This window comes from Hyalella azteca, unplaced genomic scaffold, assembly GCF_000764305.2.
Source record: "Hyalella azteca isolate HAZT.00-mixed unplaced genomic scaffold, Hazt_2.0.2 contig2480, whole genome shotgun sequence".
NCBI classification, from domain to species: Eukaryota; Metazoa; Arthropoda; class Malacostraca; order Amphipoda; family Hyalellidae; genus Hyalella; species Hyalella azteca.
This window is the reverse complement of record NW_025932753.1, coordinates 395,962-468,050: the sequence shown is the minus strand read 5'-3', so window position 1 is coordinate 468,050 and position 72,089 is coordinate 395,962. Positions and strand designations below refer to the sequence as shown.

General features: G+C 39.2%; 3 protein-coding genes across 4 annotated transcripts in view; 2 read left to right on the top strand and 1 right to left on the bottom strand.

Annotated features, from left to right (window-relative positions):
• LOC108679536 overlaps positions 1-3,279 on the top strand; it is a 12,033-nt gene extending 8,754 nt beyond the window's left edge. The window contains exons 11-14 of the mRNA XM_018168171.2: positions 1-87; positions 440-1,744; positions 2,009-2,131; positions 2,810-3,279. The exon at positions 1-87 is cut by the window's left edge and continues 58 nt beyond it. Of these exons, the coding sequence (XP_018023660.1) occupies positions 1-87; positions 440-1,744; positions 2,009-2,131; positions 2,810-2,896 (1,602 nt within the window). The 3' untranslated portion in view covers positions 2,897-3,279. The remainder of the gene's footprint in view (positions 88-439; positions 1,745-2,008; positions 2,132-2,809) is intronic.
• A 9,800-nt stretch (positions 3,280-13,079) lies between these two features.
• On the top strand, positions 13,080-22,257 carry LOC108679537 (ATP-binding cassette sub-family G member 1). 2 transcript variants are annotated; one of them, XM_018168175.2, is made up of 13 exons: positions 13,080-13,295; positions 14,379-14,496; positions 15,579-15,765; positions 16,910-17,055; positions 17,230-17,468; positions 17,591-17,695; positions 18,255-18,703; positions 18,886-19,054; positions 19,276-19,376; positions 19,984-20,034; positions 20,086-20,190; positions 20,705-20,823; positions 21,352-22,257. In XM_018168175.2, exons 1-13 carry the CDS (start codon positions 13,217-13,219, stop codon positions 21,575-21,577), a joined length of 2,094 nt encoding a protein of 697 aa, XP_018023664.1. In that variant the 5' UTR covers positions 13,080-13,216; the 3' UTR covers positions 21,578-22,257. The 2 variants fall into 2 exon arrangements, with proteins under 2 accessions (XP_018023664.1, XP_018023662.1); XM_018168173.2 differs by having other exon boundaries at positions 19,984-20,190.
• A 1,125-nt stretch (positions 22,258-23,382) lies between these two features.
• Positions 23,383-42,279, bottom strand: LOC108679522 (serine-rich adhesin for platelets). Its single transcript, XM_018168151.2, has 14 exons — positions 42,144-42,279; positions 40,919-41,215; positions 40,658-40,780; positions 36,315-39,805; positions 35,532-35,612; positions 34,899-35,164; positions 34,100-34,404; positions 33,487-33,764; positions 32,947-33,040; positions 32,541-32,687; positions 30,937-32,108; positions 30,639-30,815; positions 30,164-30,331; positions 23,383-29,960 (listed from the first exon to the last, which is right to left on the bottom strand). Exons 1-14 carry the CDS (start codon positions 42,238-42,240, stop codon positions 28,908-28,910), a joined length of 7,749 nt encoding a protein of 2,582 aa, XP_018023640.2. The 5' UTR covers positions 42,241-42,279; the 3' UTR covers positions 23,383-28,907.
• Between the last annotated feature and the right edge of the window lie 29,810 nt (positions 42,280-72,089).

The window sequence follows — 72,089 nt, the reverse complement described above, 5'->3', positions numbered from 1 at the left end:
GAGGCAGCGGTGCCGCACTTCTGGTTCCCCCTGAGCATGCAGCTGCGCCGCCCTCGTCTCCACCCGCATGCTCCTCAGATCCTTCAAGTCAGTTTAGAATTATTCTTCAACGGGAATTGATAAACATGCTGTATGTGATTTTTACTTGATACATGCCCAGAAATTGAATATGCAATTAACTGCTTAAATGAGCTAAACAAATGCGTATTGGATATTGTTACATGGGGTGTCAAAAATCTTTAACGATTTCAACAATCTTTAACTAGAATCTTTAATGATTTTTGATACTTACTTTTCTCCTACGTGCATTTTTTTCTCATTTAAGCAGTTTATTGCATATTGCTGAAAAGTTTCACAGTCACTGCTGTGAAAAAATAGCAACATAGATGTAAGACGTAATAAAAACGTTAGTCAGGATGTAACATGGTTTACGTTGCAGGTGGCCTTGGCATGCGGCAGTGTTCGCAGCAGCGCGCGTCTGACGGACTTCCTGCAGCAGTTGATGTACGAGCTACTCGCCTGCCTCGACTCTCACGAGAGTCTACATCCCCAACAACTGCTGGCCGTCCTCAGGCTGTACATGGCCACCAAACACAAGCAAATGTGTCTTGAAACAACGTCTTCAGCTATTGAACAGCCTACAGGACACCAGCCAATATGTGTGAAACAAGCGACATGTAATGAAACTTCAGTTGTTAATAATGAAAGTAAGGCGGGAATCAATGAAGTTGTAAATTCTTCGACTTCTCAAGAATCAGACGTTTCTTGTACTGACGCAACTTTAAAAAATAAAAAACATAAGATTATTTCTGAAACTGGAAAGAACTCTCATTGCACAGATCAAATTTTGCCGAAAAAAGTCAAAGCAGGTTTGCAAGATACTGATAAACCAGTTTCGAGTCCTAATGATGATGTCAGTAGAAATTCTGGCGCCCTTGCCCTTTTCCTTGCTGATTACCACGAAAAGCAGGAAATTTCTCGGAAACAATTTGAAAAGGAACAAGCTGCAATTTTGGAAGAAGTATCTACAACTTTGAGAAAAGAAGAGGAAAAGGCCAAGTCTGCTGGAAAGAATGGTTGGGAAACTCTTACTGAAGATGATTTACCAAATTACGAAAATCAATCTGATTCAGGCTTAGGCAGAACTGAGGAAGATGGCGTTTCTGACGGTGGGAGCAAAGATGAAAAACCCGAAAATGATGAAGTCAGTGCTACGGAGCAAGAAATTCCTTCTGATGTTAAGCTCATCGTAAGCATCCTGGAAAGATGTTGTTATTTGTTATACACCCGCGACCGAGAAACATCACTTTATCTCCTTGACACAATAGAACTAGGCTGTGAAGCTTTGAAGCAGTTTGAGAACAGCCAGCTTCCAGTACTGCACAAGGTATGGAAGCCTCTCATGCTTCGTATCAAAGACAAAGACCGGCCGGTGTCACTGCGAGCCTTGTCTGTTTGCTGCATCATGGTTGGCAACAGCGGAGATTTCCTTCGTAAGCGATGCATTCAGGAACTGCTGCCAGCGTTGGCAGGATTCCTGACGCTGCAGAGTTCAGTCAGTCGCTGTCAGTCTGCACGGACTGGATATCTAATGTCCGCTGCATATAACACGCAACTTGCGCTCCTCGAGAAGCTCTACCCTGCACTTGTGGATAAACTTAAGCTCACGGGAGCAGAGATGGTTCAAGCTGTGAATGTCTACGTGCAATACATAGACCCTGCACAACCACTGCCACTTGTGAAGGTACCTTACATAACCAAACTTGGTAATTTTCAAACCATAGTGTAGAAAAATAATAAAATTTAATTTATGTTGCCTCTAACTGACGCTTTTATATTTTTTCAAAGCAGAAAGTGTACAGGTTTGGAAATAGTTGAAAGTTAGACAGTTTTATTTCCCAATTGAGTTCGCTTGAGGAAATGTCTCAACTTGACATGCGCTCACGAATTTAATATTTCCTATATTTTATAAAAATTACTGGGCTCATTCAACATTTTTGTTTCTCAGGCAAGTTTGGAGGCACTGAAGGCTTCGGCAATCACCCATCCAGGGACCGTCTGGTTTGCCTTGGGTTGTCATCTGCCGCCCACTACTTTTTCTGCGCCCTCACCGCGACATCGGACCGTCAAGGTTTCTATTTTTGAGCTTTTTGAGCATTATTCATTTTATTTTGTAGTTATACCTCATTGAAAATAGGTTAAAATAAACGGGTCGCAGCTACATGTACGTAGTTAATTCAGATTCTTATTGTGAACCATCCTAAAATATTTCTAATATTTTAAATATAATGAAATATTTCTAATTTATACTACATTTAAGTCAGTAATTTAATTAATCCGCTAATAACACCGCTTTCTAAACTGTCGGCTATTAATACAAAGAATGGATTCATGCTGAATATCAAGTTGTTATTGATTCTGAATTGTAACGTACCGTATTTTTAACCAATATGCTTCAAATACCCGTTTCAACGTGCGGAAATGTTGCTTTTCCATGACAAATGTGACGAATTTGTGTTAACACGAATTTTTTTTTTTAGCTTGGAAATAGTTTTGGAGAAAACAATTCTTATGAACCACAACCTTTCGAAAGACTATGGAAAATTTACCCCTCATTTCACGTGTTTTTACGTGAAATGAGGGTAAACGTAAGTGACATTTTTTTCACATGTGCGCAATGTCGAAATTGCGACCATTGATGACTTGAATTAATTGTATACGCGATGTATACAATAATTTGTAAATTTTCATGTAATTTACTAATTTCTTTATTCCTACTTACCCATCTAATCAATTTTTTCCCCATCAGCTGAACGGCGGTCTTGCTCACCATCGAAATCAACTCATGGCTGAGGTGCAACTACTATACGATCAGCTATCTGGAAATTCTTCTTGAATTATCATTAGTGCAGTTTTATTCAAGATCGAAATTACAATATTGTAGTTCATAGCATAATTTTGTTCTGATTTTTTGATTAAAGGTGACCATGTCGACTAAAAGTGAGGTAGTTCGCTGACTATGACATTCAACCCATTCGCAACCACATAGATTCCATTACTTGCTTTTTGTCATACTTCAGTGATGGCGTTATTACTCATCTACCTGATGCTTTACAAAAATTTAGTGATACTGGACGCAACTTCCCCAATTTACGGAGTCATTCTGGTGGAGAATTCTGTTTTAGTTTGATGAACAATGTACGTATGCAACTTTCGATACTTTGATGTTGACAGCGGCATGTTAATTTCTTTTTATTACCACGTTTTTCTTAGCTCGCTTTCGTGTCTGTCTGTCTGTGATGATCAAATCTTGCAATCGATATTTCACCAACTTTTCCGCTAGCTAGCGCTCTGAAACTTTTAGGGAAGCTCAGCTCCCGATGACATTACAATAATCAATAATTTGTTGCACGTTTCCAGGCGTATTTATTCAATGAAATGTCTTTATTACAGCCACGCACCCAGATAAATACGGGAACAACCATGTATCCCCTCGAATACAATTTTCTACAGAACTTCGAAAAGAATTTTCTTTCGTGTATTTGCGTGGCCAACTGAAATAAAATGAATATTATGTAGGATGGCTGTGTAGCAACGGACTAAAAAGGAGAAAATAAAATACTTAAAAAAAACTTTTTAAAAACCACGTTTTTCTTGTGGAGTAAAAAGTAGAAAATAAATTATGGCTCGCCCCAAAAAACGTGGGTCGGGCTGTACGTTCACCATCAAATTTCCAAAATTCGTGTGTTGTGTGCTTTTCGCTTTAATCATAAATCTGCCCGACCCACGTCTTTTGGGGCGAGCCATAATTTATTTTCTACTTTTTAGTCCACAAGAAAAACGTGTTTTTTTAAAAAGTTTTTTTAAGTATTTTATTTTCTACTTTTTAGTCCACAAGAAAAACGTGGTTTTTTAAAAAGTTTTTTTAAGTATTTTATTTTTTTTGTATTCTTCATAGTCTAGACTAGGGGTTCTCAAACTTTCTGTAGTTGAGTGTGTAGTCGAGAGCCCATACCAGCAAATAATACACTACATATTAGCATGTTGGTTGATGAGTGATCTGACTTATATGGTCTGATAATGTTTTGAAACTGTTACCACACGCTATCTACCTATTAAGGAACCTTCAAGTTGTATTCGATCACTAGCTTTGGGACACGACCACAGCAACAAGAAGGTTGGGAAGGTTTAGTTAGACTTGAGATCTCTGTTGCTCTGTTATCATGTACCACCTAAGAGTCGCTGCGAAGAACCAGAACTTGTGACTTACCAGTAGCTAATATATAGTTTCTTCCGTTCTTGGATCCACATCCAAACTTTCGTGGAGAAAATGGAGAATTTATCAGGTCCAACGAACAAGCCTGCAGTATTTATTGCGATCGTTAAACTGTCCATATTAACACGCGCAACTAGGCTATGTAAAACTATACTTATTTACCCTGTTATACTGCAAGATGCTCTGTGCAGCATACCGGTTTGGAATGTTGTTTCATTGATGAATTTTATTCCGCTGCATTGGGTTTGATGGAAACAAAATATCTTTGCTCCTCTTAACCCTCTTTTAATTTTAGTCTTTGCTTTTAACAAATCTGTGATAAAACAATGAATATTTAAATGTGTATTACACATATTCGTTTCGCCCTTTATTTGATCATCCTCTTCTTGAATTTTTTTCGTATTACCTCCAAGTATAATTTTCTCAAGACGTATTTCGTTTTTTCTTATATTTACATGATGCTAATAAATCATACAGCACATCCCTTATGTAGACGGACTTTGTATTCAAGACAAACAATGGAGTTGATATAAACCTCGGATTATTCTGTTTTGTTCACATGGATTCACAACCGCAGTCCTCAGTGTTCGTGTGTTTACGGGGGGTGGCATATGCTGCAGCTCTGTGCTAATCTTCCCAGTGAACACGCACGTATATTGTTGACTCATCGTGCTAACAAGATCCGCTCCTCACTCAACAAGACCGCTGTACACCTTCCCGTCCTTTTTTTACGCAAGCGACAGTTGGTTGTGGATGAATGTTTTGCAAAGTCGGATTTATTGACTTGCAAAAACTTAGCGCTGTGGCAAACACGTTGGTACGTTTTTAGATTCATAACTGACCCTGAGTGAATTTAAAAAGTTAAATTTCAAAAGTGTGAATGAAAATAATGAATGCAATGTATATCTGAATCAATCAATTTCGTAGTTAGCCTTTGAGAAAGCTTCTCGTTGACCTTTGTATTCAAATTAACAATACCGGCAATAAACCAAAATATCAGACGGACTGTCATCTGAGTATTTTCGTTGTTCCTAAAGTTGCTAGCGTGCGGACAGAGTGGTTTCACTGGGCTCATCGTTCATTGTAAATAACGACGGTCAGTGAGATATTACGACATTATATTCCTCTTCTATTATTTCGATCACCGTTCTTCTATTAGAGTACTCAACAACGCAAGTTCTTCATATGGTTCCGGCGATCGCAGATAGAATTTTTTTTTTGTATTTAATAACTTACAAGCATGTGTATGCATAGTAAATCCTTTTTATTCGTGACCATTTACACCAATTCCAGTCAAGAAGTGCGTAAAAGTTCCTAATCAATAGCTTAAGGTTATCATAATCGTGTAAAATATTGAGCGCTAGTGCTATTCCAGCCTTTATGTATATATATTTTCAGTAAAAAAACTGTTGATCTCAAGTGCTTAATTTTCCTCGTCCAGGTACCTGATTATCAAAACAGGCGCTTACATTGCAACAATAGCTTGCTACTTGAATTTTGAGGAGTCAATTATAAATGGTGGATATCGCCATGCTCGTGGGTTTAGCCTCAAGTTCGCTGATAGAGAGACGCTCTTTTAGGTGAGTGAATCCGTCACTGCCCCCCTGCCTTGCAAGTCTGCACAAAGCAAGCGCGGTCACTCCCTCTAGTCAGTAACCGGTTTGGAAGTTCGACGCAAGTTACGTTTAAATGATTGATAATGCAATTGGACACACTCATTTATAGCTTCTAAATCTCTCGAACTGGATATTGTTTATGTGCTACTGGTCATGCTTCAGTTGAATAAACTTCGTGTCTAACATGATTATAGAAGGAAAGAATTTAACTTAGTGAACAATACGTCCCGTTGAAAATTATAATTGCAACATAAAATTAAAACAATTAAAAACATATTTTTTAACGAAATTTGTTGAACAGTTGAGTTTTAAATAGATCATATGTTAACAAATTTTGTCAAAATTGTCAAGCGTAAGACGATCTTCCACGAAAGTGTGTGCGCATGTCTTCGATAAGCGATAGTCGACGTCTATCTGAGGAGTTGCTTAGTCTCCGCCATGTCCACGCTGCACTTCAGTGCGGGAAGACTCGACGAGCAACGACTCATGCCAACAGTAGAGACGAAGTCGTCGGAAAGAGAGGTTGTAAGCACGTAATTTCACCAGTGCATTCTCTGTGATACGTTTGTTGGGAGGGTTGAGCCGCATCGGCACAGCGAAATTTTTTATTTATGTTCACGCAATTACGTGCATTTCGACATTAATTTTAGTACAGTTTATTTGATGTCGGACTAAAGCATTTGGGTCTTCAGTTACAAGAACTTGCGTATCTCGTTATCGTAAAAAACAAAGGTTGAGAAGCCTCAACTGTAGTCTTCTTAGCAATAGCAGACTTTTTTTTCTTATGAATAATTTTGCTACAGTGCTCCTGTATGCGTAAGTTACCTAAAATGTGAAAGTACTTAAGAAGTTAAATAGGTTAGGGATTGATTACCTGAATAATTTTCTATGAATTAGCTACATTTTGGTTCCAATTCAATTATGCCATATTTGTTATACCTACGTTTTTCTTCCACGCTTATGAACTGGAATCGTTCTGTAGATACTATTCATTTATTTAACCTGAGAAATGATTTTGTGGAGGATGTACTGTGGATTCTAAAGGTACATAGTTATTGCAAATGTGCGAAATTCTACCTTTCATAGTTTTACGCTGTATCCTCACCGGTGGTAGCCTACTATAACTGGATTAAAAGTTGGACTACATGCTAGTTTCGGTGATTTTGAATCAATTCGCGCAGATGATAAATGTTAGTACTAATGACTATAAATATACAAACGTTATTCATACTGGTGCGTTGTACTATCAGAATTAAACAAGTTTGGAGAATTTTACTGTCCTGTTAACCGGTCTTTGTCGGCCATGCCAATCGGCATTGCAAGTTAGCGTCCTTTTAGCTTCACCGCTGTTGACTAGGAAAATTAATTCGTCATTACATTCTCGAAATAATTTAGTGCTTAAGAAGTTTCCAATTTGTGTAATTTGGGTTGCATATGTGAATTTTCACTGATTTGCGCGTTACCTTGTGTTAGCTTATGAATTAGGCAATGGATTAATCATTGAAGCAATGAAGGGCACAGAATCGAGGGACGCTTTATTTTGTATAATCAACGCCTGTGTGATGAGTTTCATCCGGCATCTCTCCACGTAAAATGTCAGATTTCTATGATGCTAAAAATTACGTCATGGTTGTGTAAGCTGAATGCCGTTCATTTTCATAAGCTTTGTTGAGCCAGTTAGCCAACAATAGCAAAAAGATGCTGGCGAAGTAGCAAGATTGCATGGGAGCTTAGATACAAGCGATCATTTGTCCGCATGCGAAAAAATTTAGAACTGGTTGGACTTGTTCTATTTTGTTCGCTTAGCGCGGTTTCTATTAGGGTCTTGTTAATTCTCTCGTACTAATACCTTGTAAGTTAAAGAGAGGTTTACTCGAAAACCTTTCAACGAACTTCCCACCTACCATACGAACGTATTATTAATTTGATCGCAACCATCGGCAAATTTCACACTCAAAGGTTAAATTTGACCTTTCACAGCGTCACCAAGCCACGAGGAAAGTAATTGACGTTTCTACAGGAATTATTTTTGTTGATTCAAAACCCCTTTCAAAATATATTGGCCTTCACATGACCAGCAGGTAAAGAAAGCAACGCAAGTCTTGCTCCTACGGAACTATTTTATGAAAGAGCGTTCCTACGCACGCTTGGTCGTTGCAAATTCATCCTTCTTTGCTTAGGAACAACGCATTCGCTCTGCTCCGGGAAAAAATCTGAAGTTGTTTGTCTGGTTTAGAGAATCGACCTTGACCACCCCATCTAATGCCTCCGAGCATTCCGTCCTCGAGGGCATATACTTACACAGAAATACACATCCTCTATACGAATTTCAAATTGAATGAAGTTATTCATTCGCATGCCTAACTACGTCGAAGAGATGCTGGTGGGCGTCGAACATGGTCATTCACTAATAATCTTGTTCGTAACTTATGAATTACGTTTCTGAACGAAAATTTACGCACGCTTGCATAATCTGTTACCCAGCTGTTGCCTAGTTTCTTGCGCTGTTCCCCAAATCTCGATGTAGGCATACGTGCCAATTTATAACTGCCGATTGTTTTTGTTCCCTTACAGTGCCTTGCCCGACAGTTTGAGCAACGGTACTAGTGCGGGCAAACAGAATTATATAGTCAAGGCCGAGTTCCACACTTTAGTGATGTTGGACTTATTGCAAATAGGAGCGGGCATTACTCCTGCGGCCCATGGGTTTGAGCACACGGGTCGCTCTGGCATGGTTCCGGTCATAGGGTTCAGTTTGCAGCGCAGTACGTGAGATAACCAGGGGCTAGCTCGTCTTACATCTTCGTTTATCATCTGTTTTCGTATTTATTAGTTGATTCACTTACGGTTTCAAAGTTAATAGTTTTGTGCTAATTTTTTTTGCATTACCTGTGTGTATCCACTTAATGTTGGTTTACTTTTTCTGCATGCATTAACTGTTTAATTTAGTACAGTAATAAAAGCATCATTAACTAACATGTGAATTAGCTCTAATATTTTCCACCGTATCTTCATTTATTTGCTTTCTTAATTATTGAGTTCTTTTTAGTAAATTAGTCAGATTTATCGCGAACTTGTTTTTCTGATGCTGTAATATTTTCTCGGACGAAAACTTGCACGATTAACTTGATTTCAAAGGAACCCATACATGTGTACACTCATGTGCGTTAATTCAGTGTTGCAAACATCGCGCCTGATAGTAACATAATAATGTTTTTCTCTTCAGTCTTATCGTTATTATCTCTTAAGATTATAAGAAGGCCACAAAACCCAATCATCTAGGCATGAGGATGTTCACATAACGTAATCATCGGTATTGCCCGCCAGACTCTATTTTGAAACTGTTATATAATTACTGGACCTCGTGCCCTTATCTACTAAACCCTTGGCTGGGTTTCATTATATAACTTGTCGAATCTTATGTTCTCTCTTATTATTTAGATTTGATTATCCTGCAAGGGCTTATAAATGAAATTTATGGTAGAAGGGCAGGATAGCCAAGTGTTTACATTTACAGTTGAGAGTACCAAGATTGGAGCAAAGGTGCGGGTTTGATCCCAGCTACCTGTGACCGTTAAAGTAAAATTTGTGAAGTGGCCCGGCGGTTAAACTCAGAAAAATTGGAGCAGGGAGTTGCATGTTCGAGACTCGCAATATTATAAAAATTTTACGATTTTCAGAATCTTCGATAGGTATAATGGCCTAATCAGCGCTGACACAGCTATTTTTAAGACTTGTATCTTAGATCAATGTGGGGCTCGCGCATCGTAACGATGACTAAGTTCGTTTAAATGCAGTGCCATGCAGATGCACGTGTGCTCTCCTTGTGGTCGGCAAAATTGTATACGAATGGATTTTGAGGCTAAATTAATGTTTCGTGTCCATCAATTATTATTAGTTCCATAAATTTAAATTTATTGTTTCTAATAACATTCGCACATCCGTAGCTGTTGAAACTTGTATATCAGAAAGGACTTTTCAGCATGCATGCTTCCTAAATTAACTCCTTATATGCAAACTGTTGATGAATTATAAGTATTTTCTAATTTTATTTTAATTTTTTTTTGTCCCAGACTCTAACTGTAAAAAGTATTACGTTGCTTAATGTACATAGTATTTTTACTACCAACTTTTGTTTGTGTGGGGGTTTAAATTCTGCTGGTTATGTATTTTTTTCACTAATGTAGAACCACCCTTATTATTTGATCACTAGTCTAATTGAGAGCAAGTTATATATTCTAACTTGCAATATTCTACCAAATTCATACCAGTCATCATTCTTGAAACATTCAGAAATTCAAGATCACTTGCGTCGCTCACAAACCTTAGCGGGATAAAGTTGAAAATATTTTCTGTTCTTGAATCGGGCACTTTTGAGTTGACACCTTCACTTATTTTCCTTCGTAATTAAAGTGTTCGTAACTCGTGTCCATGGCTGTTCTGTGAACTTTACGATATTTCACTGCGAGCTGTTTTTAATGGTCATGTCAGGTCTCCAATTTCGTTCCCGTGATGTGATTAAAAACTCGTCTGAAATTTCGTTTAAAAACTTGAAAATTAATGCGTCGATTTGATGCATTAAGTATTTAGAATCTGACAAGAAACCAGTGGAATACCTGCACCTCAATTACTTCTAAGAAAAAAAAATGTTGCAATATTATATTTTGGTCCTTTTTGTGTGTGCATGTGGTACTGTAATTGGTAGCTTATCATACCAAGGTCAAGGTAATCTCTTCGTAGTTACTTACCGGTATATTATCAATAATTCTTTACAAATATCTGAGCATATCAGAACCATGTTGAACATTTAAAACATATGACAAAATGATCAGTTCAATTTATCCGTATTGTCCTTTCAGTTACCGACGATGACTTATTAACGCAGATACACACTTTATACGTATTCAGATCACAGGTTTTCATAGTAGGTACATTCTATTGTAGTTTGTGTCATCCAGATCTGACGGAATTATAGTTGAAAGTGGTTCTAACAGTCCTTTTCAGTTCTTCGGTTTTGCTTCAACGATTCAGTGCTAAAAACGCCCAAGATACTCGATCTCTACCCAAGTCCTCATTTTCAATAAGTAGAGATCCACACATCACGTTCAAATAATTTTTCTTTTTTTCAATATGTACTATTTTCTGACTCTCGTATTAACCTAGAGAGTTATTCTTTGTCAGTGAATTGTCCGAGTTTCAAGGATAACCTACTAAAAGCCGGTATTAGCAACAAACGCGCGGTGATTTCCAAATAAAGATTGACCGGAACAAGGTCAGTAATAAATTCTTCATCTGTCCTGGCTTGGTGATATTTGACACGGTTATTTGAGGTGCCACCTCTCGTCTCGTGTTTACTACTTTAGTTTTGCTTTCACTCTTCTGCATCATAAATCTCATTAATGAGTATCCTCAGACTTCATGAAGAATTAATTGTGGCGCCCTGAGCTGAATTTTCGAACATTTGTCGCTGTATTAGGATGATCAAATGAGTTCGTCTGCGATTTGTTTCTTTAGTTACATGCACATTAAGCTGGTGGATATTTCTCTTGTTCGTCGAAATTGATGAACAATTTCCTACATGTCTTGCCTCAAAAGCTCGTCTAAGTATGATTTACAAGTCGTTGGCCTTGTCTTTCGACTCGAGTTAATATTACACTTTTTAGTCTTCATTGCAGCATTGTTCCATTCTTGCCATACATAATCGCAGGTTCGACTTTGCTGCTCAAGCAGCGCGTATTTGGCATGAAGGATGCCGACTTTTATTACCTATGGTTCAAAATATTCGCGTTGCTGTGGACTCAGTGCGCTGTCTTATAATTTATGTACTCCTCATTGCGCAATATCTACGGCCCGAGTTCGGGTTTCGTGTTGGAATTAATCGATTATATTAATCTCAATAATTAATCGAAGACTTTCTATAACACCTTCTTTTGCTTTGAGCGTCCTAAAGCTGACTGCAAATTTCGTAACCTTGGGAAAGACGAGGTCAGTAGTTAAATGCGGAGAAATTCTTGCTAGAAGTTGATGTAGGATCTTATATATGCTCACATGTTAACGCTCAGGAAATTCAGCGGATTTTTGCCGGGAGTTTTCTAATGAGACACCTTCACTTCGTTTCCTATTGATATTTTCAGAAAAAGTTATATTTTAATTGCATAATATCCTTTTAAGATTTATGCTGATCGAGATTTTTATTCTTACGAAATTTTTATTGATATAAATAAAAATTTATTGCAAATATCGCCAGCCCGTTTGCTCCTGGCAGTTATGAGCGATGTAACAAACGTGACGCTCATTTACTATGCGAGCAGTTCACTTTACGCTTTCCTCTTGAAACTTAACATTCCGATTACACCTGTAAGTATAAACCTGATTAATCATCATAACATACGATCATCGCGATGGTTAACAAGTATTTTGCATTTTCAGGTATATGAGTTCGTACGCCTAAAGTAAGTGTATGCATGTTACTCTCATGCAGTGCATTCATGTTACTATAGCATACAGTGCATGTGCATGTTACTATCATACAGTGCATGTGCATGTTACTCTCATGCGGTGCATGTTACTATCATGCGGCGCGGCATGTTACTATCATGCGGTGCATGTTACTATCATGCGGTGCATGCGCATGTTACTCTCATGCAGTGCATGCATGTTACTCATGTGGTGTCTGCATGTTACTCTCATCCAGTGCATGCGCATGTTACTATCATGCGGTGCATGCGATAGTTGGACCCTCAGTTACGGTGTGTACGCACTGCGTATGTTTAGTTAACCTCAATACAGGCTCTTGAGCTCACCAGCTGAACTTTGGAGCCCTGCGACACATTATAGCTTCATCAACGTGACGCGTCAATTGCTTTCAAAACGCAACTCAACAACGAGAGATGAATTGTGCAAACTGCAAAATAAACGATCGAAATCTGAAATAAATCTGCAATATTTTGTGCTTTAAATTGAAGTACTTAACACTACTTGTGATGTGTAAAGTTGAGGGGAAGTCATTGAAATGACGTTTTCCTTTTCTTGCCTTCAATTAGCCACTTTAAAGTTGAAATAACCCTCAAGAGGTTGAAATAGGATTACTGTATCCATATAACCTATAATCATTAGATCATTATAAAAGACAAGATGTAGGATACTTCTGCATGGCAAATAACTTGATTTCATCTTTATGCCCAATATTCCTCTATATGTAATTAATCTTGCAGAATGCTTTTTGAAAGGAATATGCAGGTAGAGATTAAGAATGCATAACAATTAAATAGAGATTGCCTTGATTATTGAATTAATGCCAGACTAGATTATTCTACTGCACAAGATGTCAACCGTGGCGAAAAGAAGAGAAGTAAACCTTACGGTCAAGGACCTCACATACTGGGTACCTGATGGAAATAAAGGTGAGGGTTAATATTATTCACTGAACAATTTATGGCTTTTTTTAATCTAGTTACGTATGTTTCCTTTGAAATATAGTTACGTATGTCTTTGAAATCTAGTTGAGTGTGTGTTCTTTAGAATCTAGTTAAGTATATACGTACGTCTTCCATAAGTGAAAACTGCCACTATTGTACAAAATTTGGCCTTGTGTTTTTTATTTCACCCGCCTTGAACGTTCTTCTTGGGCAATAACATTTTATTCTTCCAACGTGTCATGTCATTGTGTACAGAAATGCTGGCCATTTGTCGCCAGTGTTCAATTTTTATACGAGTTTGTACCTTTGTTCGGCGCGTGTAATGAAAATAAAGATGTTCCTATGAATAGGAATTTAACTGGCCCCATTTATTCAGTTATTTCTCTGCACTCGATACTTGTTAATCAAAACACATTGCCTGCCTTAGCGATTAAGAAATCGTTCGCAGCTTTGTTTAGGTTTTATTCAATGGAGATGAAGACCTTAGAGAAATGGTGTCAAGATAAGATTCCGAACAGTAATGGAACGTAATTGAATACTTGAGCTCGTATCAAGGACGTTCGCTATCATTAACCTAGAAAACATCTGCTGCTATCAATCGAAGCATTCATTGAAGTGTGCTCTAAGCACATGCCCGAGAAGCCATTTATTCCCCGAGTTGCTCATTAGCTTTTATCCTATGTTAATATGATGATAACTTGATTACTGCTCATGAATAAGTTTTGAGGTTTGATTGATCATTTGTTTGGATTTGAAGTGATAGCAAACGCCTAAAGTATTTGAAATGATTTCATTCTCAATATTTGAAAGATCATTTTCATGATCTTTCAGCCTCATTGTTTGTGTCATCAGTATACTTTTGGATCACTTGTGCATTACTTTATTTGACTGGTTTTCGAAACCGAATACATTTTTTCGCTCTCTCATTCCTCTAAAATTATCAATTTTGAATGTAAAAAAAAATTCCTATTCATCTTAAAAATTTGAAAGTATGAAAATAATTTATTTAATTTTTTTACGCCCATGCATCTCACAAAATTTTTTGCATTAATTTTTTTGGGTTGTCAGGTCAACGGAGTATCCTGAAGGGCATCAGTGGGAACTTCAATGCAGGACAACTTACCGCAATCCTCGGGCCTTCAGGCTCTGGGAAGACGTCATTCATGAACATCGCTGCAGGCTGCAAGTACGACAGAAACTGTGCAGTAGCGCCACGGGTTCAATCAAACTTTTGCAGCTTTTATTTGGTATATTATTTGAAAATCTAAGATTCAACGGAGTTGCGTAGATGCGGTATTTCATTGTGCAGGCAAAGAGGGTATTGTGAAGAAATTCATGCCTCTGACTGCCTCTTGAAAGAGACGAAAGTACACGATCATCAAGCATTTGTACGAATTGAATGTAGGCTTTTATTTTTATTATAAATTCACGTATAGTTGAACGCAAACTGTGATCTGGGCGAAGTGACCTTCTCCTAATCTAACCTATATGGGCAACGGCCTTCGAATTGCAGTTGCTGTGTGAGGGAAATACGTCGGACTTGCGTAACCCTCAGCGCTGTTTACCCCTACGCAGCAACTCTTGAGTGCTTTAATGCACAAATCGCCGTTTTTGTGTGATCACTTGACCAATATTTCGCGCAGTACGAATCTAGTTAAATGAATCGTAAAAATCTACATTCACGTCTGATCACTAATCAGTGATCTTTTCGAAAATCAACGCCATTTGCTACTGACGTTGTGATTTATTACCGGTTTCATCCTCGAGAGAGAATTTTTTATTCAATTCACATGATATATTTTCGTACCGCTCATGATAAATTCTTCATTATGTAGTATCTCTTGAACCACTGCAAAAATTCCCAGAGGATAGCGATCGCGTCTCAAAAAGGTGGGACTTTGCATGAATGCTTATCAGCAGTTTCCCCGCAGGGGCAGCGACATTTTTGTTAATTCACTTCTTATTTTCTTGACAGTAAAAAAGCCCATGCCTGCATAGGAAACTAGATTTGGGCGACCATTCTTGTTTCCTAAATTAAGCTCAGTATAATCAAAACCGAACTGATATTTCCATTATTTACAGCTTATGTTGAAGAGTTTTTACTGTAACGTTGAATTCTTCCTGAAAGATCACAACATCCGTTGAAATTGTTGTACTAGATAGCCGGTCTCGCATCCTATTTGCCCTCTCATTACTCGAGGCATTCTGACTTTCTAGACTATGAACTTAACCGTTGTGCAAACCAATTGACCGAGAATTTGCATGCAGGACCCGTAGGGTGTCAGGTACGATTCTGGTCAACGGACATACCAGAGATCCTATTGAGTTTCGACGTAACTCCTGCTACATCACGCAAGCCGATCACCACCTACCCTTCCTCACAGTCATGGAAGCCATGAAGGCTGCAGCATCCCTAAAACTTGGTCCAAGAGCAAAGAAAGATGGAGGCCAAATTGTGAGTTGATCTGGATACCAAACACAACTTCAGCCATTGATGTATGTCTCTGATAAAAAATAAGATTTTTAAAGCTAAATTTTTTTTGATTCACGTCATTGCGGAAGAAAAATATTTTACTGTCGAGTCATCATTCTACAATCTCAGGGTTGCAGACGATTAATGCATTCACGAATCGAAAATTTTATTTCAAAGGCTAAATTCTACAGCTGAACAAATCAAGTTCGACATCGGTCCATGCGAATTTCATTTAATGACAATCAGTTAGCGAACTGACTGTTACATGATAGCTGCTGTTGTTATAAGTTATTTTTCTATACCCTTATACAACTGAACTGAAATCACAGAGCAGAAGAATTCTTGTTTTTCTTTGTATTTACTATATTTTTCGCCAATCGCAAGGTCTTAGACTCAAGAAACAAACTTCGCACCTACTAAAGCTGTACAAAATGGTTAACAAGATCCTGAATAACGACGTAACGCATTGTTTGACAGTAGCTTCATTAAGTAGACATTTAAACGGATAATTTCTTGCCATTGTTGCCGCATCAGCTGTTGGAGATCCGGTGCAATTAAGACGCTGCTGTGACGAGTTGTAGTGTTACATATCATCGAATATTTCCTATTGTGTCAACCAATTCGCTAGTTGTGTGTTGATGGTGTAATTTTGTCAATCGCAAACGATGTGACAATACATTCTGAAATGAGCTATCATCACCGATTTTGATTCGGTGAAAATACTAATTTCATCTAGTTACTGCACCTAGTGTTTATATATAAGTACTTATATCATTAGTCTGCTTATATCGCAAGTTCACAAGGAATTTAAAAGCAAAGAAAACGCCAAGAAAATTCACCATATCGATATTGAAAACGTTTCGGAGTCCAGCTCCATCATCAGTTCGACTAAACTAAAAATGACTAAAATCACTTTAAAAGTCAAAAGTCAAAAAAGTTAAAAAAGGTGAGTCTTGACTTTTAAAGTGATTTTAGTCATTTTTAGTTTAGTCGAACTGATGATGGAGCTGGACTCCGAAACGTTTTCAATATCGATATGGTGAATTTTCTTGGCGTTTTCTTTGCTTTTAAATTCCTTGTGTTTATATATTGGTTGGAAAGCCTAGATTCATTTGTTTTGAACTAGATTGACGACATCTTGGCAAGTTTACGCCTTACGGATTGTCGCAACACTCGCATCAACGACCTCTCCGGTGGGGAGACCAAGAGGCTCTCCATCGCCCTCGAGCTTATCAACAACCCTCCTGTGATGTTATTCGACGAGCCCACAAGGTGCGTTTCATCGTCGGCATAATGCCGTGTAAATAGATATTAAAAATATTTTTAACTAACTTGACGGACTCCCCAGTCTTGGGCACGATAGTAATTGATTTTTTTTTATTTCTGACGATTGACGGTCGCAACAATTCTTAGCGTATAAGGTATAATTAAACCGTTTATGTTCAGCGGGCTGGACAGTCGCAACAGTTTCCAGTGTGTGGAATTGCTCCACTCTTTGGCACGCGGTGGTCGCACAATCATCTGCACTCTGCACCAGCCTTCGGCCCGAATTTTCCAGATGTTTGATCAACTCTACGCTTTGTCAGACGGACAATGTATTTACCGCGGCACCATCCATGACCTTCTACCTTTTCTTGATTCGGTGGGACTGCAGTGTCCGCCTTACCACAACCCTGCGGATTTCTGTAAGTTTACCATGTGGGAGAAATGATTCTGTGTAAATTTCAATGATTAAAATTAAGGTTCAATGATTTTGAATCTTGTTTTCGATGTTCTCATTTCTGTTTTAACATTTAATTTTTCGCAGTGGTGGAGGTTGCTGTAGGGGAGTATGGAGACCTAACCAAAAAACTCGCCGCTGAAATCAGTTGTCGGGATATTTCAGCTTCAAATGATATTAGTCTTGATGTTGGTGAGTCTAATTTTATACAGTGGTAAATAACTTTCCACTAGATAGATTATTAGAAAAACTTTAACCGTGGTTTTTAAATTGACTAGTTTTGTAGTAAACTCTTGCGGTTACTGAACGAACGTATATAATATCTCAATCGATAAATTTCGGAGGCCTTTACACAATTTTGATAAATAAATCTCACTTTATTGTTTGCGGGGACCCGCGATTCAAAAACGGTTGTGAATGATTTTTTATGAGCAGAAAAAATGATATCGTTTGGTATAGTTTTTCTTCAGCTAAAACCGGGTTTGCTGACGACCCAGTTAAGACTTGAGTACGTGCTAGTTTTCTTACATGAGTAACTTTCTACACTTCAACCAACCAAAATTGCATATGGATGATTTGAACTAAATTTTGTTATATTTTATCGTTACTTAGCTGCTAAATTTTTTTATTTCATAATCCAAGAATTCTTGCATATTGACTCGAATTAATTATTTTTCTTTGATTCTCTGAAAATGTTAAACAATTCATCTGAGAACAGTCTTCCTATTATTTATATGTAAACTCTTTTCAGTTCCCGCGGAAGACTTTTCGAACTCTGAGTCGCCAAGAAAGAGCAGTGCCCGTATCAGAAGCCTAGAATCATCACAGTCCACCAAACCAATTGAACTCCATCCCTCTTCCAGAGATTCAATTTCTATACAAATGGACCTTAAGGAATCTGTCCAGAAAAGTTTCGGGCATGATCAAGAACAAACGGAACGTTTCGCTTTAGACACAGTGGACTGCGAATACCCTCGTTCTGGCCCTGCTACAGCGGGCGCTTCTAGCCTTTCAACAATGAAACACGGAGTTTGTGTTTATACTGTAAAGGAAGCGAAGTGTGGATTACAAATTTCCCCGACTGACAGTCTACTAGACGACGATAATTCTTCAACGGCACGTGGAAATTTTCCGTCATCATCGTGGCTCCAGTTCAGAGTTTTGTTCCATCGCACCTTTATCACTATTATTCGTGACATGGTGAGATGGGGTCTCGGCATTAGTTTATAAATCCCAACCATATTCCCTTTCACATTTTTTTTGTACGAGACATTCTCTTTACCGGACCCAGTTCATGTGGGCGATGAACTTTTTATTAACCATTTATTCGTTCGCTTTCACGTGTATTTGTCGCACAATAGAAATCTTCAACTCGCTTGTAGATGCTGACGAAGCTTCGCCTGGGAGCTCACGTGGTCGTGGCTCTCCTGATAGGCCTGCTGTACTACGGCGTGGGGGCCGAAGCCAGCAAAGTCATGGACAACACTGGCTGCCTCTTCTTTGTCTTGTTGTTCTTCATTTTCACTTCGATGATGCCCACAATACTTACCTGTGAGATGGCACTTCGTAAAGTTGATAGTTGTTATAGACAATACCTAAAATTTTCCATTGTTTGTCAATATTTTCTCTCACACTCGTTCTTGATATTAGTTTTGACAATAATTCTATCGATATTCGCAAAATATCCATGCGCCCGGTGAAAGTTCTACTTTTTCACCAGCTTGTATATATGACCAAGCACGTTTAGCAACCTCCATGTTTTTGTATCGCAGTTCCTCTGGAGATGAACGTGCTGGTGAGGGAGCATCTCAACAGATGGTACTCCCTCAAGTCGTACTACATGGCGAAAGTTGTGGCAGATATGCCATTTCAGGTGAGAGAATGCGATTTATCCTGATCCTGAGCACTTGTTTATTTTATGTATTTCATTTTCATTTTTTATGAAAATAAATGTTAACTGATCAGATTTATATATTTCTCTTATCTTCGGTAATCCAATTTCCAGAAGTATCGCGATGCTCGCATCATTGCCAGTATCCGGATTTGGTCGTAGATCCAAACGAGAGAAAAAATATTTGTTTTCCTTATTTATTTCACCAGAATCATAATTTCTGCTTCACCAGAATCATGATTTCTTCATCGCAATTCTCATTTTCGTATCCTGTTATAAATAACAGCTGAGAGCTGGGCAATCCCACTGCTATGCATGCTTATCACAGACACAGGTGATCTTCCCGCTGATGTCGGTCCTGATCGTATATCTGATAACGGTAAAGGTGATTTTCCCGCTGATGTCGGTCCTGATCGTATATCTGATGACGGTAAAGGTGATTTTCCCGCTGATGTCGGTCCTGATCGTATATCTGATGACGGTACAGGTGATCTTCCCGCTGATGTCGGTCCTGATCGTATATCTGATGACGGTAAAGGTGATTTTCCCGCTGATGTCGGTGCTGATCGTATATCTGATGACGGCACAGGTGATCTTCCCGCTGATGTCGGTGCTGATCGTATATCTGATGACGGCACAGGTGATCTTCCCGCTGATGTCGGTGCTGATCGTATATCTGATGACGGCACAGCCTCTGGAGCTGTGGCGAATGGCTCTCTTCTCCTTCATCTGCATCCTCACTTCTCTGGTGGCGCAGAGCATCGGTCTCACCATTGGTGCTGCTTTTACTGTGCAGGTAATGACCAAATAATTATAAATGGGATTTATTAACGATTTTTTCTCGTAGAAATGATCGTTAGAGTATTTTAATCGTTCATTGTTCGATCGATTGATTTTATAGTTTCATCGATCAGCTATGTGTATAGAATTTGTACAACGAAGAAAATATTTCTAGAAATTAATCGTCAATGATTTGCTGGCAATAGTTGATGCTTCGACTACTAATTTAGCCAGTCGAAGATGTGGAAATGGCATTAATCTTGAAACATATCCTTTGAGTGCTGAATTTTGACTCCATGAAATACCCATAGATTCGGGCATATCAGTGTTTCATAAAGAAACAATCATTGAGCGGTTAAATTTTTTTGAAGCGTTTTTTCTCGCATCTCATCATCATTGATCCTGCTGCAATTATGAGCCCAGTCGTTTTGAGATACCAACGCCGTTTGAGATTTACTGAAATATTTGTTTTCCTCAGTTCTGTGTTACTTTTTCTGTCTTCCTGAACTGTCTGCTTTTTGATGTCGCAGGAGGCAGTTTTCTTGGGACCTGCCAGCATCGTGCCGCTGCTGCTTTTTTCAGGCTTTTTCATTCAGTTCTCTACAATCCCAATCTACATGAGATGGATTACCTATCTCTCCTTTGTGAGGTAATTTTCTCTCTTGAACTTAGCAGCGATTCCATTGGTAGAAATATTTCGTATACCTGTATTTTTATTAGCAACTCGAACATTTTAAAGAAAAATTCTCGAAACGAGCTCACTGAGAGAAATGGGTGGGTCTGGATGACCCACTTTGATGAGTCAACCGCGTCCGAAATTCGATGCACTTTTTTGATTCACTTGTCCCATTTGTGGGTCATACTAGATGCTAACTACGTATCCATGCTACGGGTGGCGTCATAAAAGATTTGACGTCACAAGTGAGTCATGCCTGGAATTTAATGAGTCAGTATGACCCACAAATGGGGCAAGTGAGTCGAAAAAGTGCATCGATATTCGGACGCGGTTGACTCATCAAAGTGGGTCATCCAGACCATCCCATTTCTCTCAGTGAGTACAGTTTATTAAATCTATTTTTTTATCTGCAACCTAAATTGAATGATTCAATTATTGTGAATCTATGTCTTATTTTTTCTTTTGGGTGCTGGTGAAAATGACAGATTTTCTCTGTTCCAGGTACGGTTTTGAGGGAGTTATTTTGTCGATCTACGGATTTGGCCGCGAAAATCTTGAATGTTCAGAGGCATTTTGTTATCTCAAAGCGCCCTCAAAAATCCTTGAAACGCTTGACGTATCAGAAGACAACATCTACCTGGACATCGGGATGCTTTTTGTCTATTTTTTGGTCGTCAGAGTTGTTGGATATTATGTTCTGCGATGGAAAGTTCGCAGTAATCGATGATTACGAAAGATAGACGTCATTGTCAACTCGAGGAAGTGGTGATGCTAGCGACCAATATAACTTAAATGTGATTGAAAATTGTGGAATAATATTATGCTTCTAGTCCCGCTAATACTCAATGTGGTTCTCCGCTTTCTCTGTCAAGCGCAATTATTAAATTTAAGATGACGGATGTGCATGAGAGAAACTAATTTGCGCGTCAGGAATTTTAGGCCAAGGAATTTCATGATGGAAAATTGAGATAATTCTGACTCTGAAACGATACGATCAGTATAATTTAATGACGCGGATGTAACGTATGACTAGAAATATCTATTATTTAATGACTATAATTTAAATTGATTCGACTTTGGCATGTGCATTTTTTAAACTTTGAGCATGGGAAGAATATTCCATTTTGAACCAAATTTGAATACGAGCGGCTTTGAACGTTCAATTTGCTATATTTTTTTTGCGATTTGTGTAGACGTCAATACGTACTCGTCGTATGACGTTTGTGCAAACCGACATCGTTCGAATGATACATTATCCAACCAGTTTTGTCTTCAATGAGCATTTGGAAGAAGATTTTCATCCCGGATTGCGTGGCAATTGATGAAAATCGAGAAACAATTTGTTGTCCTCTTGCATTTATTGTATTGTACAAAGTTATTGTCAAATATATGTTTTCTAATTTGTTAGCTACGGATTTCTTACTTAATTTTAAAGCTTTTTGGCTCAAGTGAAATAAGCTTCACCAACTATAGAGCCGTGACCACAAAGGTTACAGGAATCTTACATATCCTTGAAGCTCCAGCTTGCACCAACTAGAGCTCCTCGAAAGAGGACATCGTTGCCACCTACCAGGCCATCCCTAATTCTTAACTGGTCTGGTGGCAACGATGTCCTCCTTAATTCTTAACCAAGCACCTATCTGGTACCTTATCGCCCTGCGCACTGCGGTGGCAGGCCTCCAAACTATCCATCACACGGCCCTGAGCTTAGCCACCTGCTGCCTTGAAATGACGTCAATCGCCCATATCCAGCCTGAGATTGGCGTCCTCCCCTTGTCTGCCCACCTGGACCTGGCATGAGCACAGTTTTTTGACAGCGCCCTACGGCCTTCCCATGCTTCCTTTCGTATCGTCTTTGCCCTCCTCGGCACCCGACTTATTGAAGCTTCCCTCATGACGAGTTTCAGCTACCTTGAGATGCCCTTTCTGATGAACGGCTTCATGTCCGCTAGATCCTACGAGGAAGCGAACCGATTTTTCAACAGGAAGATCTCGCGTTACAGCGACCGTTGAGAATGACGTGGTCATGGCAGCTCCTATTACCTCTGCTGAAGAGGCCTCGCTCGGCGCCGACTCAGCTCCGTTTGCGTCACTGCAGTTCCCTGCCCTCTTCTAGGACCGGACGCACAACAAACACACCTGCTGCCGAGTGCGGGGATCCCCTCCAAACCGTCAAGCATTTTATTGTTTCCCCACAACCCTCATCGTCTTCTCATTGTAGGACAGTTCCGTACTGCTGGCAGCCTCTTTGGCCACCTCCTCTTCGCCTTTCTCCACCTCTGGCCCACCGCCGGAGCCGCCTCCCGTGCGTTGGCACAAGAAACAAAAGCGACAAGGTAGGATGAGTGAGCTAACACTGTACCCAAAATGTATGAGAGAAAATACCGTATCACTGTCTATGTAATGGACAAAATAAGATCGCAAGCAATTATCAGTAAATTTACGATGGGTAATGGGAATTTTCAAACGAGATCCTATTTTGAATGATGTACCTGATGCGGCGTCAGACCGAAAGAGAAATTAGAAATTCCGTAAATTAAATATGCCTTTATTTTATATACAATTGTAGAACAATATCATGCCAATGAAAATATGAGAATCAATTTCAGTTAAACACCTTAATAATATTCCTATACATCAATTTTCTATGCTTTACTTATAGATTTAATAACAGCCAATAGTTGAGAGCACGAATGACACTCGAAATTAAGCGATTTCAAGTTCGTTACAATAAATTATGTGTAGTGAGCGTTCATGTTTCGGCAGCCAATTCATATAAGTATAAACATCAAGGTAAATCGAATTAGCAACTAAAGAACTTTCTGAAAAGTGATATGGCAGTAAACCCTAACAAGTCACCGCCAGTAACGAAGATTTTTTCGCAGTGAAAATTCTACCAAGACAGTTCTGCAAGAATAACTTCACCAGTTTTCCTAAATTGAAAATTATAATCGATGTCAGAAAAATGCCAACCGTGAAAGACTGATCAAAACTTATCATCCCACTATCATGTGTTCAACATTTGTCACTCATGAAAGTTAACTTACTATACCTGATCATTCGTCCGTATCCTTTTGTTTGAATTTGGTTTTCAACTAATTACTTCTAATAGAATTATGATTAATAATCACACAATATCCATTTCATAAATAAAATTAAGTCGACAGATGAGAGAGAGAAAGAGATTACATTTGCAGTTCTTGATAAAGCGCGACAGTAGAAACAAAACACGACCATAAAAGCCCGCTCTGTCACAACATTTACTATTACCAGAAATTATCAAATGTTAAACTTTCAGTAAAAAAACCCAATCAATCCCCATCGTCCCGCCAAAAAAGTAGACTGTCTCGACTATATTAGAAGTCGCATGGTTCAATATTAATATCAGATGTTATGAGAACAAAATTTCATTGCAACTAACATCAACATTACGGAATTTAAATCACAACCACGGATACGATAAATATGGGCGAGGTGCAGTGTTCTCTACACGATGTCGACGAACGGAATGGGAGACTAAGCTTAGCACTTCGTCATCCGAGGAACCGACATATACTTTAATAAGTCTATTATATCATTGTCGAACCTTGCTCCATCTTATCTATATTTCCAAACCACAAACGATATCTCGCGAACAACGAAGTAAATAAAATCTGGGCAAAAGCAATCAGTTATTTCATGCAGAAACATACTGTACACTACTGTGTAGATAGAAGAGCAGGCAGCATTACAAGTAAGGAACGTTTATATGCGGAAGTACAAATTAACTAACATTGTCATCGCAATGCCCCAAACGATTAATATTTTACTCTGGGTGAAATTCGGAAAATGTACAAGGCAACTACTGGACGTTAAACGCTACATGCCATCAAGTCAGTAATTACGAGAAAAGATCTTTTGAATCAACAGAGATTTCACATCAATGTTAACTGGATGGTCATGCGCTGTAATTTGCTACGTTTTTCAAAATACAAAAGTTCTTGAGTCTTCTTCACAAAAATCTAAATAAGTTGCATTTCGTCTTATCCTAGCTCCAGAGAACAATGCTTCCTACAAATTGATCGTATGAGATAATAACTATAATTTTGTACAAAATCCGCGTCGATTGATCCAATTACTTGCAAATTGTTGTGAGCGTTTTTTTGCGCTCGTGCCCTCTAAACAAACGTTCAGAACTGAGATGAACAAACGCATTTCAATTGAAAACTTATATAATAACACCTGATAGCATGATTGTATGATAAGCAGCGGAGACCAGAGACCGTACTTTCAAAAAAATACTTAAGAGTTCGTAAATCAGATAACCAATCACTGCCGGCTTTTCAAGGTAAACTGTCCAATCACAGACGCGAAATATCGCGCTTCGTATCCTTAATTAAGCGACTTTGGATCGCACGACCTCTGATCAGAGCCGTGCAGTCGGAAGAAGTCGACCGAAATATGGCGGTTGTTCACCCAACGGAAGCGATGACACGATAGCTTACAGAGCTACACATTATACAATATTGAAGCGTATTATACATGCAGCACTCATCTAAATTAACTTGATTATTTTGTACACAAGTTCCAGTAAGACTACAAGCTTAGCATTCAAGTAACATCTTCGCACAGGGTTCAAGCCATCAAGAAGATAAATTTGCAATAACATGAAATGTACGAGAAAATCACCACAGTTGAGAGCTAAATAACGATTTGTCTACTAGAATGCATAGTCTTATTTGTGAGTGAATAGTGATACACTTTCTGCAGCACAAATGATAGTTTTGCACGCTCCCTCGACAGTGCTATATACAGTGCTACAGTCGACTGGACAAACAATAAAAAATCGCAAAAATTTCCAAGTGCGAGTGTTTCGAAAATCTGCAATAGACGCAAGGAAGAACTACCTTGCTAGAGAAGAGAAAAGTTCATGAAAACTTGCGTGAGATTATAACGTCGTTCTTGCGACGCTCTTCAATTAACAATGAACACACTTTCAACGCTTCGAAACTCAGTTGATTAAAGTGACCCATGCAAAACGAATGAACATAAACTGTTGATTACAAAGACATTTCGACCGGAAGTTGCTTCTCCAGGTCGAAATATAGCTTCTTCTTTCAATGGTTTTCAAACAATAAAGATGTCTTTAATCTCAAAGTGTTATCGGAAACAAACTCTGTAACGTTCAGTTCGACTAGGTTCTCCTGGAATTACCGTGGCCGAATCGACTGCAATGAACTCGACAATGATTATAGCTGACAATAAGTAGTCAAATAGTGGGCACCACCGACTACAGCGTCTCAAGTCCGTACATGTAAGCTAACAAAAAATTTTAAACCAAGTCTAATCACATATAGGTAAGACAGTACCGTATACCGTATTAGTTGTTTGCTAATCTGACATGATCTCTTATGCGAAAAGTCGGTTAGAAAAATAGCTCCACTTTCCTCCCAACTTCTTCACGCAAATAAACTCTGTTAATGTCTGATTAGCGTAAATACAAATATCAAGGACAGATTAGACACTACCAGCAGATAAGAGAAACTACGAGGGATATACGAGTCGTGTGAGCACCTAACACACCATAAGCGTCATCGATACCGCATCCAACTACAGCTTATATTAAGGGTCGAGTCGATGCTAGGAAACATGCTAAGGATCCGCTCGTGCGTTAACAATGGATGCTATGAAATGTAATAAAAAGTTTTAAACATGTACAAGTTGAAATACAATACATAAAAGTGAAGATAACGCAAACTCCAATATGCGAGCGAAGACAAATTCCTTGCTGTTTTCATAGAACCGAAGACCATCATAAGTAGTAATTAGGATAAAATTTATCAGGCAATTGCACAATTCGACAAATGGTTTTGCTCTCACCCACGCCATTGCAATCTATTGCACTGCAAGATGAACCCTGCTGTTAAGTTGGAACCATCAACCGGACATAAACCTATTTTAACAAATAACCTATTGCAAATTTAACTTGATCACAATTTGGCAATTAGAGTTACGACAGACTTCATTGAAAATGACAAATTTCTGAATCATCGTTCTCATTCCTGAGTAATACCCAGTAGCAAACGCAGAGCAAAGCCAAGTAACAAGATGAGGCCTTGAACGGGATTTCAAAAAGTAATTAGAAGAATCTTCATCAACAATGGCCGTTATTTGAGTTCAGATGCTAAAAAATAACCTTTATGCAAATTTATAATACAAAACACGCAAGTTGATCTATGGTTAGCTTGCTCTCAATTGAGTAAATAATGAACATGTATGTCAATAATGAACAGAAAAAAAAAACAAGGAACACAAAAAAATGACCAAAGAATATACATATATCCAGAAAATACGTTCAATTCAAAAATTGTGAGAATGTACCAAGCTTCACAAATAAAACGTAGCAATTAGATCGCTCTTCAAACTTTTTGAATTCTTTTTAAAATCTACAATCTATTTTCTGTGTATAAGATAAAGTTACTTGTCCATGAGAGAGCTATGAGATAAATGCAGTCTCATATAAGGGGTAAGACGGACACAGATCGCTTGAGAATATTAAGACTTTAGTCATGGTTAGTTGAACGCATCTACGTTAGCCTCGCAAGAGTTAAATTCACAAAGATACTAACTAATCATGGCTGCAGCTGAATATTATTGTACAAAATCAACAAAAAGAAATATTTACACAGGAGAAAGCATATGCCTCAAATATGACAACAGTTTACGAACAAAAAGAGATCAAAACATATTATGAAGTCAAAGGATATTAACCACACTGCAAGATAGCGAATATCGCGAAATCGCAAACATTTGAGACTCGAAAATAACAAATAATAAATTTGTTACCAGCATTCGATCCTCTTAAAAAAAGGCACTCGTGGAATATCGAGCACCTCAAACACAGATCAATTAGAAGTGTGGACGATAAATAAACATCCAAGTGCTACATTCCAAGTCCAAGCATAATGCAATTCTTATCGATGTAATTAACATGAAAAATCGTCTTGCTTAACACAATAAAAACTGTCATCTTAATAAACTAATGAAAAGGAATTTAAGGCCAGTAAAATAGATACAAAAAATGCAATGCTGATCTTAAAATTATACATAGTTGAAACAAAACAAGTCGATTGAAGGACGCAGAGATTTCAAAAATAGGTCTAGAAGAAATGAAACAGGTAAAACAGAAAAGAGAGAAGAGAATCAGATCAGTCAAAAAACTGAAGGAGTGAATCTCAGCTATTTTTTTTTATAATTGTAAAGGGAGCAAGAGGGTAATGATGGTGGACAGATAATATCAAGAAGGCGTATTGCAAAGCAGGCTAAGAGAATGGGCATATAGTTGACGAGTAACTATTAGTTGTACAAACATCCAATAGCTACAATAATATTCCAGTACAATTACACATGAACACAGTACATAACAATAGCATAAAATCTGAGAGGTTGCAACAAAATTACATCGATTAATATTATACAGCATACAGCGAAAAACCATCGCAAGTCTGTGGAGAACAAGAATCCCAAACCAACAGTTTTGTGAATTAGAGGTTGTACAGCGGGCGATACTTCTATTCATAACGCTTCGCAGTGTTTGCATCAGGGCTGCATCAATAAAACAAATTATTCTATGTGTCTAGTAAATAATTACTAGCACAAAATAGATAAGACAATAATAAAAGAATCAGCCTTGCGTTTCTGGTTCATTGCCGTTGAAAAGTTTGATAAGAGTCCTAACTGACATCCTCAGCCGTCGCACGAGTTTTCAGGAAATCACCAAGTTATCAGCGTAAAAAAGAATATGTTAATGCATCATTCTCCATTTCATAAACGAAAAAACTTGAATTTCAACCCACGTACCATATAGAAGCTAAGGAAAAAAATTGTTGAACGTATAAACTGTGGTTTCTGTTCATTTGTCTAATTTAGACGGGGAATTCAGTGAATCCTTTCCCATAAGTATCCATACAGTTAATGTTTCATGGAGATACAGTTTACCCATCAAGTTTATGTTTCATGGGCATTTTAACAATCAAAGAAAATATGCGCCATTGCAATTGTATTGCGCATGAAAATCATCATTCAACCCCAGGCTCCATCCTCAAGACCTGGTGAGTGACGTCATACGTGCCTGCTAGATAATAACATTCGCTTAGCACGTCGCTCTCATCGTCAGAGTCTTCACATGAAGATGAATCTGTGCTGCTCGCGCTACCGTTTGTACGTCCAGTTCCATCTTCGTGTTTCAGGTCAGTAGAACTCAACTCAGTTGGGTCTGATAAAGCTTCAGCAGGATCTCCGGGTATTTTGGAAACGGCCATTGCACCGACATCGCAGCCATTAGCTTCCGAAGTTGATGTAGTCCGGAAAGAAGCAGCAATCTCTTCAGTCGAGTCTAATTTCAGAGTCTTATTGTCGTTCACATTTAAGTTTGCCCCTGCTTCAACCACATCGCGATTTTCAAATGTTTCACGACCTATCTCAAATTTTTTTGTCGAATTTTCATTATGCATTTTAGTAATGGATTCTGAAACCACAGACGTCATTTCTTTTTGCATATCAGAAGAGTCGAGATCAAGAGGAATGTTTGTATCTTCTATGCAGCTGAGAACTTTCTTAGCATCAAAGCCAGCGTCTTGATATTCGCCACAGAAGGAGTTGGATTCCTTGAAGCCGTCCTCGTTCGCGTTTTCATCTGAAGTGAATTTGATATTACGAGAGCATATTATTTCTTCCTGTGCCGCACTTATCTCCGCTGTTGTGCCAATATCAATATTATTGTTTACGAGCTCACTGACCGAAACATCACAAGAAGCCTTATCTATTCGATCAGGAAGGATAACTTCATTATTTTTGTTAGGAGTTCCCGTACAGGAATGCAGCGCTTCAACGCTGGAACTGAGAGCATCAGTCGAGACGCTGCATGTACTGCAGCTTAAACCTGAGCTACTACTTCTACTCGTGTTGTTTTCTGTGTTTTCTGCTTGGTGCTCCTGGTTGTTTTTAACTTTAAGCTTTGTAAGACGAAGGTTGTGTCGAGCTCGATACTCGTCCAGCGGCAGCACCTGACACTTGTAACTGATGGTTTGTAGGTCGTTGGTGTCGCGGTGGTTGGACTCGAATAGCGCGCCCTGCAAAGCCAATTATGATGATACGACACTAATGCTATTGAATAATTCACACTTGCAAAATTGGACAATAATGCTCGTCACGGAACACGATCAAATGCATACAGTAATTCAACAAGTTAAACAACATTTCAGTTTCACATTCTAACAAAATCAATCATTCATAATCATTCAAAGCCTGCCAAAGTATAAAAGGCGATTAATACCTTTGGCTGTTTCAGTTTCTTTGGCTCGTCCTGAATTTCGTTGGGATGATAAAACCAATGCACGGTGACAGTCTTGCTGCCACCCCATCCTTCACAGAGATGCTCGATGCGCCCAATGTAGGGATTGTCCGGAGGCCCGGAGGAACGAAAAACACAGCAATCGCCCACCTGCGACCAAATTTCATCGTTACGCAACAGAATCTTTATTGTTAATCACATATCATTCGACATAACAAACAAATATAGCCGAAGTGACGTGTAGTCAAGGTGGTGTCAGCGTTGAACAGGCCCAATGCTAGACTGCCGCCGATTCTAAGACTCGCAGAATTCTTACAGCTTGCCGGGGGTTGCAAACCCGCAATTTACTGCTCAAATCCTGGTACATACTCCGGACTGTAACCACTGCGCCACCCTACTGTACTGATGAATAGGCCTTTCTGTAGTTGAAATGTCTAAGGCATTCAATCAAACGTACCCTGATATTTTCATCTCCTCGTACAATTTCTTTGTAGAAAATTTTACGACCGCGGCCTTTGCCGGTGGTTTTCTTGGACCCCCGACCGGACCACTGCCAAAGCTCCTTCTCAGGCAAGAAGGCGGCGATTTTTGATCGCCCCGAATGATGTCGTGACTTATTACCAGACATCTTATCCTGCAATAGCGGTGAAGAGAGGAAATCATTAAACCATTGTGAGGGAAATTGAGTAATCAAATCCTTAACATATACATAAATCAAAGCCAATTTTTTTCGTTCAATCCTATAGTAAACTAACCTGGTCTTGAGGGAATTTGGTTTTGCCGCCATCAGTCAATTCGCCATCAGAGGGCTCTTCATCGCCGCTGGACTCCTCGTCATCCACAGGATCATCGTCTGACCTCTCATCATACGTGATAGATTCAGCCCTAGAAGAAGATCGCTTGGGTCGCTTGGTATCATTGCTACTATTGCGAGACTTTTTAGCTTTCTCACGAGACTCTATCAGCCGCTGGGACGAGACGACACCGGGCGTGAGGCTAGAGTCCCGGTCGCATCGAGCCACGCTTTTGGCGTCAGCAATTTCTGCCGGTACATTCTCAGCAATCGCAGAGGTCTCATGATGTGGGGAAGGGTGACCAAGAGCTGATCCAGTGCACGCCAGGCCTTCGTCTAAAGTGGGTTCAAGACGGCAACTGGTTTCAACCTGGACTTTGCTGGGAGGCGGGGACTTGATACGAACTCGTAAGTCCCCATCCATCTGTTCGACGTGGGGAAAAAGCTTGAGAGAAGTCTGGTTGGAGTTTATGTCTGCTGCGGGGTTCGAGTGAATTGTTAGCGTGTTCCCAAGATCACGACCTTCATAAACCAAAGGCTCGTTGGATTCGTGCTTGTTTTTATTCCTCTTGTGCTTGTGCTTTCGTTTCTTGTGGCAAGATTCTTCAGATTTGTGTTTTTTCTTCTTTTTCTTTGAATATTTTCCATGTTCCGAAAAATGACCTGAGCTCCAGTGAGCATCCTCCGAAATTTTCTTCGAGTCTAAATCATTGAAATCCTTCTCGAGGGCCGCATCAATGATTCCAGTTTTTTTGCCGTCAGTTTCACAAAGTTTAATCTTTTTAATCTTAGGTTTTAGTTCTTCGCCTTCAACATCAGAATCTTTATCGCTTTCATGATCCCACTCACGACTGAGCCGCTTCTGTTGCTTCTTTAACGACGCCTTCTTCTTCTTCTTTGCTTTGTTCTTCTTCTTATTCCGCGATGCCTCGTCGCGAATATCCAATTGTGTAAGGTGGACAGAAGACGTGGTTGACGACGTAACTCTACACATGCCTGACGCAGACGTGGAGACCGTCAACTTGACGGAGGTCGTAGTGTCGTGAGGTGCCCCAGGCCTCGAGTCGGTCGAGTCCCTTTGAGGGGCTCTTCGCTTCCGCGTGCACAACGTCAGCAGGGGATTTGGTTTAGGAACTGGAAAAATAAATGCAATAGGTAGTAAGCATCAGTATACTTTACGATAAATATTAAAAAATTTAGTATGTATCACATAAAATTACTTTATATTTTTATTAAATCACAAAAGTTATCAAAAACATTCACGTTCAGTAACAGGCACAAAATTTCAAAAAGAATCACATATATAACAATGAATTACAGAAGTGCAACATCGGGTAAGCTATATGAATGAACCAATTAAAAACCCAAACAAGATCACCAACACAACGTAAAATAACTTTAGCAAGTTGCAAAGTTTCGTATTTTTGTTCGTAATTTTTAAAATTTACTAAGGAAGTACCACCATTAAAAAGTTCTCCCGGCAAACGCAATAGAAAAAAAGTAAATCACAAAATTTGTCTTTAAAAAAGACCATCTGACAAGCCTGGAGTGGAGCGCATGTCTCACCAGTGACGGGATAGTCTGGTGGCAGGAGCCTGATGTCGTCCACGTGTATGCGGCCGGAGTCGCCGTCGTCGAATTCCACGTTAACGAAGTTATGGAGGGAAGACGCGTCGCTGTGAGCGGGGGAAGAGCTCGGCGAGCCCACCGTGCCTGCGAATATATGATTAACTGTGATTTTGGTAGGCGTAGTTAGGTTAGATTTAGTTCGGCTAGGCTAGGTTAGGTTGGGCTTAGTATCAAAGAAAAGCCTAGGTGCAAAAACACCGGGAATCGTTGGGCTATGGACATACGATGATATGATTGAGGCTAAGCTTAGAAGTAAATTAGATAGTGAACAATCAGGGACAACAAAAACAAAATCAAAATAAAATATATAATATATTCTTATCAGTTTATACAATTTAGTTACCAGAGTAGAGAGCGCGGTATTGCTGTGACCAAAAGCAGCACACTCGAGTGCCCTCTTTCAGGAAACGCGTAGACCCAGGCTTCACCTCCTTCCACTGTAAGAAGCAAGTTTCAATAGCTTACATTCATACGCACGATTATCTAGAGAACTTAACATCGTCACAGTACATTTTACCCAAATCGTCGCGACGCTGAGCAACAAAACAGACAGATGAAATCGATATAAAAACTGAAGAATTTGCATAAAATGTACCAAAGTCAATTCAATTGTATCGAAAGTCGAAACAGAGTTACTTGAAATATATTTTCATTGAAGGTTTAGAATGAAGTTTGCGTCAATCTCGCAGTAAATGAAACCTCCTGAACTTTTTACGTCAAGGTATCAGAACAATGATAGCTAAAACAAACGAATTTATCATAACAGTGTCCCAGGCAGGCACTATTAAAAATAGTGTCAAATAATTAACTGTGTCTCAGGCAGAAAATATTAACAAAAGTCTATTAACTGATAATATTCAGGCAAACTCGCTACAAAACTGACGGCTTGAGTGAGAAGTTCTTCAGCGCAATAAATGTGCCCTTTGCTGCCGCGTTCCCCGTCGATGAGGAGACCGTAAAGGTTCGGGGGCGAGATGGGGTTCACTGAACCAGCATACAGAAGCCCGTCATCCCTCAGCAGCAGGACACGGCAACCTTTGACGAGCTCTTCCACCGCCAGATGGCATACAGATGGAATCCTGTTGCAGCTCGACAGCTGGTGCAGTCCAAGAGGGGCCGCGCCAACGGTGTCGGCCGCGATCGAGGTCGCTTTGTTGGTGTCTATAGTTAGGACCAAGAATTAAAAGCGGTCAATTCTTTCAAGGGAATCAATTGGAACAGCTGCAAAAGCGTTTGTACGATGTAAATACAATAAAAAGTCAAATAAATAAGTTACTACCGTTTGACAAGATAATAGACCCACTCATCAAGCAGTAATGGTTGCTGAAGAAATAAGCAGGTAAATATTTGCCTGGAGACCAAATTCAAAACACTATCAGCAAAACGTTGCCATGAAGTTGAATGAGTAGAATTAAAAAAAATCATTTGTCTAAACTTTATCTTTTTATGGATTATCAAGGCTAATATTTCAATTTAATGCTGAATATCAAACTGACCTTTGGCCGTTTCTTCTTTAACGATCAGAGATGTCGCGTCCGCCACACGCACATCCAAAGAAGCGAGGTCGTCACCCGCGGTCTCGGTCTTGACCGCGACCGCTTTGTCATCTGTGGACGTGCCATGGGAGACGGGGGCCGTGACGATGGCATCCTCGACGACGGCCGCCGATAGCGGGAAGGCGGACGACGATGACACGGCGGTGCTGGGAGCTCCAGACTGATCAGAGTCGTAGTCGCCGTCTTGCTCTTCTTCGGATTCGTCGTGCTCGGCGTTAGCAAGAGTAGAGCGTTTCTTGAGAGACCTGCCCAGCGATAGTTTCAGCATGAACAACACAAAAACTTAGTCAGGACATTAAATGACAAATGAATTCACACAAATTGATATTTTTAAATGATATTGAGGAAAATCAAGTGCAAATTATGTGTCAAAAATCAGATTATGTAAACGAGGCGCGATGAACTGAACTGGAATGCATAAAATTTCAGTAATCATCTTGCGTTTTTACACGAGACTCGATAGCTTACCAAACCTCAGTATTTCAATGCACATCACGACAGAAAGTAATTTAAAAACAAGACCTACACGCGGTTTCAGGTAAAGATCTATCGTTACGCCTCGTAATGAAAGGGCTCTAATATAATTTGCGTTTCTGCCCGTATTTCAACTACAACGCTGGACAAGAGTGACTTTTGTCGGCTAATATATTAACCTTCGTCATATTGACATCTGCAGGCCAGGTCACTTTACTTTGAGTGACAGTACTTTACGTTACTGCCACTTGAATGGGCGACGCACCTGAACAAGGCCTCCATTTGGTGCTGCTGCTCCACGTCGGTCTTCCTTTTAGCTTTGTCGCGCATGATGGCTCGTCGAGTTAGGGACGATGAGCCGCCCACTTTACGGCGTTTAGTAGCGTCGGGACAAGACGATGGCGTCATGGTTGGGATAGGTGTTGAAGTGACTAGAGTTGAGACTTTCATAGACGGATTAGGTGCCAGCTGAACGTCAGGGGAGTGAGTGTTGGATTGCCGAAGACTTTCCACGTTCTTCAGGAAGGTGACCTGTGTTTAGATAACCGTAATTATCACAAGAAAATAAGCAGGTGTGATCAAGCATTGCATTCATCCCAAATGAATTTTTCGTGAGAAAATCGTCCCAAATCGAGAAATCAACTTTTTTAAAAATAAAATACAAATCGAATTTTTGTAACCATAATATAAAATTTCACAAAGTTCTACATACATTATGTATTATAATCGATTAACTACTTTACGCTTCAATACATCTTCCAAATTCCATTAAAATATGTAAAAACACGACTATGGATGACGTCAAAGTGATTATGCATTACATAATGAGGATATGAACAAGGCCGAAAATAACCATAACTGAATCGAACTTGAAAGTAAACAGATAAGAATATCTTACATCAAGGTTGCCGTTGGTCTCATCACAAGAGTTATCACCGGCATCCGAAGAATCGACTGCGTCACAAATAATTTCTCGAGCCTGGGGAAAATTTAACGCAGAAATAAATATCAACATAAATTAAATTGAATTACACACGTTGAATTTAGCTATCTGCAAAGAAGATCTTGTCTTATACTATGAAAGTTAGTGAGATCCTTTTTTCGAAGCATGGAAAATGGGAGAGGTTATTTGAAGACGTGTATCCACAATACCTATCGTATCGGGATATTATATTTAAGATATAAATATTATTATTTAATATTTATACAATATATTTAAGATATATACATCAGCTCTCTTGTAAAATCATGAGGAACTGCTAAACGGGGATAAATTGAAAAAAGTAAATAAAATTAAGATCAACAGTTAATCCAATTTTAACGTAATTAAAAATTTAAAATTATGGTTTTATGCAAATTCCCCAAATGGGTCCGTCAATTTTTTTTAATGTGAGAATAAATCAGTTATTCTTTAATTCTCATGAAATTATTTCGAGAACTGCTGTGATAGCTGGAAAAGCGGTTAGTGATAGGTACTTGACTGATGAATATCAAATCGGTCAAGAAATAGAAAGAGTATCAAATTACAGAAAATTATCCTTCTTGAGCAACGCCAGGCTTGCCTGCCAATACTCAATAAATAAAATTTCAAAAACATAATGATGAGTGTGAAGAATCAATACGTCATATAGAACATGATTAACTCGTCACATACTTCGACATTTATCAATCGTTTACTTACCTCTGCGTTGAGTTTAGGCTTAACTTTTGACTTCGATGTCGCCAAGGACGAGTGTCGCAAGAGGAGATTTAGATTCTTGTGCTTTTTGGTCACTATGGTTTCAGTAGCATCTTTCTTGGTGGGGGAATGCTTCTTGGGGCGTCCAGGCTTTCTCTTCTTGGAGGAAGAACAAGGTAAAAATGTCGTCTCATGATCAGAAGACTCCACTGCTGAGGTCTCAGTGTACAGGGCTTTTGAATTAGCTTCAGAAGAATCGCTGTCGTTTCCTGCGGCAGCTTCGTCATCACTCTCATTGCGCACGATAGTCGACATCAATTGGGATTTATACGAACTCTGAGATTTGCTATCGTTAGACAGGAAAGACAAAGACCATTTTCGTCGTGGAAGGTTGTCCATCTCATCGTCAGACGATTCGTTTCCTTCATCAGTCGAGGATCTTTGCTCGCTCCGACGCGGCTCTCGCCGTGGGGATACCAGATTTTTGGACTTGAGTTTAGATATTGAGAGCGCCGGCACCGACTTGGCTTCGCTACTATCCTCGCTGCTTCGTCGAAAAGACGCAGTTTCTGGTAAACTAGTAAGTCGTTTCCGTCCGTCTTCACACCGACGGTGCTTCGCGTGACGCCCGTCAGATCGTCGGCTGCTAGATTCACTGGGAAATCGCTTCCTTTTCGAAGGTCTGCGGGATTTGTGTGTTGATGAGCACACTTCGCTTTTTGGAAATTGTCGCTGAACTTGGCGCACCTTCTCTCTGTATTGCTTAGCGAGCACCACTAATTGCCGCCTCATATTTTCTTCGGTTCTCTTCAACGAAGCATCTTCGAACCCTTCAAAATTTTGACCGTCAGAACTTGAGCTGTCGTAAGTTCCGAGGAGCTTTTCGGTGACAAGACTTTCGCAGCTGCGATTTCCGTCCGATGTTCCAGCTTGATCAGTTGAGTCGCTATTTATGCCATGAAGACTTGCTGATAATTCGTTGTCGTTGTCTTTAGTAGACCCGCTTTGCCACGAATCGTCCTTACTGGTCTTTTTTGACATACCAAGACTGAGATCGAGCGGTGATGAACACGATAAAAAGCTTTCCGAGAAAGAACTTGAACTCTGAGTGAAAGAATAAGTAGTTCCGTTTTCTTTGCAGGGACTATTCAATACGTCAGCGTCCGATGAGGTGTTAAAACTAAGTGACATAGCATCGTCGGCAGCAGCAGGCTGAGGCAAGGTAAGATCTGGTTGTATTGAGGGGATACACTTTTCGAGAGGTGGTCGTAAGAAACTAATTTCTTTATCTTGTTGAACTCTCCTAACATCGCTACAATTTGGAGTCTCGCACGAAGAAGCATTGGGTTTAAGATGCCCATAAGAGGAATCTTTTTCATTTGTGTCTCCTTTCAAGAGCTCTTCTTCCGCCAAGGCACACAAGAAAATAAAATTGTTTCGAGAGCTTGTAGGCGGAGCGGAAGAGGGTGGAAGTGAAGATGTGGTACCAGTAGCTTCAATCCTATCGCTCTTTGGATTTTTCCCATTTGAAGCACTGATAGAAAAATTTAGGGGGGCATCTGCTTGCGGATAGAAGTTTTCATCCACACTCCCGGGCACGAATAGTGGTCTATTTAATGACTGGATAAAGGGAGCCGAAGTAGCAACTGACGCGCTCGAAAGGTCACCCGAACAACTGCTTGACCTCCAACGCAAAGGTTGATCTGAAGTAGGTTCTTGGTGGCAATAGTCCACAGGTTCTTCAGAAGAAAGACGGTTAGCATGCTGTAAAACACTGCGCGAAAGCAACTCCAGGCCACTCAAGTCTAAAGCCTGTTCCTGTACGGGTGCGAAGGTGGATGGGGCTAGAGAACTGGCGGAGCTTCCGACATTTTCAGTATCGTTAGAGGTTCTCGACGACATGGATTCCGCCACTACTGGAACGGAGGCTCCGACGGACAGACTTCGTTCACTATACCTGTACAAATGAGGAATAGGGACTGTTTGCACGCTGAGATGTCGGTAGGTTGGAACGGTTGATGTCGTCGTCGTAGTTGTTACGCTAACTGCAGCGCTAGAACTGACAGTAGTGGTGATTGAAGTGGTTGCTGTTGTAACGCCTACGCAGCTCAGAGGGATGGAGAAATCGTTCAATTTAGTTTGTGAAGGAACATTAGGTACTACAGGACTACTAGTAAGGCTTGGCAAATGTCCAGAACCATCATGATTCACAGAGCTTACCGTAGAACTTATCGCTACACCGCTTTGATTTGACGAATTCTTAGTGCTATCAGGTACGCCGGATTCTTGCTTAATACTTCCACTATTATTATTATCATCATCACTAATTTTGCGGCAGCTAATTGAAAGGTCAACACAGCCGTCACCTTTCTGCAGCGTGCTAACAGGTGACATATATTCCTCCTTGATTTCTTTTTTGATTGAAATTTTGCTGGTCACCGCGGATCGTTCAGTACTACAAGTAGAATTATTGTGAGCCACTGACTGCGATGGGCTGGCATGGAGCTTGTCTAACTTAATCTTTGGAAGGGAGCCCATGTCTGTGTTACTGGTGCTGCTGTGCGACGAAGATAATTTTGATGCAAAATGAGGGCTGGACTTGGGCTGCTGTACAACTGTTGGGGTCGAGCTTCTCCGTTTTGCACTCCCTGTATTTTTTTCCTTTTTGGTGGGTAACGGCGACCTCGACAACTGTGGCGAAACAACAATAGTAGGTGGCGTGGGTAAGGACATGGAAGCTCGAAAGGAACTTAACGAAGTATCCACGTCCTTAGAGATTCCAAGGAGTACCGAGTTGTGTGATGAGGGACTGGTATCAGTGGTGGCAGAGACGTCCGAGGTAATGACCGGGATCGCCGGCGATGTAGGTGTCTGGACGAATGCTGATAAGGGATACATAGGAGGCTTGGGACAGAACAGAGGGTGAGAAGACGAAGGATACAAATAGTGAGGCAAGGTTGAAGGAAGTGGCGGCTGTAGGGCCGGCGCGAGTCCAGACGATGCCAAGCCAGTTGGTAAGACCGAAGACAAAACCGACGGCATGGCAGAAGACAACGGTGACGTTAGTCCCGGCGTCATGGATGAAGGTAGCCCGGAAAGTCCCGATAGGCCAGTCGCAAGTCCTGCAGACATGATGGGGGACATGACAGATTGTAAGTCCCCAGGATAAGTCGAAGAGGTCCTTACTGATGCTGTACCGTGTAGGAGGCTCTTGGTGCCTTCCTCTAGTCCTTTCGGAGAAGCTTTCGGAGACTCCATTTTCAAGCCACCCGCTGGCGAGCCGGTCATTTGAGAGTAGATACTCGAGGCAGGATGTAGCGTTGGAGTAGGCGGAAGGAGCGTTGGAGTTGGAGGATGAAGGGCAGGATGGAGAGCAGAGGCGTGAAGCAAAGCCGAGTGCAGCGGTCGAGGGAAGTGAGGGTCGGCCAAGAGCATCTGAGGGCTCATGAGAGGAGCCACGCCGCTGTAGCCCCACATCAAATTGCTGCTAACGTCTGCAATTTCAGTGAAAGTTGCTTATGAATGCCTCCATTTCTGCATCTAAAGTGACTCACATCAATGAAAGTTGTACGATTACTCGTAATGAATAAATTACTTTATTTAAAAATTATCATTATCATGTTCATTATAATTAAAAAGCTACTACACAATTATTTCATGCATCACAGATCGAAGTCAAGTTGAAATATAAACGTAAGAATTAGAAATACTGACCTGAATTTCGCCGAACGTAAATCAATAATAGTATAAAAAACAAACACAGAAAGAATCTCTATTATCACATGCAAAAATTAAATTAGCTTTGCAACACTAGCCTTATCCTTATGAAACCTTTCATTATTAATAAATTTGTAACATTCAACCGTCAACCACTTGAAAGCACTCACCTCTCCTAATGAAAGCTTTCATTAATGATGAATTCGTAACATTCATCCGACAACTACTTAAAAGCACTCACCTCATACTTAACTTAAGAAAAGTTTGATTAATGATTAATCTGAAACATTCATCTGACAACTACCTGACAGCACTCACCTCATCCTTATGATAGCTTTCATTAATGATAAATCTGAAACATTCATTCGTCAATTATTTGAAAGCACCCAAGTCAACCTTATGAAAACCTTTTATTAATGATAAATCTAAACATTCAACCGACAAAAACAGATAATTAGCATACAAAAGTTCCGTAACAAGTTCGGGTATTTGTACTCCAAGTGATCACATAGTATATTTGAATGGATCTTCTTTGACGAATGTAGGTACTTCGAAAAAACATTTATGATAAAAACACTTTATGATAACCCCCCACGTGTTCCTTCAAGGCATTTCTGTCCAAAATTTACCCTGGAGAGCGGCATGGTGTACAAGGATCAGGTGACGCGAGATCGGGTCCGTGACGAACTGATGATAGCCGATGGCGGGGCCGCTGCTGCTGCCGCCGGAGGTCGCATCCAAACCGCCCATACCTTTAACAGCGATAATAAAATTTAAAACGCTGCTATCGTGAGAATATAATAATTTTTTGATTAGAAATACACAAGGCGGTAATTAAAGAAGTTTTTTTATTAATTATCTAAGATAAATCACTGATAGCGAGTACCCACCATGTGGCGAAGCGGGCGCAAACTGGTGATGCGGTGTATGATGCGACAGAGAAGGCGACATGTGGTGTGACAACCAGAAGGGAGTGTGTGATGGTGGAAGAGTGGGAGCAACGGGCATGGTCGGAGTGCATGGAGTGGGAGGTAGAGGCCAGTGGGAGAGTGGTGATGATAGGGAGTGAGGAGTGACAGAAGTGCCAGTAGAGGTACTGAAGGTGCAACTCGTGGTGGAGGTGTTGTTGCGGGAGCAGCTGATACTGGAAGGACTGAGGATCACAGTGGCTCCAGAACTGCTGGCTGCTGCAACACACACACATGATTCATAGTATTACATTGCAACACGCATATATGAGTACTACGCTTTACTAACATTAAATTTGAGAAGCTGGTGAACTAAATGAAAAATTGCCGTGTACATAGCATATAATAACTAGAATACGCATAAATACCTGTGAGCTTAGCACATTTCAAATGAGCGTTATACCACTCAAGAAATACACCAAAAAAATGTTGAATTAGGATTAATTGGAATTATATGAAAAAAATTGAGCCGCCTCAAATAACAACGTCTACACAAGAAATAAAACAGTTCACTAACAAAAAACACCAAACATTTACAACACTAAGACAAGGACGTGTGAGATGACAAACTGCATTAAGTTTGAACTAAGAAACTTTCAGGGACTGGTGTCGTGTCTTCAAAAACTCGTGCCAACCTGCGGAAGTATTTATGTAAACTTTGAAATCATAGTTCATAGTTCTAGAATCTTCAACAAATAAAAAAATTTAGATGTTAATTTCATGGGAGCGTAAAAATTTTTTTCGTAAAAAAATCTATTTTTCTACATGGCTCGGCATTAGAGGTTACTACTTGAAATGAGGCGCTAATTGAGGTTTTAATGAGGTATTAATTAAAGGTTAAATGAGGCACTCAGTAGCACCTAATTAGCACACTTGTCTAGGATCGTGACTACGTTTGATACACAAAAATGACCCAGTCGTGCGTAAATTAATATATGGATTTAAAATGTACTCAAGATAAGGGCGGCAAACATCGCAACAATAGAGAATGCTTAATTACCTAAACTATATACTGCAAGAGATTAAATAGTCATAAATTCGACAACTAACTTTGATAAACAATTGTGACAATTTTTAGATGGCCCAAAAACATTGTTGAATATGTGCTAAAAATTATGAATAGAATAATATTTAGATCATTACTCACCAGGACCTGAAGGATGTCGCTCTTTCTTGAAGAACTTGGTATCGGTAAAGCTGAAAGGTTCACGTTTGGCAGCAAGCGCAGGTGGTGAGGCGGCCATACTTGTTGACACCGTCGAGGCTGCGAGTCCAGCGGATGACGACAAGGGTGGTGCAGGTAACTGACTTGTCGCCCAATTGAGAAAAGCCTTTTCGTGTTCAGACATCGCAGAAGATGTTGCTACAGAACTAGGGATGTTGTGCATGTAGTTCTCGGTCATACATCGTGATGTTGGTACTTTGTTTGGAGATTGATTGCGCTTCTGTAATTGCTGCAGGTATTCAAAATGGTGCATTTGCAACAATTGCATCTGTTGGTCAAAATCAAGCACGCTGCTGTTTTTTGAGCCCACTGATAAGAAACTATTTGATCTCTCACGAATCTCTTTGGGCGTTTCCAGAGAAAGCTTTCGTTCTTTTTTCTGCACTTTGACAGTATGATTGTGTTCGGCTGTCTTGAGATTTTTCTTGGAGACACTTTTGGTCGTACGACTCCCGCAGCTGCTAGCGAGAGCATGGGTCTGCGGTGGCTGATCGTGGGGATGTTGTGAAGGACCAAACAAGTCGGGGACGCTGGCCGTGGAGACATGAGGGCTGGTCTCACCTTTGGTTCTGGCGGCGGACGATGAAATCGGCGACGATACTGGGACCGGAGATGATAGTGATCCAAACAGGTTTGAAGAAGCGTCATGCAAATAATTGTGCCTGACGACTGTCCCTGATTTAGGGGACAAACATTGAAGGTAAGGTTCTTCGGGTGGTGAACGTGGAAGTAGCTGGCTCAAATGATGCAAAGAAGACTTGGGACTATAGACGGAAGTGGTTTTCTCCCCGTATTCTGGAGGGCTTGAAAGCAACGAAGCTGGTTTGACTTTTAAGTACTCTTTGGAACATGCTGTAGTGGCTTTGGGCGATGCCACTGGCAACGTTGGCGACGGCTTGGATGGAGATTTTTTTGGTGCTACGAGCGAAATAGACACAGAAGGAGCAGACTGAGAGTAATACGAATTAGAATTTGGAGTTGAACAATAATCTGATGATTTTTTGCTGGTAATCGAGACCGAATTGGAATTTAGATCATGTTGGTTTGATGATGACTTCAGTTCGTTGCGATCAGTTCCACCTGATAGGGCCACCAACAAGTTGAAGAACTGATCGTAGTTGGTGCAGCCACTCCTCTCAAGCAGCCTTGCTTGACTTTCAGGGTCAAACCTATGCTCCGCGAAGTAGTTCGACAAAGTCTCGTTCATACCAACGCCTGATGACAGATCACCATCCAATGCAATATTGAATTTCGCAATTCATTCGGAAGTTATTCCAGGAAAAGAATAGCGGCTGCTTTCGAGAAATAAACATAAATATGGCCGTTATCCTCTTACGCAAACTTCAATTCTAGTACGAAGAAAGTTCAACGATATAATTAAATGGAAAATTACGATGGAGATTTAAGTTGGGCAGAATTTGACGGTTCGATTGAACTCAAACTTAGATCCCAAGGCTGAGTGATGACCGACGTCGAGGATCGATCTTCAAATTCAGAGGCAGGGCCTGCGAGTGAAAAAGGATGATGCGTGTTAACAATTGCACGACATACTGGTTAGTAAATTAGTAAAGTGCTGCAATCACTTTAATAGGATGATCACATGTCACTTACGTCTGCTTTTAGAAATATCATAGGCAATGAACAAAACCATACGAGGCTATAAAAACTGATTTTACCTTAGTTCCAGTTTTTATGTATCTTTTTCAGAAACCACTAAACAACACCTGTAATATGCAAGCGTGGAATCAGTAGACGAGTTTCATAATGATGAAATATAACCTAAACGCACAGTTGGTTTCTAAGCAGTTCCGGTAACACAAGACATTGAAAGCTTGCGTGTCCGCATCAACTAAGCGCGCTGCACATACAACAGAGACCCATTGCTATTGAGCTTTTTAAGGCATCCAAATCACGTCCACTAGTCAGTTTTTCACGATATTTCTATGCTTCTTTAGCAAGAGTGCAAGCTGGCAAGCTGTACCTCCAAAATCATGCATGTGTTCTAATTCAATTTTAAGCCATGACTGAATACGGGATTCACTTGAATGATTCAGTGAAATGCGAGTTAAACATGTATGCCAGTTTTGAAATCTGCTTTAATTGTTTTTGTGCGATCCCTTTGAACATTGATATAAGCCAAAAGCAAGTCGAGTTGAATAATATGCAGAGGCAACCTCCCTGCAATACCCTTGCAAGGAAGGTGAATTAAAACGGGCATAGAACAACATGACAGGTTTACTCAATATTTGTTATACTTAGACTGTGATGGAAACAAAATATCGCATTTATAACAATAAATTCATATTCGTTGCAGGCCTTTTTGTAGTCAGAATGATACAGTCGTGGACTCGTTCTCAAGTGCCCTGAAGGTATGAATAGCCTACTCATAGAAGCAGGTATCCCCAAAGGGGCGGGACACTGCTTATGTTACACTTAAGGTGGTGCTTGAAAGCCGCGAGCTCTCAGGCAGGCTTGGCTGAATCCCTATGGGAATCTATCACTACGTATAGTCATTGTAACTCCGCTCGTAAATGAAATATCAATCTAAATTTTTTCATGCTCATTCAGCTATTTATTTACAATTTCTCTACAGTAACAAAAAATATGTATATTTTGTCTAGCATTAGTTATGATAGAGGAAAATGTTGTACATCGCTCAATCAATATGTTCATTATACTATGCGACTTACCTAATTTTGTGAGACACAAGGATATAGTACTATTTATTCTCTATTGATCGGTATTAAAGACATATCTAAATCAACCTCTATTTTGTAGATATTTTGTAACAAAATATTTTTTCATTACTGCTAAATCGGAGATTTCACATTTTCTTTGGAAGCCGCAGTTCTCATGAAGGAGTTGGGGAAAAAATGAGGGGAAACACACGTCGTAAATTACCCGCCTGTCACTCTTGCGGCGAAGGGGAGCACAATAAGGGGCGAGTAATAATGGATGGCCAGTGGTCGGCCGAGGCCAGTTAGTTCTAGCCGACCGCAGGCGATTCCTCGGCCACCTATGAGACGGCCGCAGCCCTAAGATGGGTGCTGGCTCAGGTATCATATTACAAAGGCAACAAGCTCGAGCGCAGCAACTTGCCGATCTGAACACAGAACAAGGGTTCCACATTGTCGTCGCGAATTTCTCGCTCACGGACTTCGCCGCACTGTGACTACAGGCCTTAATTCGATGTTTTTGCTGGCACCAGAGCTGCCTAATTACAAGGCCTATCGATCCCCTTGTACGTCGGTCGTGCGGGCGCATTCATCTACTTCCTCATTCATAAACTTGCCTGTTGAATGAGAGCAGCTCATTCTCATGTGACCAACTGAACTGCTGGGGGCCATACAATTAAAAATAGTTAAGACTTCGGAACTTCGTAGTTGTTAAGAGTTCGCCGCTACGATAAATTAGGTAGTTACCTGCACTAAAGCAAGTTTGAATAGTTTGGTCACAGCTTAATTTGAAGCAAACGGCTAACAAATCTTTAGAAAAGTTCACAATAGATAGATAGGAAATTACAATAAAAAACAAACACGTTCTGGAATATAAACGTTCATTAAACATCGCGCGAGGGTCACGTACACGCATCTCCCGAGAACTAGACAGTATTAGGCAATTATTGACAGTATGACTAGACAGTATTAGGCAATTATTGACAGTATAACTAGACAGTATTAGGCAAGTATTGACAGTATACCCAGACAGTATTAGGCAAGCTCCAGCAATCGCCTTGATTTTCTTGCATCAATGACATTTTTTCCTGAACACCACGCGGCTACGTTCTATCACGCAGGTGATGCATGTCATTGCGCGAACAATTGCAGGTGAAATACGACCGACACTCAGCATGGCGGTGATAGAAAGGGTAACAATAAAAAGTGTCGAGTCAGAGACCGAGCGAGCGAGATGTTCCCATGCAGCAAGACAGAGACGGCGCTATCATGCAGCGCGCTCTGTAATAAACAATGGAGCATTGCTGGACCTTGAAGCAAACCTTATGTGATAATGTCAGATATGCAAGATCGAAATATACACATGAAATAAAATAAAAAAGTACCACTTATCGAGCGTTGAACATTATGGTACATTATATACATATACTTCTGTTCATTGTAAAAATTTGCTCATCCTGTCTTTTTAAAACTACAACTAACACATAGATAGAACGGACGATAATCAAATAACTCAGAAGATAAATGCGATAAAAATAATATTAACAAGTTTTCAAGGATTTACATGTAACATAAATTAATCAAAGCCAACAATTACGAACTCATGCAGGCACCTGCAGATCCGTAGAGTTTCGAATGTTTCAAAAAAATCCTAAGTTCTGCTTGCAGGGCTGGCCCCAAAAATGAGTCTAACTGAACTGAAAGATTATAAATTGCATAATGAAAAACTACCTTCACTTAACGTTAATCAGTATAAGAGTGACGCTAACGGATAATTTTTTATGCGTATATAGAGTTGGTATGAAACCATCCACGTTCGATCGTTGCCTGGGCGATGATGTTATCAACAGCAGAGAATTTAAACTCGAGTGGCGTCATTCTGAAGAACATCGGACGATGAAAATACAACACTCACATTTATCCCAATAGTGACACCACGAAGATTGCAACACGAGATTTTTTACAGATCAGTGAATGTAAAATCAAATTTTGATGGCCTGGGGCCATACTTTCACCATTCGCTAAGTGAACGTAAGTACTTACGCTCAATTTTCTTGTCTATGATTGGTGGATTTTGCTTGAAAGGCCGTCAATGATTGGCTGATGAACTTACGATCTCTTAACTTTTTTTGAAAGTATAGACCCAGGGCTTAACAAGACTAATGCTTAACATGAAAAGGAGGCATTACACTTTAAACATTTAATCTTTGCAATGCAGTAACAGGGCTATTCGGCGCCGAAAGAAAGCTTACAATCTTTAACACTGACATTTGTTGATAGTGTAGTTAAAAGGTGATTTGATGCCTGTAAAGACCGCGGCTACATTTCAATACTAATAATTCGCCGAGTTATTAACCAACATATAATCAAGCCTCAACAAATAAGAGAATTTCCTAGGTTTCTCGTTGAGAATTCTATGAATGTTATTGACCTTTACAATTAATGAATAAAATACAACAGCATAGCAATTTGAAGAAATTTCGAATAATATTAAGTACAAATATTATTTCCCGAGATTTTGATTAAAATACAGTGGCTCGGTGTACCTCGTCGCGCGACGCGAAATCCGAGACTCGCGAAAAGTGTTTGGTGTCGCGATATGAACCGAAAAGGGCAGCAAGCTTGACGTTTCTTCGTGGTTTCTGCATGTAAACACTCTCTGTGGAGAAATGTCTTTAGATGTATTATGAATTGTTGGTGATGTTTTAATTGGCCTTCAAGTGCTTTGATTATTATTATTACTTTCAATCAGCTTTTTGAAACGATTTGTTTATTTAGGGGTATCTTAATCAGGAGTTAAATTACACCAAGGACCTCATGGGATTTTCGTTTTCAAAATACGAAGTGATTTCCTATATAAAACGAAGTAACTCTGAACTTCGAGGGCTGACAGTGCCCAGTTCTTCATCAACGGCAGCAAGTAAACGTAGACTTTTGCACTATTTTAAAACACGGACGAAACACGATTGAAAAACAGAACTTGTACGCGTTCTGGTAACCGATCATCGTCGTGTTGACCTCATTGATTGTTCCCTTGATTTAGGAGCATTGATCCACCCGCTGTTCAATCAACTCCGCAAACAAAAAGCCCAATACACAGAAGGTGAAGTTCAAGGCTGAACGATTCATTTGAAAGTGGGGGCCATTCACACGTCCATAGAGGCCACCAGCAATGTTATGAGTTGTGCATCTTTCATGGCTGACGCTTCACAAGTGTTCTTATTCACATAGAGTTTAATAAGGTAAATGTGGGACCAGATTTTAGGAGAAGATATTTAATACGTATTTAAAATGTTAGCTAACAATCGACAATAAAAATCAAATAGATATTTACAAACATGGTGTTTGCCTATAGTAAAGAGTCAATTGATTTGCTCCTAAAATAATCGAATATTGATTATTGAATGGCTTTTTAGCATATCACATGAATGCGAGAGGCTTTCATAGCAAGCAGATCACACTAAGGAGAATAAGGCACATTCAAAAACGAATATGAAAATTAATTTTCCTATACATAACTTCGTAGAAATGAAACTATTTACCATAGCTGAGTTGAAAACAAATAATTTATAAAATATGCCAGGTGGCAGCGACGTAGATCATAAGCATACTAAATACTTTAATAGTCAAAGATGAAAAGCTTATCGAATTCATCGTGAAAAAGGTGCATGTGTGTATCATGCAGTTCGCAACATTCCCTCTTGTAGACTGAGATATGAAATATTACGATGCAACAGGCACTCCTTGAAAACGATCCAACGCTTTACGTATACATTGGTAGTTTTTCTTCATCGTGCAAGTGTGCATCATAGCTTTGCAGCTGCGCCTTGCAAGAGGAGTGGCAGAGACTGCAATTAAATGCATCCTATATCTTCGTATTTATGGACACGTGGTAACGTTCCACACGCAAGTGGGGAACGTTAAAACTGTATAGCTGATAATATCGTTTCATCCTATAAACAACATAAAGATAACAACATATACAATACAACATATAAAACGTACAGTTTAACATGAAACAAACGTAAAACATAAGCCATGTCTGCTGTCGAACATAAATAGGAAATAGCCTCAGAAATGAATGAGAATATTTACGTACAAATGGACATATCAAGTATTGTTCACTGTGGAAGCTCAACCCTAATTAAGCAAGCGATGACACTAGAGCGTATATATCTCGTGCAGGTTCCGCCAGCTAATAACAAAACATCATCTCGTATACACAGAAGTTAACTCATAGCTTACCACAACCTGAATTAAATATGTAACAAACATAATTGGTGAATTGTTTAAAAGAGTTAATAGGACTTGTATGCATGCGTCTATGTCTTAAGAAGAACGTTAAGTTTACTTCCAATTCAAAATTTTCACCACACGACAAAATTATCTCATAATTCAGTACATCATTCATGCAGAAGACTGGACGAGACTTATCCATTGCGCCGTTTCATGACTAACACGTTGACTATGATTGCTTCATCTTGTACTATTATTTCATTTTTTGTACTTTTTTTAAGCAGGGTTGCCAGACGGTCATTTTTTTCCGGACAAATTCCGTGATTTAGTTTTTCTCAATTGCGTTGGCCGGCTAAAATTTTTGATATGGGTACTTCCTAATTAAATTTTAAATACTGCAAACAGAAAATAAACGGAATTTTTATAGCGGAACCTACAACTAAACTAGTATACATTGAATTATCGGCCTTTTTTGGCCTTTTTTGTTCTCGGATTTAGCCGATTTTAGGCAAACTGAATTATGTAGCACTACCTCCTGGAGAAATACATTTCGAGGTACGCATATGTACCAATACGTAGTCAACGTGTTTAAGAGATGTCAAGGGATAGGAGCACATAAAATAACCGAGAAAAACCATAAACAAATGTATTTTTTCTTATAAATAAGTTAATAGTTGGAAAAAACAGTTTACTGGGAATATATCAAGGAAAGTAAGTCCACATAGAATATATTTGAACCTTTTTAAACTACTTCAAAGATACACGAGACGCATGAACATGCATGCTGCGAACGTTTTAACCTCGCACTTTTTTCATGCGCTGCGTTCGTTCCGCTAGACTGGCTATCAATATTAAAGCACATACGGTGAAAGTCTTTGAGACGGCGTCTCTCATTACTGCAGTTCTAAAGTTACCAAACGAGGCTAAGTTGAGCAGGCTTCTATAGCTGCATACATGGCTGCACCCAGCAGCCCTCCTGCACCTTGAAACGGATGCAATATTTCTGCTATAGCCGATTACTGTTATTGCGGCAAACCTGAGCCGGCTTGTGTCGGCTGCGCGGCGTAAAAGCTATGAAAAAGATCTTCAGACTCGTGCTAAAAATAAAACAATATTGCACCAGTTTCGACGCACACTCAATATTTTCTTATATGTAATGTAACCTATCGTGTATCATGAATGAGAATAGGAGATAATATAACGTAACGAGATGGGAATATTCGAACGGTTCTCCGACGATTAAATGGAACGAATGTAAGGTTCGTTTGCTGTAGAGCATTCATGCTTTCAAGTAACAATGGGCCACGCACGAACTGCGAAAGCGAAAAATGCATACAGCACGCATACTGCATTCATCATTTATGGATGAATGAAAACTTTATAACATTGCATACAGCAAGCATTCATCCACGTCCCATGCACATGGATCTGATGAGCATGGCAGCATGACAGCTCAAGCAACGGACACTTCACACTACATGAAATATCTTATATGAAATCCGAGACGTGCAAGACGCCAACGTACAACAACCCCAAATCAACTAGTTAAACTTTGGATTGAGCCTGGATACTTCCCAGCGTTATTCAAGCGATGATAGCAAGCAATGATGTCTTTCAGAAAAGGCAAGACTTATAAATACTTAATTGAGTATTTTATTGAAGTTACAGATGATCAGCATAATTAAAATAAATATCCACTTAGCGGTCGGTTATAAAAACAAAGCGACAGCAACAAATGTCAATTGGATTCAAAGAACACATTAATCTTGAGTACAAAATTGCAAGATAACAGCGAGAATCAATAAGCAGTCAAAGGTAGCCGTAAAAAGAAGCACTCAATGTAATGAACGAGCTTCGTGTAGATCTGAACAAGCAACAGCGAAGATATATGCGTCCAAAAAGCAGTCGTCCCTGGCATCCAGATTGATAAGGAAAGCATACAACAGAAGTACTGCCGGGTCTCGAACATGAATAAAAATTAACGTTATGAATGAGAATGTTATCATGAGAATGTTATCATGGACCCTGAAATGTCAAATATTGTTCAATGCATGCCGTTTATTTCTATGCAAGCGATGATACGCAAAAGTATATTTTAAGCTAATTGAATCAATTATATGAAATAATAATAGAATACTTCACGTCGAAAATATCATTACAATAACATATTTTAATTCGTTTGCCATTCAGATGAAGCAATTTTTACAGCGTTTGCATAAATCAATAAACCGCTATCAATAGAGAACTGTTCTTGAAAATAATTAGGTTTCAAGTTAATTCCCTTCCCGGTATTCAACAACAAATTGAATGTCATTAAAAGGTTGCCGCTCTTATTTCTGTTAAATATCAGAGGCTCTTTCATAGAGCAGTCCACAATTTCTCTAGGATTAAATGCGCGCTCATGATGAAGGGAATGAAACAATGCACATTACTTGATTTTAATGACTTGATTAAATTTTTAAATGAATAAAATATGAACGGCACGTGCATTAATTCAATTGAAACTGATTCTAAAGAAAACGACAAGAATTTGTAGATTTCTCGTGGCGTTGATATGCTAAGATAGGCCAGCGCCAGCAACAATATAGCTTCATCGAAATTCGAACAGGATAGTTTAATATAAAGTGAAATTGTAAAAACGCTTCACGACTGACTGAAACGGCGACCCAAGTTCCTCCGTCAATTGTTCATACGGACTTTTTCACAGTTTTTCATACATTACAGGCCATATTTCCCAGTTTTAAAGCTTTTCAATGAATTAACAGCCGCCTATAGCCTGGAATTAAGCAGGTTATCAACGCTCGGAACAGCGTTATCACAAGTTTCCTTAATAATCCACCTGAAGTTCAAATAAATAAGTTGAAGCGACAGAAATCTAACCCTTGTGCTACCACACACCAAGTCATTTGTTATTTTTTTTAACTTGGGTTGCTTGCAGTAAGCCGTTATTTTTCTCAAACACTGTTGTTTTAGAGTAGCTTTGAATGTGTGTGTGTGCGGTGCCACTAGGAAAGAGTGGAAAAGAACAAGAGGTGGCGCAAAGTGGCCAGAAAGAAGGAGAAATGGAAAAGAAGAAGGAGAAATGGAAAAGATTTAGCTTTGAAGCAAAAGAGTACAAAACGGTGAGGGCCATCGCGTAGGCAGGATACGGCGAAGCAGATAGCCTTGTCAGAGCTGGTGCCAAGTATACCAGACCTCCGCAGCGGCAGCTCCTGCGCAGCATCGTCTTCGTGGGGTGTCCAATGCGCGCCAAAACAAATCCCGTTCCTCGTTATATAAAGATGAATATATAATATACTATGTAATCAAATACATTAAATCATCTCTCGTTTCTCGTTATTATCCTTCAATATTTAATATCTATAACATCATATCTAATTACATAGATATATCACATCTCGTTTTTAATCACTATTGCCTCCAATATTACGTTTCAGCAATCAGCAGTAGGACAGCCTGATGCGCTAAGAATATTTCAGCACTAATGTGTCCATGCACCAGCAGTGAGTCTTGATAATACAGTAAAAGATTGTAAAGAATTTCTACATTGAAAGACCGCAAGTGTTATACAAAGATTTGCTCATGTAAAAGCATTAAATCTTGTTTTTGAAAGGTTCCAGCCAGTTGGAGTAGAGATAATTTGTTTTTTCTTGGCAGCGAAACTTTTCAGAACTGAAATAAAATGTCGCACTAACCATAACCACAACAGTTCATTGGCGATTCTTGGAATTGAGACTCAAATGGTCAACCGAGCGGGGGAACGATAAATTATCGAACGAGTGGGGGAACGATAAATTATCAAACGAGTGAGGGAACGATAAATTATCAAACGAGTGGGGGAACGATAAATTATCAAACGAGTGGGGGAACGATAAATTATCAAACGAGTGGGGAAACGATAAATAATAATCAAACGAGTGGGGGAACGATAATTAATAATCAAACGAGTAGGGGAACGATAAATTATCAAACGAGTGGGGGAACGATAAATTAAAAGAAATCAAAATAGTAGATTCGTGGAGGTAGTCGTCGCAATTTCCGGAAGAGTCAGCATACGTTTACAAGCAATTCTCACTGACGTGAGCCTGAACAACAAAAACGTGAATCGAACGCTTCACGAATACACGAGTTCTAAACGTGACAACATGCACAGCATGACGATAACACTGCACAGCGTTACGGTATCACCATGCACAGTATGAGAACAACACCATGCAATGCGTGACGATATATATATACAGCGTAACGATAACACCGTGCATTGCATGACGATAAGAACGACCACAGCATGACGATAACACTGTGGTCACGATAACACGACAGCACCATGCATGCACAGTATGACAACGATCACAGCATGACGATAACATCGTGTGCAGCATCACGATAGCAACGATCACAGCATGACGATAACATCGTGTGCAGCATCACGATAGCAACGATCACAGCATGACGATAACAAAGTGAATAGCATGACGATAATAACGATCACAGAATGACGATAACAACATATGACGCCGGTTCTAATTTGCCTTGTAAATGCAATCCAGCGATTAACAGGTTTATTTAAAAAAAGGAAAACCTACAGAGCGACAGCTGAATTATATCTTGTGTTTTCATTCTACGGTTGTTCTTGCTGACAACAATACGTAATTTGCATTTAATATTATATTGCAATATATAATATATATAATATTGCAAATTACAATACGTAATTTGCAATAGAAAACTAAACATTTACAAGTTGTAATATTATATACTGAAGCGTAGACTCTAACCAAACTTTACTCCATATTCGTATTCATTCATCGATAGATAACCAATATTCGAAAAAAGAAACAAACGCTATGGTAAAAACGTAAATTTATTAATTAAAGAGGCATATTATCATATTATTGTTGAATCACTACATCTGACGATGAGGTTCAGAAGTCGTGAAAAAATTTTGTGATTTGTTTAGACTTTAGATTCATTTAACAATTTATTAAACATTCTAGTGGAAGGCCTTAGATCGTCCAACAATGATACGATAATATGCACGTTTAATTAATAAATACGTTTCTTTATCTTAGCGTTGTTTCTTTCATTTAATGAGGCTCAGGAACTCGATAGTCGGTGATCCGTCCACGCCAACAAGACTATTGGAGAACGATTCTTGTCATTCCAATTTTTAACCGTATAAGGTTAGCATGTATTGGGCTGCGCTCGATGAGTAAGAAATTCGCGATTTTTTTCGACTTTAGGCACGCTGTATACAGTGAGCTTTTGATAGTCACGTTCCTCGATATTATTTTTGTACGTTTTATACATTAAGCTCTTGATAAGTCACGTCCATAGGAGCACACTATTTTATCAATCAAAAACACTCCATAGAAACAGCAGCGGACGAGGAGAGAAAGAAACCATGACGCATTTTTGCCGGCCGTGCGTCTGCATGGAGAAGTCGAAAAGTCGGCAAGTCTTATCGGAACTGAGCGCATGATTACAAACCTGTTTTCTGCACGATTTCATGATAAAGGGATCAAAATTACAATAAAAAACCATAGTACATAGTACCCTAAGTTTATATTGGATGTTTGAGCCCAAAAAGCATTGCAAGGCACTCGAATGAGAAGAACTTTGGTGAAGAAGTTTGGCACTATTTCGCAGCGTCGGGTGGCAGCGGTCACGCGAGAGGCGGAGCACGACTACAGCGGCACGGCAGAGGCGTGGTTTAGAGGGAGCTCTCAGCGATGATTATATACCGAGATGAATATAAAAGGGAGAATGATGACCATCATTCGTAAAATAAATCGACAACGGAGACTTGCCTACATAAAAAACGAGCAGTAAGTTTCAGAGGTGGCCTGAAGAAAGCAACAGCGCCTCACTGTCAGGGGTGCCTAGACATTCATGATGCACTCGAGTCAACTCGACAGTTTGGGGCAGACAACAGGTTAAGTGGAAATTTTTCAACTATTTTAACTATTTTCTTTATTTGCACCTATCATTTTTTAGAAAAAGTTCAATCTCCACAAACTTCATTATCATAAATAATAGGCATAGTCATAATTTAAATAGACGATTTTTATGTAATCAGTTTTTGCTACAGCTTTCATGATAGATAAAATGTTATATATTTATAAAAAAATCGTTGCTGCTCCACACAAAGATAAAAAGTCGAGTGATTATTTTAGACAAATTTAATAAAAAGAACGTAATATAATGGGTACACGGAAAAGTAACGTCCGTATACAGTACGTTCAGGGCAGCCACATGTGCACTGAGCTGTCACAAGTTCGTGCTTCCAAAGCTCCAATGAGAATCATCGGCTCCAGACGCAAGATTACAGTAAAGCATTTGCTGAGCCAAGCCATCAAACCTTATTGCTGTGACCGCACCAAGAATTGCATCCGCAATCTAATAAACTATGACGTCCGTAGGTGTGTGAATTGCTTTGGAAATTTGAGAGAGAAACATATGCATGAAATCAGCGACAAGTTTTAGTAACTCGAATTGAAAATTTAATGTATAACCCAAGAGCGGGTGTTCATCGATCCATGAAAATAATAACATTATGTTAGCTCTACTTTCGAATCGACATAATTTACATGCATCTTGGAAATTTCGAAATTAAAAACGCATGCATCTTGGAAATTCAAAAATTAAAAACGCATGCATCTTGGAAATTTCAAAATAAAAAACGAATGCATCTTAGAAATTTCAAAATTAAAATGGCATGCATGTTGGAAATTCCAAAATTAAAAAGGCATGTATATTTAAAATTGAAAAATTACAACGAGACCATATATTTACAAGAGCCTATGGATGCACCTCAAGATTACGAATGGCTAACTTGACGCAGCTAGAAGCAGCTAATGGAATAGAGATAAACTTCAAGTTCTATTGCACGTTACAGGCAACGAGAAAAATACTTAAAAGAGCTGGCAACAATGGCTTGTTGCAGGACGCCTGCAACTCCTGCGAAGTTCTTACTCAACGCTGCGCATCAAAAAAAAAAAAACTGAATAAATAAATGTGCACAAGAGAAATAATTTTCCGGTGATCAGATATATATGAACAAAAAGTGACTTTTTTGTTCTACGTGGACTGAAAATATACTCAACACATTTGTAACCAAGAGGACTAGCAAAATATATTTATATTTTACATGTTGCTTCAAGTATCGGATGTAGAATAGATCGAACGTTTCTTTTAATCTTAGCACATCACCACCAAAATATGGAATGAAATTATGTTTTCCTAGAAATAATTTCACAACAATATCATTTAGTACCTAAAGACTCGCAAGAAATCATTTTTTTTATCACATTTTACGCATTCAATAGAGTCTTTCTTGCCTCGATATACAGCGAACATTAGAATCATGTAAATGTAGTCTATAGTCTTGGACGATAGCATTATGTATTAACTGCTACATTTTACTTCTTATATTTACTACCAAAGGCAAATTAACGCAAAGTTCCTTCAATAGTAATACAGACAATAATTCGCACAGTTTGTTTTTTTATGTTATCAACGAACCGGAACACTCAAACGTTTAGTGCAATTACAACCAACTGAGTAAGACAAGACAACGGAAGCGTCCATTACGCCGCAGTAGCGTTGGGTTAGTCATATTTCTATGGAAATCCTCCACAATCAATACGAAGGTGTTACAGGAGGACGGAAACGCTAGAATAATACATACAAAATAAATGCAGGGTGAATTTCCTCAAGGTCTTTACCAAATGTATCACCAATTTATAATCACCACTATGTATGATCACCACAATTATAAAACAATTGTGTATGATGAGCAATTTGTATGATGATCCACAATTATAATAGTAACCTCATTGAGACAGTGCAGAGCTCGCAAGTCTTCAATCATGAAAAGCTAAATAACAGACGTTGACGAGCATGAGACACATAATTGCAATTTTAAATACATAATCGCAATTTTAATGAAATAGAAGAGGTTGTTAATCAATCTTATTTTGGTACCTTAGACCTTTGGTACTTGATAGATGGACCTTGTGCGCCAGATCTGGCCTCAGGCCGTCGTTATAATAGTTGACCTTTGAGGTAGATCAAAGACCTGACCCTATTAAAAAATTTTATGCAAGTGCAAAAGTTCCGAGTGTTTTCCGTACAACCCTAATCATACCGCATCAGAATAAGTAACTTTTCAGATCCGAAGCAAATAAAGATCGTATTTATACAGATGGGGACACAGAAGTTGGGCTCATTCCCAACCGTGAAGCAGAATAAATCAGGAATCGTCAGCAATATAGTTTGTGAATAGAATGCGATATACGTACAATAAGGCGATACTTTTCCAGGCATCAGGTCCCGTCTAAAAAAGCCATGCAGTAAGTGATGCTATGAAAATAAAAATCGAAACAACGCGCATATCCACCGTATAGGAAAAGGATGAATACATGTCATAAAATGAGGGTGCGTGATAAATATAGTAGGTAATGACCTCTTAAAGCGGCACCTAGAATTTTACGTTAGCTATCAAGAAGACCGTAATCGAAATAAGGAAGTAATTCTAGGAATTATAGGTTATATATTCAAGATTAATCCAGCCTGTTAACTTGCTTAGTTCTAAAATACAATCTAAATTATGCAAGAAATGTCTAGTTTCAGCATTTTTGATTCAATCTGATAATACGTATATATATACATACTTATACATCAGCCCTCTTGAGTCCACCTTGATTAAAATTAGGATCAAATCATACAAGAACTGAGAAACTTCTGAATCAAGTAACCACGGTTAAGAAAAAAAAATCAACTAAATTGCTCGATCCGCTAAAAAGTTCACTTAAAACTTTTTTATAAGTAAGGTTAAAGTTAGAAAGGTTTTTCTACTCTCATCGCGTACATACACGAGTTAAATGTGGCTTTTAATAATGGAACTTATATTCATAAACCTTTTATGAAAAGGTATTCTTTAATCAGTCAAGATTATCATCAAGTCGTTGAAAATATATAAACTTAATACAAAATATTCAGAGTTAGTCATAATACAAACAAAGAAAGGCCTGAATTTGAAGTTGTTGAAGTAAATAAACAAACTCTAAACAAGAGAAACGGAGGCAATATTTTGCGCTAATTTTTAATGCAAAAATTATCTCGAAAAATAGAACGGTTAAGAGGAAATGTAAATATTATAAGAGAGGCAGGAATTAGATACCAAGTTAGGAGATGGACATTTGAAGAAAATTAATAACATTTGCGGAATGAAGTATCAAGTCTTAATCTGTCAGAACCGTTTCAACACACGCCGCTGATTAACAATAATACAGTTGTTATATTGGCTACAAATTATCTATAGCCAACTAAGAAAATTATAAGCCACAGCTCTGAATGCAATGCAGAGCCGTGAGAGCGCTTCGGGTGATGATATGAATGTTTCTTTGTTTGGTCAATGCGCTTGAATTAGAATCTCGATGACAAATAATACTAAAGAGAATTGACCAACGCATCACTTCTCTGCATGCACGAAAATTTATGCAAGCCAATATCATTCACAAAACATCGAAACATGACCACGATTACTAACAAAATAAAAAAAACCGTAAGGTCTCAAGAACATTTGTTTTTCGAGTATTGTTCGATCAATGTCATTGTCTTCTGAAGTGGAAGACGAATGCCCTAACTATACGCTACAAAAAAGTTGAGTAAATTTTGCATATACTCATGCAAATTAGAGGATAAATCGTGGAAAAAAATGCTGAAGCTGAGAAATTGAGCCAAAAATAACTATTATCTCATCCGATAAACAGAACATTTTCTTTCAGCTTTTGGACATTTCCGTATCAAATTGTGAAATATGTTAGGTCAATGATAACAAAATTGAGGAGTGGTGGGGCCTGAAGAAACATGGTAGAATTGTACTCTGGAGTGAGTGCACAGTTTGCTTGAAGAACAATCAGTGCCTGCACAAGAACATTTCACAACATATAATCGAGAGTATAAAAACTAATCTATCAATTATTCTGGTGAATAAATGAACTTTTACTGGCACATGCTAATCAAGTTTATACCCATCAATAAATGTTTATAGCAAAAAGTTTTGCATCAGGTAAAATTTCATATAACATAGAACAAACAAATGCATATATTTTCTTGTACAGCAACAATTAAATCAGTAAACGCGATATGTAAACACAAGGACAACGATGCACCACTGATCCCAGACATTTGTACATGCAGAGATCATGTTCAATGTGAGTCTGTGTGCGTATAATTTAAATGCATGCATGCAGTCCAGCAGCATACACGAACTGTACGACCTAGTTCAAACTGAACGAAGTGATATAATGCACACTAGAGACAAGTACATAGTCAGGCGCCTCATGGATGCACGAAGTTGGTGAGTGCACGCAGACTCAAAGCAAGTGCATGAAACAATGCCACATGAAAGCACAAAGGAGATGAATGCACGCAGGCACAAGACAAGTGTACGAAACCTTGCAGTACGGAGGCACAAACAGGGTGAGTGCATGCAGACTAAATGCACGCAGAAACAACACGCAGCACCATAACTCTCAGGCATCAGGCCAGCTCGCATAAGGCTACCCTAATGAGAGCAATAAGAGCTTTTTATAAAACAATGAAGGGGAAATTGCCTGCCGCTCCTCGGAGTATCTACGTTGTAATATTCTGCGGACCATTCACTGCGCAGATGACACATGCTGTTAACAATTATGCTTTATAAACAGATCTCAAAATAATTGCACTACAAGAAAAAGAATCATCGAATGGAAAAGTGACATCATAGAACAAAATGGAAGAGAGCAAGACAAATCTGCAACAAATAGTAAAGGATATATGAAGGTGCTCGATAGATATCGCGATCACATTTTTCAGGGTTAAAAAAACTTCGTCGCTTAGTTAGAAATGAAGATAAACTTAATCCCAAATTCTCGAATGTATCAATGAATAAAACAACGATATATATAACGAACCGTAGCTGAATTAGGGATTCTACAAGTTACACAGAGAATTGTAATCTTTAACGAGTTAGACACTGTGAACTATAAAATGAATACCCAAGTCAGACATAAAGAAAGGTGAATTGAATAAGTTGAATAACTTCATAATCACAAGTTAGAAAAAAAACGAGCAGTAAGCCGAATAAAAAATTAATATGTGCGAAAGTTAAAAAAAATCTTCATACCTTCACATGCATACATACCTTTTAGGCTTTTACCCTAACATACATCCCGCTCTCATACCCTTTATACTCTCGTACCCTCCTGTGAGACCCTCAACTGGGTTATGTATTGACGCTGATAAAAGTTGTCATTGAAATGACTGATCATTTAGGAGCCTCAAGAGGGAACGGTTGGAAACGAACTCGATCGAGGATAGGAGCCAACGCGGAATTTTGATGAAGTGCGGTTCTTCACTCATGAATTGCATGTAACGAAGTCAAAGGTAGATGCTCTCAGAAAACGGGCAAACGAGTTGAATTCAGGCAAGCGTGAAACTTATACGATCGCGCTCTATATAGCTGAAGGATCTGAAATATTTGTTATATAAAAGAAATGCTAAAAGTATGATGGATTGCACCTCACCTTAACTATGGATAACTGATTTTTTTCCGATTTTTGCTTGAACAAGGAGTATATAGAAAAAACTTGGCCGGCATATACTTGAACGGGAACTGCTTCACTGTGATGGCATCCGCAAAAAATGGGCGATCAAATAAATAGGGAAGGGTGCAGCTCGACTATCGAACGGTTATGGGCATATAAAGAAGGCAGGGTAGTGTTAACATTCGAGTCGTCAGAGAAAGTTAGTGTCTTAACTTTCCCTCTGAGAGCTATCCACACACGACATCGCAGCTCGCACTGTTAGCAGAGCAACCTGACGCTGCTGACTGCATGCATCTCAAGTGTAGACCACTCCACTCCAGTCCTGACGCTGCTGACTGCATGCATCTCAAGTGTAGACCACTCCACTCCAGTCCTGAACACTCAAGCAGGAATTTTATGCATGATCCTTTCTTCCTTTCCTTCTTTCTTCTTTGTTGAAGGTAGACAACTTCAACAGGCTGATGAATCTGTTACACATACATTATTACTGTATTTTGATTTTATCTGTATTACATATTAATGATCTAAAGGTAGATATGAGCCTAAGGTATTTGAAATCATCGTGAGAAGTTTACTTCCTTCCTTTAAATATACTTTATTTAATCCTTTAGTAAAGTTTTACTTTACTAAAGGATTATTTGTATCCTTCTGATTAGATGATATTGATTTTCATTAAAAAATAACTTAAGCTACATAGAATTTAAATTATATTCATTCATCGTGAACGGATGCTTCAAATGAGTATTCAATTCATTTTTCATAAACTGTTCCTGCAATCGGCAGCACGAGTTTAAATAAAAACTAGAATTTTAAAACACTTCAGAGAGTCAGTAACAGCATCCAAATTTTGAAATTAAAATCGTAATACAATTAATGGAGGTATATCGTACATATATACTGGGGGCGAAACCTGACGTGAACGAGTCAAAATGAGCAACAGAGCTGAACATGCACCAATGTCAAGGCTTCATGAACGCGACGCAATTGACATCATTACCATGAGATACTTTTTCCCATCATTCATTTTAACATATAATATACAACCAGTGAGTAACATCGAAGAGAATCAAATCTGATCCATTAGCGCACCAAAATGAGAAAAATTAAAGCTACTTGCAATAAATGGTCATTTGCATTGTTATCTTTATTAAGCATCCGTTTAATGTGCTTCATCTATACAATGAATCGATAGATCCGATGGCGGATAAGACGCAGCTTGCCTTGCTACACTCACAGAAATGAGTGAGACTTTGTCCAAATAGCGATGAACATTTGGCCCTTTGTGGGTCATCCTAACCCAGTTTGGCAAGGCCAAAGAGCGTATCAGTGCTACGTCCGCTCACTGCTCGTGTTGTGTGTAAAAACTTAACTCAGTACTCACTGCAGTGAGTGACAGAGAGCGCATTTTCTCGTTGACGAAAACTTGAGGTCACGGACAGACGGACGGACAGACGGACGGACAGACGGACGGACAGACAGACGGACGGACATGGCGAGCACAATAGTGCATTTTTTCCATAAATGAGAAAATGCGCTAAAAATGGTAAAAGATGTTAAGAAAATATGAGCCAGTCATTGCCACTGATTCTTGCAAACAAGTGTGTCACTCTTTGGACAATTTGACCCACTTATTGTTCCGAGTGCACGCAGCAGCTGGTGCATTAGTGCCTATAGCGTCGGCATTAGAGAAGGCATCACAAAAGGTCACGACAAAAAGGAACAGGGCACCTCTGCCTCATATGGGCACTACAGATCTCTCTCACACTCGTTCTCTTAATAGCTTATTACGCATACATTTTTTATGCCAACCTTGACGAGAAGACGTCAAGCGAAAACAATCGTACACACGCGTCGACATATTCTGTACTTAAGCTTCGTATTCAAACATATGAATACGTGGTGTGATCATTTTGATGAGTCCCATTTACTGTCTTCGCAATATAGTCAATAATTGCATAAACTAATTCTTCAGATTAGATTATTTTCCACTCCAAGTTTCGATATTTCTTTTATTTTTCAACGCCAATTGTATTTTCTAAGGATGTAAAGCACAATTGTTACTGGCAACATTACGCAGGTTGGCAAGACGTCTATAGGTGGAGGGAGCACCACGCGAATTTAGCACACGCAGATTTCTCTGCTGGGCCGGTCCGCCAGAAAAGCAGCGGTCACCATGCAGGGTTGCCAGATGGACCTTTTTCAGGCCAAATTGGACGCCTTGGCCATTTTCCAAAAGGATTTTCCAAAAAGATTTTCCTTGGCCAAAAATCTATGTAGGCCTTAAACTTATTATATTCTTAATGGATAAAAACGATTTGGGTCCATTTTTTCAACGAATAAACTCCAATTTTTGCACCGCAGATTAAAAATTTACTAATAAACGTTTAAATTTGGCGCCTTTCGGAATTTTTTGTGAGATGATTCGGCCCTTTCGCCTTGCCACTCTGAGGCAACCCTGGCCGGTGGCACCGACACGACAAGTCGGTCGCTTGCAGCGCAGAAAGCTGCTCCGCACGCCGCTGCCCAAGCACCTAGCAATCCAGAAGAGAAAATAGCTCGCACATCTCAGGACGACCGTGCAGTTAAGCTAAGGGGGGAAGTCGATGAGAGAAACTTGTTCACCCTCGCAGTATTAGAATCTTAAAATTTACAACATAAGGTCCATTGTCTTGTGAGTGTGATCTCTCCTATAGTCAGGCCATGCTGAACCTAAATAAAAAAAAACTCATTTTAATATTAATTTTACCTGTAGAAAAGTAAATTCAGATTTATTTTGAACAACAAATCACTAACGAGTTGACTCAACTTATCAAACAGATTTTATAAACCTATTTATATTTTACAATGTGAGCAAGTCAGCCCAAGGTTTGATCATCTGAATCCTGCACCAAACTTGCATAGGTACGCTTTACCGTGCTGATAATAAATGAGCTCGTTTCAGGCAGCCTTATGGCTTTTTTTGAACGTGTCTCATCTCAACTGGCAACAACCGATGATTGATGGCGCAAAAACTCTCGTCAATACCAAATTGTTATTTTTTGTTCATTTTTTTTGTCGTATGCACAAGAAACTTTACGATCCGCTTACTATTTATGAGTACGCGTACGTTTTACGTGCACTGTTTATTTCTGTACTATTAATGAGAATTTCCACACCTCTAAAGCACCATTGCATGTATTATGCCCAATCTGGAGACCACATCGCGTGATGTCAACATATACAGACAGGTGCAGACGCGAGACACTGAACAGACTACCGAGCAGTGAAGTGCTGCAGAGACAGACATGCTAAGCTGCACTGCACCGCATGACTCCTAACTCAATTGCCATGAGACCTGATGGGTATCATAGCTACAAAGTTACCAAGCATATCGACCAATTATTAATAATATCATTATATATTAGGCCAAAGCATAGGATAACTTCAACAAACCACTGAGAGAGTTTGACCATCACAATTTTCAAAAGATCAACGAACTTATCTCCGATCGATGTCAAATTGCACAGATATCATCAGGAGATAAATAGTAGAATGATCTCACGTTCATCGAATGTATATCCTAATTTAAGGACAAGAGTCAAAATGTGAAAACTGACAATTGAAATTTTAAACAATTGCAAATTCATGAGCAATATTAGTTCTACGTATATACAATAAATAAGAAAAAAATGCAATGAAATGCAATACTTAAACAAATTCATAGTGAACTAAAAAAATATAATTCAGCAGCAGGATCGTGATAGGAAGTGTTTTAAGGCCATAAGAGAAAATAAATTTATTGAATATATGATATTATATAGTCAACTGACATGATGCACCCTGATGGAACTGCAACAAAAGAAAGAATACATAAAGAAAACATTCAACCTTAAAAGAGAAACGGCCTCGTCATCCGTAACAAGAAACACGGTCACATTTTTTGTTAGTTCAGGAAATGGTCGGATGGACGATCAAATTGTAAGAAAAATTATTTCACTAGATTATTTTCACCGTGACGCTGACTGGCTTTGAGACTTGCGTATATTTCCTTACGCTCTGGTCGACATTTCATGCAGGGTTTGACTGTAACGATCGCAACAGCAACATAGAAGTGATTTATCATCAACTGCAGCGGACACATTAGAAAGGAACACGAGAAGTCATGGTCTAGTTACCTCTAATGAAGAGGTGCGCCAGGCACCACATTAATAATGTGGTCATGAGACCAGTAATTGCGTCTTTGTTCGCCACACACTGAAATAATCCAAACGTGTTGAGGAATTATAACTGAAATAATGTAAACTTGTTGAGAAATTATAACTTAGCGAGTTCACCTGAAAATCATAATGCGGAAAGTCACTGCAAAAATATTTTCGTTCAAATATTTATTTTCTATGCTTTTTACGTGAAATTATGTACTTCATTCTGATATTTATGCATGCATGGATAACTGCTTATATCCAAACAAACCACTTTCAATCGATAGATCATAAAGTCGTACTTCAATATTTTTAAATCTTCTGAAAAGTAATTAGCTGTTTTACATCGAAATGTCCTTCAAAATGCAAAATAAACCTATATATGTAACCAATATTATTGTTAAAGTTGTCGCCCTTCATAATAACTGCACACGTTTCTTAAGTAAATAGCCCTTTATTTGCCACAAAACCTATTTGGCGTTCACATTCCGCAGCAATGGAGATCATTTATCATAGTTAATGGGAGTTAGACAAGCCGCATCCATTAGCGTGTAATTTCTACGGTGAACATCACGAGTAACGGCAACACAGCAGTTTCGTAAACAACGTTCGAGTGCTGGATCGTAAGTACTATAGACGAACTATGCAGCCATAATCCACGCTTTGGTGACCACCGTTATTACGGAGCAGCTGCATCACTTTACTCACTGCAGAGCTTTTTGCCCTATCTGCACTCAGCGTTTCAGTGCCAAACTTTCTCTCTATATTAAGCCTCGAGAAGGCCTCTGAAACTCATGTTCAGCTTGAGCCAATCAAGGTTTAAAAATGAAATAGCGAATGTAAATACTTACTTTGAATAGTTTAAGTATTAATGAAAATATGGCATATATTACTTAGCAACAAAATTGTAATTTTCATGAGCCGCATTTAACTACATGACAATATTTCATATTATATTTATATAATCCACTTACATCGCATTTATAAAACATGGCTTCGCTCCCGCATGCATATATCGAGCAAGACGCTTGCTCAACTCTTGGTCAAAATCCACAGTTTTCTTTCTAAGTCGCACCAACTTCACGAATCAAACGGGGAAGAAACCTCAAAGAACAAAGGATCGCTCGGCAATTTAGCGAGAGCCATCATAGACCAGAGGAACTGCCGGGTTCGTGATCAGCTTTTATACTGCAGCAGTTCAATAATCATCCATGGCATATGAAACTCCGTCAGAGTTTCTATGCAAGTTGCATACCAAAAGTTGTGATGCAAGTTCGATAAGAAGAATTTCAAAGCATTCAATTCAAAGGTTGACCACCTGTGCTGCCTATCGCTTGAATTAATCACTGATTTTTGAGGTTAGTTAGGGAAAATATATTGGATCAGATGGATTTGATATGAAATAAATAAGAATTGGTCCAGTTATATCACAAAATTATGGAATAGTAAAACATGTATACAGCTGAAGTTTGTTCATACCTCTTGTGAACGATTTTCATTTTAGATGCTTTAATCACCCCATGCATGACATTTGTTACATGTCTCGTATTATTCAACGCTAAAACCAGTGAACAAAAATAAATCCTTTGAACGGTCAGTAGATTATAGTAATTTTTCTTGATTGAATATAACCTTCTTCCAAAAGATTCCCCATGATCAATCACAGAAAAAAATAATTATACAAATATATAAAAATACAAAAATCTACAAAAATATAGTAAATATACAGAAAATAGGCAATGTTCGAAATTTGCGATGATCAAACAACCCGCTACAAGAAGGAAATATTAATTATATATTTAGTCATTCAAGTCACTAAAGTCAAGTGCAGCGATAATCGCTGCACCAAGCGGTAAATAATGTCGACCGCTATAAGTAGGTTGGACGCAGACGAGTTTTGCATATAGAATGGGAACAAAATTTAGGGAAGCTCATGAATGAAGCCCTCAAGCTTGGAGTGAGCGAACTCATGCAGACTTCTCAGGATGAATTCAGCCGCTACACAAAATTCTGGCCACACTTCTGATGCTTGAAAAAAATAACAGTAGTTTTTACAAAAAGATTTTTCCAGTAAACTCAGTAATTGCTGTAACAGAGCTCACTGTGTAATGCGTAAAATACGACGGATAAATTCAACTAACCATGAAAGCATGGGCGCGTCGGAATCATGTAGATTCCGTTTAAATAGTAGAATATTATTCAAGTTTACGAAAAACTAAAGCGCAATCAGCTTTTAAAATATATTCATTGACAAAGGTATAAATATATGAGCACAGCATCTGATGCATAATTTCATATGCAACCGAATCCACGTGAATACACCATCACTTTTAATTTAATGTACATGGATTGGGCAAAGAAATGAAACGTATAATTACAGTGTAAACAATATCTATAGAGCAGCAGTCAGATGAAAAGAGGAATTCTCTGTGAACACGCACCAATTGTCCATCAGTGATTAATTAAGCCTTGCAATTATCATTCAGATACTAGGTAATTCACGTGGAATAGGAAAAATGAATCTGCTGCTTAATTAGCATAAAATTGGCCGCTTATTCGATTATCATAGGCGTAGAGACTGCTTATGTTGATCTTAGAATATAAAATTTGCCGGTTATTCAATTATCATAGGCACATAGAGACTGCTTTTTTTGATCTCAGAATATTTAGATAATTTACTAGCATAATTACATGCGTCCAGCTTGATATCAGCGGCCCGGGCAGCGAGTTGGAAGTCAGAGCAAGAGGATAGGAAGTGCTAACTTTCGCCGAGTTTCTGAGCCCGTATTTAGCACACGAGTTGTGATGGCAGGAGGCCCTCATACCACCTCGCCTCCAACGCCCAGCAGTAAAACGACGCTACAAAAGAGCTTGCATCTACCACACACATGACATTGAAATAACGTCGATTAATCGTTGGTTCAACGTCATTTGCCTGTGGGAGTAGGTGGCTTTGTGCTCACAACGAGCTATATTTAAAGAGTGCATTCGTTCAGCAATGCAACGCTGAATTTGATTATAGGTCAGACTTCTATATAAAACGCAAGTATGGACAGGAAATAGCTACTACGATAATTGACGTCAAAACTTCCAGTTTCTAATACTGTCATATAGGGTGTTTGACGTGAGCCGTAAGCGAGGTTACGAAACAAAAATCGTAACACGCTTGGAACATACGAGGATGGAACCTTATGCCGAATAACTATTTAAATTGCGTCGTAAATAAATCGAGCAGAAATTTCCTGCCTCGGCAACAACTTCGTCTTCACGTTCACAATGCTACTGAGCCTCGGCAACAACTTCGTCCTCATGGTCACAATGCTACTAATAGTTCAGGTAACTTTTCATGGATACCACAGATGACACAGCATTTAAAACTTTCTTCAGCATTGTTGCACAATATGAAAAGCAACTCAAACATAAAGATACAGCATAAACTTTCACAGTAAATACTGAAATAAGCTTCCGCGTTCCGTCAGTTGAGTGCAAATCGATGAAAATAATACAATTGGAAGGTCGACATGGAGACCGGGCGCTCCGGGCAGCATTCAGAGAAAAGTATTGAAGTTTACGACCAATGACCACGCCACGGCAACACGGCTGTTGTACATAATATCACTGCACCCGTTATGAAGAGTATATGCTTATTTACGTACCGGTTGTCTGTACAAAAACAGCGTGTCATTAGCAAAAAAATTACGTCTATGTGTGAAGATACAATTATCATTATTTATAATTTAATGTATCATCAATATGTTAAGATTTAAATTTCTGATACTTTTCATTTTAAATTGCTAAGCATTTCGAACACTATTTTATCAATGATAATAATATCGAGATTTACAAATAATTCTCGGTTGGTAAGCAGCACTAACTCACATTTTACGACGTCAAAATTTGTAACACAGCGTGAATGTAATCACAGCAATTTTTAAACAAATCAAATAACCACACTAAGCATTGCGAAGCTAGTCTCGTGTTGAGCCAATTCATTATAAAACAAAAAAAATTACGGCCATGCTGAACATTAGCACCTAGTCTCATCAAAAGCCGATTCATGAATAAATAATCAAACAGAGAACTTGCAAAGCATTACGCAGCATGTCTCGTCTCAAGCCTATTCAGGGTAAAAAAAACTATACATAGAGCCAAGCAAGGAATGACGCAGCGCGTCTCGTCTCAAGCCGGTGTAAGGCAGCGGGCAACCGGACCGCTCTTCAATGGGTTCCGGTAGCGGTAGCGCGGAGCACGCATGCCGGCGACCGCTCTGCAATGAGGTGAACCGCAGCCTCAGCTGCCGGACACCGCCACACCAGCCTTATTTTACAGGTGTGTAAACAAGGCCTGCTCTTATCTTCTACTATGAAGCACAGGTGTGTAAACAAGGCCTGCTCTTATCTTCTATTATGAAGCACAGGTGTGTAAACAAAGCCTGCTCTTATTATCTTCTACTATAAAGCACAGGCGTGTAAACAAACTACGCTCTTCTCATCTTCCACTATGAAGCACAGGTGTGTAAACAAACTACGCTCTTATCATCTTCTACTATGAAGCACAGGTTTGTAAACAAACTACGCTCTTATCATCTTCTACTATGAAGCACAGGTTTGTAAACAAACCACGCTCTTATCATCTTCTACTAAAACAAACCACGCTCTTATCATCTTCTACTCCAAGCACAGCTAGGTCTGTGAACAAACTACGCTCTTATCATCTTCTACTATGAAGCACAGGTTTAGGTTTGTAAACAAACTACGCTCTTATCATCTTCTACTATGAAGCACAGGTTTAGGTTTGTGGACAAACTACGCCCTTATCATCTTCTACTATGAAGCACAGGTCTGTAATCAAACAAGGCTCTTATCATCTTCCACTATAAAGCACAGGTGTGCAAACAAAGTACGCTCTTATCATCGTCTATCATAAAGCACAGCTGTGTAAACAAAGTATGCTCTCATCACCTTCTATTATGAAGCACAGGTGTGCGTAAAATGTCTGCTCTCATAACCTTCTACTATAAAGTAAGTGCAGGTGTGTTAACAATGCCTGCTTTTATCACCCTTAATGAATGCGAATCGGCTTTAAAATCAGAAGAATAGTGGTCGATATCGGAAAGAAAGAAATAACGAAATGTAAGTAAAATTAGTTTGGGCTCGAGTCGAATAGCTTCAACAAAACATAACTCACAAATTCTTTCAGAATACTCCAATTATTTAGCCGAATAATAGATAGTAAGAGTACCAAAATTCCGACAAACTATACTGCAGTTAGACTATAGATGCTTGAAAAGGCGGAAAAGATGAACGTAGACGACAAGATCAAGTTTCCAGGTTTACAGCTTCTTGGCGAGCTCCTCTCACCGTCAAAATTATATTTCAATCTGTAAATGTCTCAACAATAAGAATTAGCAATGATTTTCACCCAAAACCAACAAAATATTGGCATAAAAATAAGTCGACTCAAAAACTTCACTTTAGTCCCACCAGACATTTGACACTTGACTAACGTTGATAAAACGTGATTTTTATAGTGTAATTCTCATGGAAGAGTGTTTCTTGAAGTCGCACTTCTCGTACTAAAAACAGTAATTAACAACCATCATTGCTACCATTGACCAAAGAGCTTGCTATTTCGCACTTGCTTGAAAAAGTCACTGTGCTATTGAATAAAAGAGATAAATAAGTTTTTGGGAAATTCTGAGTTAAAAATTTGGGCAAGTCTCCACCTACGATTTTCAAAATTAACAAATAAAAACAGTCCGCAGCATTCAGAGCAAAATTAGCTCGACTTAAGGTTTGTTTATCAATATGCCTGCTCATAACACTAGTAGCATCGACCTCCAGCAATATCAGTTATAAAATAAACTACAGTGGTCAACATAAGTAATATGTTTTTGGTTATTCTCACCTGACAACTACAAGTATTCCCGCCGAATAAAAGATTGATACGTATACGAAACTTTAATCTTAAAATATAAACGATAATTGTGTCTTAATAAACGATCTAGAGGAGGTAACGGAAAAACACGATTATGAAACAAGAATAAAATACGACTGTACGCGCTACATGGCAGAGCGCCAAGCACGCACATGGCGTCTCTTCCTCGACAGCTATAAAACCAGGGAGAAAAAGTCTGGACACACAAACTAGTTTTTAGCAACAGCTTGAGCAGGTCATTTTTCAACAAACATTATATTGATGAAACTATATCAGCTCGATGTTCATTGAATACATTAATGTTTAAAACAACAAAACCCAATTTTTGTGGTATTTTTTTAAAAATTAATCAAGTGCATGAGATAACCTTCCATACACACATTTTAATTGGATTTGTAATACATTTGACTCCGATGGCTGATGTAACATTAGACAACATAAAATATTTATAGCAGGACATTATCGCAATAAAAAAAAGATAAAACAGTAGGGAGAGCCTCGCCCTACGGCTTCGCATCCGCAAAAAAAAGAAACATGGAGCAAGGCAGACGCTGCATTCAAGGTCAAAATGACGACGCCGGCGTCATGCAAGCAGCCCAACAAGCAGGCAATGAGCCGCCCCATGCACGCAGTGCTTGTTTGTAGTAGCAGCAGTCAATCTTAATCAATTTATTTTACTTAATCAATTTAAATTACGCGACTTCTTTGTTTAGTCGCGCCGTATACGCAGGTCTGGTGCTTCCCGAGACTCTCGAAGAACTGCGAGTATGAGGCTGCCAGCCTCACGGAGAACTGCGAGTATGAGGCTGCCAGCCTCACGGAGAACTGCGAGTATGAGGCAGCGAGCCTCACGAAGAACTGCGAGTATGAGGCTGCCAGCCTCACGAAGAACCGCGAGTATGAGGCTACCAGCCTCACGAAGAACTACGAGTATGAGGCAGCCTCACGAAGAACTGCGAGTATGAGGCTACCAGCCTCACTAAGAACTGCGAGTATGAGGCTACCAGCCTCACGAAGAACTGCGAGTATGAGGCTGCCAGCCTCACGAAGAACTGCGAGTATGAGGCTACCAGCCTCACTAAGAACTGCGAGTATGAGGCTACCAGCCTCACGAAGAACTGCGAGTATGAGGCTGCCAGCCTCACGAAGAACTGCGAGTATGAGGCTACCAGCCTCACGAAGAACTGCGAGTATGAGGCTGCCAGCCTCACTAAGAACTGCGAGTATGAGGCTGCCAGCCTCACGAAG

What these genes read in the sequence shown, in the direction of transcription:
- LOC108679537 (XM_018168173.2), top strand. Translation starts at nt 13,217, where the DNA reads ATGTCAACCGTGGCGAAAAGAAGAGAAGTAAACCTTACGGTCAAGGAC. An exon ending in GGTACCTGATGGAAATAAAG is followed by an intron (nt 13,296 to 14,378) that starts GTGAGGGTTAAT and finishes TTGGGTTGTCAG; the next exon opens with GTCAACGGAGTATCCTGAAG. An exon ending in AACATCGCTGCAGGCTGCAA is followed by an intron (nt 14,497 to 15,578) that starts GTACGACAGAAA and finishes ATTTGCATGCAG; the next exon opens with GACCCGTAGGGTGTCAGGTA.
- LOC108679522 (XM_018168151.2), bottom strand. Translation starts at nt 42,240, where the DNA reads ATGGCCGCCTCACCACCTGCGCTTGCTGCCAAACGTGAACCTTTCAGC. An exon ending in ACACCATGCCGCTCTCCAGG is followed by an intron (nt 39,806 to 40,657) that starts GTAAATTTTGGA and finishes CTGAAATTGCAG; the next exon opens with ACGTTAGCAGCAATTTGATG. An exon ending in CAAATGGAGGCCTTGTTCAG is followed by an intron (nt 34,405 to 34,898) that starts GTGCGTCGCCCA and finishes ATCGCTGGGCAG; the next exon opens with GTCTCTCAAGAAACGCTCTA.